Source organism: Talpa europaea, assembly GCF_964194135.1.
Source record: "Talpa europaea genome assembly, chromosome: 7".
NCBI classification, from domain to species: Eukaryota; Metazoa; Chordata; class Mammalia; order Eulipotyphla; family Talpidae; genus Talpa; species Talpa europaea.
In genome coordinates this window covers 119160560-119229786 of record NC_140074.1, presented here as the reverse complement: position 1 = coordinate 119229786, position 69227 = coordinate 119160560, and the positions used below count along the sequence as shown (strand labels likewise).

Below are 69227 nucleotides of genomic sequence, written 5' to 3'. Positions count from 1 at the left end.
GTTAGCTAATCAGTAGTTTCAGATAATCCTTTTATTTAAATCTCAGTCACGTTCAATTTCCTTTCCATTATTTTGACATATGAAAAAGCATTTCATAAATTAAGCTAAAAGACTTAACATGCACATTTATATTACAGTGTGGATGTCCAACTTGTTATCAGTTGATTATATGAATATATATTATTATAGTCACATCCTTATTTTTTATTTGAGTTTACTAAAATGTATGTACATATTTTTTCCTTGCCCCAGTTTCTTCCTCCTGTGTCCATCAAGGTTAAGTGGTGGAATCAAGGCTAGAAGCTAATCTTCTGTCTCCATACTTAACCTTTTCAAAATGTGTCTTAATTATTTTGTCACTATTATTAGTAGTGGAGTGGCTTATCACAAATTTTGCTTTAAATGTAACCAGTTGAATTCAGCTAAACTATTGTCTTTGTTTTCTGTTCCTCTAAAGTAATACAGATGCTGTGATCTCTTTGTTAATAATTGTGCCTTATACCCCTTTTGTAGGTTGTTGAAGCCAAGGAAAAACAAGATGAACAAGTAGGACTTTCTGGGAAAGGGGGGAAAGCAAAGGGGAAAAAAGGACAAATGGTTGAAGTTTTACCTTCTCCAAGTGGAAAAAGAGTCATCCCCCGAGTGACCGTAGAGATGAAAGCAGAAGCAGAAAAGAAAATTAAAAAGAAAATTAAGGTAAAACCTTGAAAATGTTACATGTAAAATACTTTAAGCATATTTCCATTTAAAATTGAACAAGTTATAAAATTTTCAATCCTACAGTTTGAACTTATCTTGTATCTAATCATATTTTCATGAACCTGACTTTTTTTTGTTTAAGTATCTTGAAAAAGTCATACCTATACCTTTATTCAGAGCTATCTACCCTCCCCCACTCTCTCCCTATTCAAAGGTCTAAATAAAAACCCAAAGGGGGGGAAAAAATCACTGATCTCCACTAGCCTCCACTATATATATATCTGACTACATATTATTACAAATAATAAGTTGACAGGACTTTGTGGTCTTATCTTGCTGTCTTTTAGAATGAAAATGCTGAAGGAAGTCCTCAAGAGGATGGTATGGAACTAGAAGGCCTAAAACAAAGATTAGAAAAGAAACAAAAAAGAGAACCAGGTATTAAAAACATTTTACGAGTTGAGATGAAGATTTATTTATTTATTTATATGAGCACTGGGCATAGTCAGAAGCACGGGAGGCTGAGAGAATTCACCAGAGCCAGAGCGGGGAGCAGAACAGGCAGAAGGCCCGAAGTACACTGCTGAGGGGAGCAGCGGACTGGCAGGAGAGGTCTGCGCACTATGTGGGACCCTCGCCGGCGGCCAGGGATCAAACCAGCGCTGCAGAGGCTGCGGGCAGCTTCGCAGCCTAGCGCTCAACCGCTGCACCAACGGGGAGGCCTGAGTTGAGATTAAATTGTATTTGTTACCTAGTACATTCCATGTAGACGTTCAAGAAGTTATTGAGTAGCATGAAGAAGGACTATGTTGAAATATACTGGAGTCTTCCTAAAACTAGAATTTGATTTATTTTAAAAAAGACCATTTTGTAATGAAAGAAGTAAAACTTGGACTAGAGTCTTGAGAATGAGGTAAAATTTAGGTATTCTAGAGTTTATTATACGCATGGAACAATGAGAAAGGCCCCCATAGGGTCCAGTGAGACTTATAGTGGAGGATTATTGGGGCTGTGGTGGTGGGCATGGTGCGATACCATACATTTGTAGGGGGATGAATGAGCCTATACCCCTAAAACAAATATATTATTGTAATCCAATGTTACGTCGATAAACATTTCTTTTATAAAAAAGAAAGAGAGAGAAGTTCCCCTTAACAGAGTAAGAGGTTTTATGTTGGCAAATAGTAGAAAAATAGTTAAAAAACAGATTACGGAGAACTAGAAAACCAGGTCATTTGAAGAAGATGGATAAGATTCACCTAGGAAATATGAAATAGTTGTGCCTAAGGAAAATTCATCTGACAAGAATATAAAGTAAGCACTTTTTCAGACCACTGAGAAAACTGAACTTGTAATCTTTGGGCCAAGATAAAAGAAATAAAAAAACAAAGAATGGGTTAATTAGAGACATTTGGGGAAAAGGATAACAAAAATAGTGACTTCGTTAAACCTCACCCATTGAATATCTCAGGGTTTGGTCCTAGCCATTATTTTCCCTTTGAATTATCTCCTTTACCTTGACTTCAGCAATAACCTCTTCATCTCCTTGTAATAATTCTTGCCCCTTGCTGATATCCACAATGCAACCTGAGAGAATTTATATATGCAAATCTGGTCATAATGGTTCTCTGTTTAAAACTAAATCCTCGGGGCCTCCCTGGTGGCGCAGTAGGTTGAGCGCAGCGCTGTGAAGCTGTCCGCAGCCTCTGCAGTACCGGTTTAATCCCCGCCAGCCTGGAAGCAACCCACATGGCGAGCAGACCTCTCCTGTCTCCCCCGCTGCTCCCCTCAGCAGTGTATTTTGTCAGTCTGCCTGTTCTGTTCCCCACTCTGTCTCTGGTGAATCCTCTCACCCTACCACGCATCTGGCCTGTACTCTGGTTCTTGTATAAATAAAATAAATATTAAAAAAATTAAAAAATAAAACTAAATCCTCAACAAAACCAACCGTACTGGACCTCTTACAGTCTCCTAAGTGTACCATTTTCTCACAGGGCCTTCGTACATGCTATTTCCTGAATTATACTGTTTCATCACCTACCTCCCTTCAACTAGTTAGCTCTTTCTTTTATTTTTTAAAGGTTTATTTATGTATACAAGAACTGGGGTACAGGTCAGACGTGCAGGGGGTGAGAGGATTCACTGGAGACAGAACGGGGAACAGAATAGGAGGAATGACTAAAATACACTGCTGAGGGGAGCAGCGGGCGAGTCAGGAGAGGTCTGCTGCGCCATCTGGGTAGCTCCCTGGCTGGGGATCAAACTCATGCTGCAGAGGCTGTGGATAGCTTCATAATGCTGATCTCAACTCCTTGTGCCACCAGGCCCTTACTTAACTTTTAGAACCCAGCTCAAGTATATCTTTCGTGGAGAAGCCTTGTATTTGCACACACACATACCAAATAACTTACTTAAATACATTGCATTCATTTATGGGGTTAGATAGCCAGGGGTAAGAGCCACACAAGAGGGACTGTGTCCAGTGTGTTCACCATTGTATTCCCAGTACTAACACAGCTCAGTATTTGAAGTGCGGATGGATGATATATGGAGAAAGTGAATCTAAGAGTTTACAAAAGGTGATTCCTATCTCCTTTCTAGGTACTAAGACAAAGAAACAGACTACATTGCCATTTAAGCCAATCAAGAAGGTAAAGAAGAGAAATCCCTGGTCTGATTCGGAATCAGATATGAGCAGTGATGAAAGCAACTTTGATGTCCCTCCACGAGAAGTAGAGCCACGGAGAGCAGCAAGTAAGGAGAACTGAGAAGCCAGCTACTTGCACCAAAAGATTTCAGTGGCCAATGTATTTTAGGGCATTTAACCCCAGAAGTTGTTTGTTTCCTAGAGCAGTAATTATACTACTTTTTAAAAAACTAAGTATCTTTTAGGAGATTAAACTGAACTTTAAATCTTCATGAATGTTTTATCAATTTGTGGATATTTTTCCTGTTATCCTCTTTGACTTCTTTGTCCATGTGTCTTTTAATAGCAAAAACCAAATTCACAGTGGATTTGGATTCAGATGACGATTTCTCAGATTTTCATGAAGAAAATCAAGATGAAGATTTTGTCCCATCAGATGCTAGTCCACCGAAGCCCAGAACTTCCCCAAAGTGAGTATCTTCTTTATTGAGGATTTTCTCATGATTGTTTTTAGTAGTTGATAATACATTCCTTGCTCTTTGACACATTATGAATCGGTTGTCAGGATGTTTTTGTTTTGTTTTTCTAGACATACTAACAAAGACCTGAAGCCACAGAAAAGTGCCACGTCAGGTATGTGTTTAAGTAAAAATAGTGAGACACTATTTCCTGGGGCACTCAATTATCCGTGTCTTAAATTTACAAATAAATGTGGGTTCTTATTGGCATAACACTGATGTTACTCCTTAGGTTTAGTTTTGCACATAAATGAGTTCTACACTTAATGTACTAAAAGTAATCTGTGCTTGCCAAGTACTGTGCTAGTTGCTAGAAATATGGAAAATAAAAACTGTTCTGGGCTCTAATGAAGAATCCAGAAATTAGAACAAAGTTTTTATGAGTATTTTAAATATTCCCGGAAAGCCACAGACTTGGTTTTTAAATAGGAATTTGTAGCAGGGACAAAGAAAATGGATTTTCACGTGTAGTTACATGTGCTGTCACCCTTCTCGTTTGAAGTAACAGACCTCAATGCCGATGACGCCAAGAACAGTGTGCCAGTTTCCTCAAGCTCCTCTGCTGCTGATTTCCCAGCTGAGACAGGAATTATAAACCCTGTTTCTAAAAAGAGTGCAACAGTGAAAAAGACGACAGCAAAAAGTGAGCCTAAATTTCTGAGTTAGATTAATGTTGGGTTTTTGTTTTGTTTTGTTTTGTATCCAAAACATGTTTACTGGGTTGGTTTCTCATTCATCTTGACTCAGGACACTGTTAGTGCTGCTTCCGTCTGAAGAAGCATCCTTCTGGAAGCCTTGCTTTTCCTCCTGCAGGCTGGCAAAGGACCAGGGCACAGCCACCACACAGTAGCACTGCTTGTACATGGCTAAAGATGGTGGTGATTTCATAGCATCCTGGGCATTTCACATTCATGAAATAGGAATTGGGGCTCTGGGCCAGGCACTTCTTTTAGTGTTTCTTCTTCTCCTCTTCTGGAGAGGCACAAAGGAGATCCTCTGCAAGAAGCATGTTCTCATGGGGTTCTGGGGGTGGTCGTCACTGCCAGAAAGCAATGTTGGGACTAATTAACTGGCTGCCACATGTCAGCTTCAATTGTTATTCCCAAAATTCACTATTGATAATGAAATTAAACCTTTCCCAAATGAAAACAGGGCCTCCCCTGGTGGCGCAGCGGTTGAGTGCTGGGTTGCGAGGCTGCCCGCAACCTCTGCAGCGCCAGTTCGATCCCCGGCCACAGGTGAGGGTCCCACAAAAAAAAAAAAAAAAAAAAAAAACCAAATGAAAACAAATCTTTAGATCTTCATAATCAAAATTGGTGGTCAAAAGATTTAAAATCGCCATGTTACTCAAAATGCTGGGCATCATCTAGTTCATTTTTATGACAAAGATAGGAGTTATACGTAAGTAGTGGCAAATGTTTAATGTCAAAACATATGCTTTAAAACACTTTCCTCTCTAATGTATTTTCAGCGCTATGAGATTGTCTTTTCCCTGTTAGATATAAGCAGTCAGCAAGTTGCTAGCGAACGTTCACAGTGAGAACGACTTATCTCAGAGCAGCCGTCATGAATGCCTGTGTTGATTTGCAGGTCAGCCTCCCACCTCCACAACAGGAGCCAAAAAAAGGGCTGCACCAAAAAAGACCACCAAAAAAGATCCAGGGCTGGATTCTGACGTTTCTCAAAAGACTGATGCCCCCAAAACCAAGATTCGCCGTAAGAGGAAGCCGTCCACTACCTCTGACGATTCTGACTCTAATTTTGAGAAAGTTATTTCTGAAGCTGTCACAAGCAAGGTGAGTATTTCTCCTCCTCAGTCCTTTTTGTTTAGGTGTTTAACAATACACAACCAAGTTTTGCTCTTCACAAGTTGGCACATTTTTTAAAAATTAAATTTAAATTTCATAGTCCATTAGCTTTTACTAAGTGTAAGTCAGTTGTAACGAGTTGAATATGCCGCTTAGTGAGAGTTGCCTTAAATCTGTTTCTTACCATTTACTAAAGGTAGAGAACTTCTTAAATTGTAATTTGTTTATATTTTTTACACTGGGGTTATGCTGTTAGTTTGGTAGTGTGTGAATGATGTGGCTCTTCTGCAGAAATCCAAGGGGGAGAGTGATGACTTCCATCTGGACATAGACTCAGCTGTGGCTCCTCGGGCAAAATCTGGACGGACAAAGAAACCTATAAAGTACCTTGAAGAATCAGATGAAGATGATCTGTTTTAAAATGTGAGATGGCTATTTTAAATAATGATCTTATTAATAAGCCCAGGACTGGTTTTAAAGTTACCCTAAAGCTCTTAATTTCCTCCCCACTGAATTTAGTTTGGGGACGGTAATCTAGAACCATCCAAGTGAGGTATGTGGAGCCTAAATGCCTCCTTTTTCATAATACTGTCTACATAGTGACCAGCTCATGGGCATGTCCTCTCTGCTTTGTCTCTTTTGTGTTTTTCTTTGTCTTTAAAAATCTGATTTTAAATTCTCCTGGACTCTAGAGATAGTTGTATGGTCACTTCAGCGTAATGTGGTTGCTCACTGGCCATTAAACTAAAACTGGAGCACTTTCATATAAAAGTGTCTCTTCTGTCTCTTTTCCTACTTTCAGTAGGTATGAGACAGAGCATGATTAATTCTGTTTTATCTTAGTTTTATAGGTGATTTTCCATCAAATAGAACTTAATTGTTCTAGTCTAGATAATCCCGCTCAGCATTTTATGTGCTGAATTTTGTTCAAGCAATGAGAAATTGCTCATATTCTTCATGTCCTTTTGAGTATCACTAGATAGAGACTGGAGAAAAACATTCTGGCTGTGTATCACCGCACCGCAGTCAATAGGATGAAGCAAATTATACCCTAAATTATGTGACTGTCTCAGTTCTTGACTTGTCCACTCTGGCTGCCTCCCAGAAAACAAATTTCTAGGGAGCACTGAATGGCGGGGTAGGGGGCAGCATCCGCTCAAAGGTCTTACATTGTTACCTGGAGCCACACTCAGCGGTGAGCGGTTAGATCTGTTTTAGGACATGTCCATATTTTCAACTTGTAAGCTTCTTAAAACTACATTTTTACATGTGTGTGACTTAAGTGCTGTTATCAATGTTTTTGTAAATACTTACTATGTTTTCCTATTTAGATAATTCAAATAATTTTGTACTTTAATAAAATGTTCTAAACACTGCAACCCATTGATTGCACTTTTTCTCCCCATGCCCTATATACCCTTTACCTTGCTCTAAAATGTATCCCTCCTCACTCCTCTACAGAATTGTTTTGATCACATTCAATGTGCCTGATAGCCCCTGCCTAAACAGGGGCTATCAGAAAAAAAAAAATCAGAAACATTTCCCCAGAGCTAATTAGAAATGCAAATGGTGGGCCTCCCTGGTGGCACAAGGGGTTAAGCACTGCACTGTGAAGCTATCTGCAGCCTCTGCAGCACGAGTTCGATGCCTGGCCGGCCAAGGAGCAACCCACATGGCGCAGCAGACCTCTCCTGTCTCACCCGCTGCTCCCCTCAGCAGCATATTTCAATCAGTCTGCCTGTTCTGTTCCCCACTCTGTCTCTGGTGAATCCTCTCACCCCCCACATCTCTGGCCTGTACCCCAGCTCTTGTATGCATAGATAAATCTTTAAAAAAAATTCAAAAGGTTATCAAGCTCAACCCAAGAAGCTCAAAAGCACTTGTTCTGACAAGCATCCCAGTTAATCCTGAGGCACACTAAAGTTTGAAAGGCACTGCCTCAGGCATTGAAAGCTGCATGGAAACCACTAATGTGACAAAGCAAAAAGCTACCTGCACAAGGGAGACAATTTACAGAGGTAGTTATTTCCAGTGCAGATGAAACATTGCTTCGATAAATATACATATCAGTTTATAAGTCACAAAATGGTTATTGAGAAAGTAAAGAATTTAAAAGTTGTGTTAGTTGATAAATGATACATTTAGCTTACGAAACCATTCTGATTTAAGATACACTGTACTGGCATCCCACTCTACCCACCACAACAGAATTTTTTTAGTGATTTCTGGCCATTTTTCCTGAAACCCAGACAGAAAATTTTGTAATTCATCAACTTGTTCTTCTGGAGTAATGGACTTTCTTCCTCAGTACTGAACATCTGTTCCTGCCTGCCCACTATCCCTCTCCTTAGTAATTCCACTTATGGAAATGTATACTGAAGGCTTCAAAAAAAGGTTTGTGTCCAAAAGCATTGAAGCATTATATATAGTGATGAAAAATGAAATCGCATAGACATTCAACTCTGAAGAATGGTGAGAACTGGTGATGGGATCTATCCTTACTTAAAACAATTTATTGTACAGCCTTTAAAAGTCATGTTTTAGGGGCCTCCCCGGTGGCGCAGTGGTTGAGCGCTGGGTTGCGAAGCTGCCGGCGACCTCTGCGGCGCCGGTTCGATCCCCGGCTGCTCCCCGACCACCTGAGGAGGGTCCCACATGGCGCGCAGACCTCTCCTGCCGCCCGCTGCTCCCCTCAGCAGTGTACTTCGCTCCTTCTGCCTGCTCTGCTCCCCGCTCTGGCTCTGGTGAATTCTCTCACCCTCCCGCGCTTCTGACTGTACCCAGTGCATGTATAAACAAAACAAACAAACAAACAAATAAATAAATAAAACATGCCTCTAAAAAAAAAAAAAAAAAAAAGTCATGTTTTAATAGCACAGTAAAGTCCTCGTGTTGAGTAAAGGTACAAAAAAGATAATGAACTATCCTGTATGATTTGTCAAAACTAACTGGATGTTATTATAAAATGGTGCATTTTACTGTGTAAATTATACTGCAGTAAAGTTGGGGTGGGGGGAGCTCTTAGCTAGTATGAGGCTCAATTTTTGCCAACAAAAATCACCAGGGATCTTGTGAAACACAGATTCTAACTCAGATTTGGGGTAAGGCCTGCAATTTGCATTACTAACAAGGCCCCAAGCTTAGTATACCTTCCTTTTGGAGATCCACTTAGAAAAGCAAAGGTGTCAACTATGTACAAGTGCTTCTCAATGTGTGGTCCCTGGACCATCAGTATCAACATGGCTTGAGAGCTAATTAGAAATTCAAATGGTTATCAAGCCCACCCCAGGACTCAAAAGCACTTGTTTTGACAAGCACCCAGTTAATCCTGAGGCACACACAAGTTTGAGAAGCACTGCCTCAGGCGCTGAAAGGCCTATGGCAAGTTGCATGAAAACCACTGTGACAAAAGCAAAAAGCTAGCTGCCTGATGGAGGGCTCTGGCAGACACCCCGCCAAGCAGCACCCCACAGGGAGACTAAACAGTGTAATGTGCTCTGAATGTGATGTGGTGGAATTCTAAGTCATCACCTACCATCATCACCCTGCAGTATTCTTGTCAACAAAATGCAACCTGAACCTAATGAGCAATCAGACAAGTGCAATTCTAAAACCAATTTCCACTGAAAGGATAAGCTTGGTCACTCTACAGACAAAGCAGATGGGGCTCAACCACAGAAAGAGTTAACTGGGTCCCTCCCAAATGTCAGCCTTGAATCTCCAACCCTGAATCTCGGTCTTGATGTTTTTGATTTAGAAATATTTAGTCCACCTGACATGACATGATTAAACTTACGAGTTGGATATAAGATTCTTCGCTTGAAGACAAAAGAAACACAGGAATGATGAAATAAGCCCATAGTATTTATACCTCTATGTTAAGTATAGGATAGGTTTCAAAATCATTCCAGAAAATGTGTCTATATTACATATTTTGAATGTTTAAGAGAATCTGACACTAGGGATTCTGACAAGGTTGGCCTTGTAATTTCTATTTAATGTGTAATTTATTTTTAGATGTCTTTTTTTTTTTAAGATTTATTTATTTATTTATACAAGCACTGGGTACAGTCAGAAGCGCGGGAGGGTGAGAGAATTCACCAGAGTCAGAGTGGGGAGCAGAACAGGCAGACTGACGAAATACACTGCTGAAGGGAGCAGTGGGCGAGACAGGAGAGGTCTGTCGCGCCATGTGGGACCCTCGCCTGTGGCCGGGGATCGAACTGGCGCTACAGAGGCTGCGGGCAGCTTCGCAACCCAGCGCTCAACCTCTGTGCCACGGGGGAGGCCCTAGATGTCATTTTTATTTAAAAGCTTTTAAGAACTTTGATTCAATTTGTAAACATTTGTAAAATTTAAAAGGACTGGAATTGCTATGTTTGTAAATTTCGTTTACCAGGTTTACAGGAATTGCTTTAATGTGTATAAAGATATGACTTATTAGGCCTGTAAGTCAGTCCCATTAGGCACTGAAAATGTTTGGAAATTTAATTAGATCTGCAATTGGTGTTCATTGCTCCAGCCAGTTTAACTTCTCAAAATTATAAGCTAATCGAACAGTAATAAAAGGACAAGTGAAAGTGATTATTGTTAAACCCAAATCATCAAATGTATAAATAGAATAAAAAAAGTGTATATGCTGAACCTGATAAAAAAGGTACATTCTTTAAAGTTTTAATACATTGAATATAAAATGAAATCCAAAGATACTGATTGTGTGTACAAAAGCCCCCTTTAGACACCACAAACTCAAATGGATAGGAGACAGGAGAGAACAAATTTCTCTAATTCATATGGGAAAGAGGTAGAGGACCAGAATGGGGACCAGGACGACCAGTGTGGACTGTGAGAGGACAAGACATCAAGGAAGAGAGAGACACATGTAAGGATGACTTTGAGAAACTACTCTCTTTGATCACCTCCTAAAGAATTTCTTTTTAAATCAATCTTATTTTTTTTAAAGATTTATTTATTTATTTATACATGCACTGGGTACAGTCAGAAGCGCGGGAGGGTGAGAGAATTCACCAGAGCCAGAGCGGGGAGCAGAGCAGGCAGAAGGAGCGAAGTACACTGCTGAGGGGAGCAGCGGGCGGCAGGAGAGGTCTGTCGTGCCATGTGGGACCCTCGCCAGCGGCTGGGGATCGAACCGGCGCTGCAGAGGCTGCAGGCAGCTTCACAGCCCAGCGCTCAACTGCTGCGCCACCAGGGGAGGCCCTTTAAATCAATTTTATTGAGGCATAATTTACATACATAAATTGCACCCGTTCTGAGAGTACAGACTGATGACCTTTGACAAATGTACGCTCCTGCGTAGCCACCGTCACAGCACAAAACGTTTCCTTCACCACGACTTCTATGTCTCCAACTCCTGACCCCAAGCAGAGATCTGACTGTCCCTTAGCCTTGCCTCTTCTGGACTCAGTCAGATGCATGGCACCTTACAATATATACACTCGTGTCTGGTTCTTTCATTCAGCATAAAGTTCTTGAGCTTGATGCATGTTGCTGCATATATCAATAGTTTCCCTGGGTTTTTTTGGGGGGGAGGGAAGGGGGTTTGTTTTTTCACTGAGTATTATTCCATTGTGTGGGTTTGTTGATCCACTCACCTGTTGATAGATGATGTTTGGGTGTTTCCACTTTGGGTCTATTATAAATAAAGCTGTTATGAACATGAGACTGCAAATCTTTTTTATAGACTCTTTTTTTTTTTTTTCATTTCTCTTGGCTAACTACCTAGAAGTGGAATTGTTAATGTCGACTCATTTGTGAAGTATGTTTAACTTCATAAGAAAATGCTCGACTGTGTTTCAAAGCAGTTGTTTTGTTTTATACTCCTTACATTTTCCCTCAGTACTTTCTGATTCATTTCTTTTGAGTAAGGCAGTATCTTCCCGGCCTCAAGCTGGCCCCAAGACATCCTGCTAAGAACCAAAAGCCAGACCAGTAAATGTTATCGTAGCTGGAGGAAAGGAAGCCCAGCCAGTAGGTGACCTTGTCTTCTGCCCCAGTATCTTTCCATGACTTTCCAGGGCCCGTGCCAAGGGCAGTCCTTTGGACACAAGAGTGCTGCTTCAGGGAGATTTGCTTTGGTCTGCTGGCGTGTTGGTCTTGAATTGATCTGATCCCACGGTTTCCCGGGTGATGGAGTGGAAGTGGCAGGCTCCTCCAGGCAGGAATTGTGGGTGCTTGCACACCCTGGCATTTACAAGCACTGGCCATTGAGAGCTGCATGGACAGGAAAGGGACTCTGAAAGTCCCCTGACAATGCAAAACCTCCCCCTTCCCCACCCGAATCCTTAAGCAGTTTCTCTCATCTGTCAGTTCACTCTAGTCTTTAACGGAAAGGAAATGCAGACGAGGCTGACTGCAGAGCCCAGCCAACTGGGGCGCAGCTGTTGTCCTTACTAAGCAAAGTTGCTACATGTACAATCTAGAAATGGGTGAGGTGGGGAACAGACCAGGTGGGAGCACACAGTTGTGGTAATAACCCCTCTGCCCAAGGATAAGAAAGCAGGGATGGCGCTTGGTGGAGGCACATGAAGAAAAGTCCAGGTGTGCAGTGATATGATGGGGCCTGCGGTCGCGGTGACAAGAAAGCCTAAAGACGTTGCCTCTCCCCCGGGGAGAAGCTCCACAGAAACGCAACTTGGGGGAAGACTGGGGGAAACTGAGTATGTCTGACTCCCCATCTCATAATGCATAGTCAATACCAGAAGCAGATGTGGCATGTTGGTTTTATGGCCCCTAGAATAAAGACTGCATTTCCCAGACTTACCTGCGCATAGGCGTGGCCATGGGAGTGCACCCTGGCCAGTGACATGTGAGCAGATCGGTCGTGTGACAGCCGTCTGGGACTTACCTTAACAGAGATGGTCTTGTCCTTTTTCTCCCATCTTCCTCCCTTTCTCCATCTACAGCCTGAAACACAAAAGACTCTGGATCAAGAGGAGCCACCACGCCCAGAGAATGGCTTGAAAGGATCCTACAGCCCCAAAATGCTTTGGGGGCCTGAATCACCCCACCAGTGCTGAGCAGCCCACCGCCCTCCTCCTCTAAGCGTTTTTGAGCTACTGTTCCGTTTGGGTGCAACAAACTGACTCTTAAATAATTATAGAGCCAATGGAGGAGCTAAGCTTGGACTGGGAAGCAGGGCCCAGCTGGTGATACAGCCGCAGAGCCAAAGGGTGTAACTGGAGCCAAAGGCTGCAGACCAGAGGAGGAGAGAGAGAGGCGGGGGTGACCAGCAAACAGCAGGTCGTTCAATCTTGAGGGTTTTCAGGCCTGGGGAAGAGTTGGAAGGGTCCGAGACTGCGTAGGAGGCTAACCCATAAGAGCTGCATTCTCAGGCCTCTCACATACCCCACCCCCACCCAGGCTGACCTGAGGACTGAAGTTTTGTGCCAGTCATCATTTGGGACATTTTATTTCTATCCAGAACGAGACATTCTGATGACCAGTCGCAGACTGAGTTGGTCACTTACACATCACAGGCCCCAGAGGACAGCAGAGTGAGCAGCTGAGGCCTCGGACCTACCAGGTTTTCGGCATCTCAGACAGAACAGACCTGTTTGACCTGCCGTCCTCCTACCCTACCTGTTCATCCATCCACCCAACGAATGTTCACTGAGCATCTGCTACTTGCAGGAACTGTTTTGTAGCTGGTGGAGCTAAAACAGTGGCTAAAGCGCCAAAAAGCCCTGCGGACATGCTAACAGAGGAGATGGACGCTACACGGGACAAAAGAGAAAAATCCACTGGGTGCGACGTGGTGATCAGTGCAAAGGAGAGAAAGCCAAGAGAGCAGAGAGGGAGCAGGGCTGAATTTTAGTTAGGGCAGTTGGGAAGGCCTCACGAAGAGACAATACTTGTGTGAAGACTTTGAAAACTGTTAGGGGCACGGGGAGAGGAAATGTGTCCTTTTCTTGATGCCATCACTGGTATTAACTACGGCACAAACACGCATGCGCCTGCCCACAATACCGTGTGCGACTCTCAGCCCCAGGGGCCAGGCGAGGTGTCTGGGACAGAGACTGAACTTGGACCAGGGCGGACGGGCCTCTCGGCCCAGCCCCACCTCAAGTATGGCCAAGAACGGGGCCAAGTGCCTCCAGCTCTGGGCAGCATCAGCGACACCTCCGCACAGGATGGCGCTATCTGGGGAGAAGGCTGGGCCCCAGAGATTGTAGAGTCTCCTGTGTCTGGCCCTGTGGCATCAGGGACCGGGGAGAGCGCTGAGCGAACCGGGGTCTCCACCTCCCACCCCACCCTGGCCCACCACCTTTCCATTCCCACAGTCCCATGGAGTTTTTCCAGGCTGGGCTGCCGGCTTGACCCTGCGGGGGCCCTGGGGACAGGGCAGGGACAGTTCCTGGATAACTGGGGGAGAAGAGGTGTGTCCCTGTGCCCCCGTGGCTGGGGGTGGGGGTCGGAGGTCAGGGAGCAGCTTTGGCAGAAGCAGGTGAGTCGGGTGCGGAGGTCAGCAGTGCCCCCATCCCACATCCTGTTTTGGGAATGTGGAGCCCACACGTGCTTTCCTTTGGACTTCCTCCACAGCCGTGTCTCCCCACCCAGGCCCACTCCCAAGGGGACCCTGCCTGAGGGTGGGGAGGGTTCCCCGGCATTAACCTAGGGATTTTCCAGGCTGGGCTGGGCCCCTGAGCCGGTGTGGCTGAGGGCCCCATTCCCACCCCTTCCTGAAATCAGGCAGGGGGTCTCCATCAGCACACGGAAAAACCTGACCGGCCCTCCTGGCTGAAGCGGGGAAGAAATGTCACAGGGGCTAGTCCTGGTGCCCTCTCCCCTCAGGGAAGGGCAGGCCTGACCCAGCTCCAGGACTGGAGCCACCAGCCCCGCACAAGGCCTGTGGGCCCTGGGACAACGCCTGGGCAGCTCAGCCGGACTGAAGGGGGCAGCTCCCTGACGGCCTAGGAGCACAGGCCCCGGAGCCAGCCCGCCTGGCGCGCCTGGCCTGCCATTACTCTGTGTGTGACTGGAGCACCAGTGGCCTGGACCCTCTGAGCCCCCAGCTTCCCTCGGGCAGGGCTATCAAGAGGATTAAATGAGCCAATTCATGTAACCACTCCACAAAGGAGCAGGGGGCCTGGCCCAGAGCAGGGGCTCGGGTCTGGGATGGGAACCACGTCCAGGTGGGTCCTAGAAAGGCAGGGGACAAACAAAACCCCTCAACCTGCAGTGTCCTTCCCCTAGTCACTCAGCTCATCCTAACCGCCACCCCCCGGGCAGCTTCTCCTGCCACTGAGAGCAGGAGGAGGCCACTCGAAGAAAAGAACCTTTCTCTATGGATTTTTTACACGATAAAATAACGTGTTCATGACAGTAAATCCAGAAATTACAGAAAAGCCAGAAGGAAGCAAAAGCTCTTACTCAGCTGCTAAGTCAGTGGACACCTTCGTGTTTTTCCAAGTGCCGTGTTTTCTGGACTGGGGATTTTCTGTTCCCTGTGACGTGACTAGGGCCTTAGCATTAAGATGCAGAGCAGCAAGGAGGCCTGTGGGTCCCACTGGCCCCATCTCCTGAGCTGACAGGCCAGAGGCCCTGGCCCAGAAGAGCTCAGTGGCAGGTCCAAGTGGCAGATCTGCAACCAGACCTAGTCCATGTTTGCTGCCTCTTCAAACATGCCCCCCGCCCCCCAACACCAGCACCAGACCTCCCTCTGGCAGCCATGAAGACCACCTGAGGCCTTGGAGGGAGTTTGTGGAGAACCCGCTTCCATAGGCCCCTGGCTCCCTCATAGGGGGAGCAGCTCTGGTTAACCCCCTTCCCTTTCCACATGGGAGAGGGACACAGCCTCCGGGGTGAGGGGTGGAACCGGAGGGGAGTTGAGGGGGGGGGGAAGGGAGGGGGCAGAGCCCAGCAAGGGGTGTGCCTTGTGTCTGTCCCCTAGGGTGGAACCAGCCAGCAGGGTCACCCTGTCCCTTTAAGAGAAGGGGGAGCGCTAGCCCCTCTGGGCCATCCTGTCCTGTCATCCACCCGGCCAAATCTGAAAGGGAAAATGAAAGAGGGCCCAGGAGGACTAGGTCCCAGCCATCTCCCAAGGCCCCACGCACGCTCCAGCACCCCAACTCCAGCCACAGGTGAGTCAGGTGGGGTGAGGGTCTGGGGCACCAGGGGCCTGGGAGAGTGAGGGGGAAGGTTTTGAGGACATGCGGGAGCTGGACGCAGGGGGTGCCGGGGCAGATGGGGGGCTGCCGGCCTATGTTGGGGTCGGAGTGGCAGGGGACCCCAGGGAGAGAGGATCCGGATAGAGCACAGAGATGTGGAAGCAGAGAGTTGCACAACTTTGTGTCTGACACCCCCCACCCCCGGCCCCCCCACATTCTGGAAGGGACCGACTGCACTGAGAAGAGTAAGAGAGATGGTGGGTAGCCAGGTGGGGCCCCACCTGTCCCGGGTACCAAGCTGGGTCTGGCGTCCTGGCTTCAGAAGCCGCCCGGGCGGCACCAGCACCCGCGCACCCCGGGCGCCCCCAGCCAGCTGTGTTCCTTCCACCAACGCGCCGCGTCCCTCGGGCTCCGGTTCCAGGAATCCGGACTCGGGGGGAGCGCAGGTCCCTCCAGGCCGACCCAGGGGTGTCCCACCAGCGGGCGGGCCCCTCCCCGGCACCCAGGGCCCCAGGTGAAGGCGCTTGACAATCACCCCCTCGGCCGGGCTCGCGCGCCCAACCCCGGCCTGGCGCGCCCCACTCACCCCGCCGCCGGGGGGCGGCGCCGGGCCCCGCGGGCCCCGGGGTGGGGTCCCGCGCCGCCGGCCTCTGACGCGCGGGTCCGTCCGCAGCGCCATGGGCGAGTGGGCGTTCCTGGGCTCGCTGCTGGACGCCGTGCAGCTGCAGTCGCCGCTCGTGGGCCGCCTGTGGCTCGTGGTCATGCTGATCTTCCGCATCCTGGTGCTGGCCACGGTGGGCGGCGCCGTGTTCGAGGACGAGCAGGAGGAGTTCGTGTGCAACACGCTGCAGCCCGGCTGCCGCCAGACCTGCTACGACCGCGCCTTCCCGGTCTCGCACTACCGCTTCTGGCTCTTCCACATCCTGCTGCTGTCGGCGCCGCCGGTGCTGTTCGTCGTCTACTCCATGCACCGCGCCAGCAAGGGGCCGCGCGGCGCGGACGCCGAGCCCGAGGCGGGGGCCGCGGGGGGCGCGGGGGGGCGCGGGGGGCCGGCGGGCGGGGGCGCGCGCCGCTGCTACCTGCTGAGCGTGGCGCTGCGCCTGCTGGCCGAGCTGGCCTTCCTGGCGGGCCAGGCGCTGCTCTACGGCTTCCGCGTGGCCCCGCGCGTCGCGTGCGCCGGCGCGCCCTGCCCGCACACGGTCGACTGCTTCGTGAGCCGGCCCACCGAGAAGACGGTCTTCGTGCTCTTCTACTTCGCCGTGGGGCTGCTGTCCGCGCTGCTCAGCGTGGCCGAGCTGGGCCACCTGCTCTGGAAGGGCCGCTGCCGCCCCGCGGCCGAGCGCGACAACCGCGGCCCCCGCGCGCGCGAGGAGGCGCAGAAGCTGCTCCCGCCGCCCCCCCCGCCGCCCCCCGCGCTGCCCCCGCGGCGCCCCGGCCCCGGCCCCGACGCCCCGCCCGCCTACGCGCACCGGGCCCCGGCCGGCCCCGGCGAGGGCAGCGGCAAGGGGGCGCCGGGCGCGGGCCGCCGGGACCTGGCCATCTAGCCGCGGCGCGCCCCGGGGCGGGGGCCGGTCCCTTCGCGCCCCCCCCCCCCCCGCGCCCGGGGTCCGGGCTGCGGACGCCACACGCGGCTCCGCGGGAGCCGTCGGCGGACCCGCCCGGCGGGAGTCGCGCGCTCGCGCCTGAGCCCGGGAGAGCGAGGCCGGCGGGGCGGGGAGTGGACCGCAGAGGGCAGAGCGGGGCGGAAGGCGGGGGCGCGGGGCCGTCCGGGTGCTTTTACTGGGGCAAAACCCACTGCGGCGCCTGGGGGCTCCCCGGGGGGGCTCGCGGCGGGTGTGCGCTGGACACCGCGGGCGCACGGGGACCTGCGAGCGCCTGGCTGGGGCGCGTGCGGGGCCGGGTGAGCGCTGTGCGCGCGTGTGCCCGTGCACGCGTGCCTCCTGTGCGGGCGCGTTGTGCACCTGTGTTTCCCTGTGAGTTCTGGGGGGGGGGGGGGTGTGTGTGTGTGTGTGTGTGTGTGTGTGTGTGTGTGTGTGTGTGTGTGTGTGTGTGTGTGTGTGTGTGTGTGTGTGTGTGTGTGTGTGTATGTGTGTGTGTGTGGTGGGCTCTGATTTGCACTGCACGGGCGGCCCCGATCCTGTGCCAGCAGCAGGCAAAGGTGGCTCCCCTTCCCCCACCTTTCCCACAGGCCTCATCTAGTAGACCTGCCCAGGAGACCTCATCCACCGGCTCCCCTTTGTGGGCGGGCAGGAGCGGGAGAACCTCCCTTTCACAGAGGTAGTGTGGGGAGGGGCCAGCGGCAGGGCTTTTCCTCTTTGCCCCTCTCTCCTGGCTGCTGGTCTAGTCTAGTCCCTGCAGAAGGAAACTCCCCAAGTCCACGCTCCTGGCCCTAGGCCGGCACCCCTGCCCTCCCAGGAACACGAAGAGCCATTTGCACAGCTGCCTCCTGTCCCCCGCTGTCTCTTCTGCCCCCCACTGTCCTCTACCTTCACCCACCACTGCAGTGGGGTCACTCTTGATAAGAAATGAATCCAGGGGCCACCTCTGGCGGCACCCTTGGGGCTTCATCCCTCTCTGCTGACCCCGCTCCACTGCTGACTGCCATGGACACTGCCCTCATCTCCCTGCATCCTGGCAGCCTCCTGTCTGTCCTCCTCAGCGTTCCTGCCTGTGCTGCACTCAGCAGAAGGAGCCCCACTCTTTGTGCCTTTGGGGCTCCCCTGTCCTCAGGGTAAGTCTAGCACCTGAAGGAGGCTCCTCCAGCCCTGGCCTGGCCTGCATCTCAGGCCTCAGGGTTTCTGTGCTCCAGACCATACCGGTGCTCCACTCTGCTCCCAGGTTCTTTATCTGGAGCAGCCCCCTCTGCAGGGCCCCCAACCCACCCCTCAGCCCATAACTAACACTCTCTGCCTTTGGTCTCACTTGGGAAGAAAATGGATGCCTTCCTTGCTAGCCTCCACCCCCAAATCAGACTAGTTGCCTCCTAACACCCCCGCTTCCCAGGCAGAGTCCTGTGCTGCTGGGTCATGTCGCTCCCTGATCACAGAGACCCGAGCACTAATCCACGCTCAGTGCCAAGGCCCTGAGGTAGGAATGCGGTGAGACACCATAATCTTATGTGTCTGCAGTCTGGACCCTCCCCGCCAACTTACACCTGAATCCAGCTGTTTTCCAGAAATAGTCATCCAACAAGTATCTGTTGAGCACACGCTATGTGCCAGGTAATGTTCAAGATGAGCACTTTTCAATGAAGTAGGATGTGAGCCACCTATGTCGTTTCAAGTTTTCCATTAGCCACATTAAATAGTAAAAGGAAACAGGTGAAATAAATTTTAGTAATACATTTTCTTTACCCCAATATATCCAAAATAATTCAATACCTCATGGATGTAAAAGACTATGGCGATATTTCACATGCCTTTTTCTGGACTAAGTCTCTGAAAGCTGGTGTACATTTTGCACTTGGAACGCACATCTCAGTTTGGACCAGCCCTGTTTGTTTCTAAGTCTCAGTCCCACAGGTGACTAGTTGCCCCTGTTTGAACAGCAGATCCAGACGTGAGGCTACAGTGCACCAAACCTGCCCATGCAGAACTCACATCCTGGAGGAGCCTGAGAGTAAATATTGAATATTGTAGTGAGGTAATGAGTCAAGGGAGAGAGTGGCATCCCCAGGAGTGACACTGGAACAGAATGGAGCGAGGGACCAGCCATGACGCTGTCTCCAGGAAAAGCATTCCAGGGAGGAGGGGCAAGTGCAAAGGCCCTGAGGCTGGAAGACAGAGGGTGATGGGGGCCAGCAGGACTAGAGAGGAGGGAGGGACTGGGAGGGTAACCAGCACCTCAAATACAACGCCAGTTTCCTTAGTTCTCTCGTGACTTCATCTTCAGCCACCCAGGCCACCTACACCAGCTGCTTCCATCACCGGGCCTCTGCCGGCCCCGTGCAGCCCGATCTTCCCATTTTACCACCCAAGCATCCCTCCATCTCTCCCCCTCCGGTGGCTGTCTGGGTCAGCAGAGCTTTGCTGGGGTGGGTTCTCGCTCGCACAGCAGCTCCTGCTGCCCTTGCCATTCCAGCCCAAAAGCCTCCCTCACTGCCTCTGGAGGCTTCACTCCCTGCCCTCAGGATCAAGCCCAGTTTCTGAGTTGGCTCTGCCCTGAGCCTGTCCCAATCCCACAACCTCGTCTCTTCCACAAACAGCAAAATGGCTAAAACGCAGAGCCATTGAAAGTTTCTGGCCACGCAAAGCCATGGTCCCCCTCAGCATCCCACCTGGCTAACTCTTCCCCTTGGAGGTTTAGCTGGGAGGGGCCATCTCTTCCAGGAAGCCCTCAGAGCCCTGCCCCACACCTGGTTAAATGGGACCCATCACTGCCCACCCCAGGTGGTATATATGTCACCAACAGTCTTGGTGTGACCCCCCAAGGGGGACCGGCTCCTTGCAGAGCACCAGAGTACAAGTCAGCCCCCCCACCCCCACCCCCCACCCTGTGAGGGTTCCAGCACAACGTCTCTCCACTGGGGGCAATTGTGCGCCCCTGTTCCCCTGGAATATCTGACAAGGTCTGCAGACATATTGGGTTGCAGGGTGGTGAGAAGGTGTTTGCAGCAGCTCAGGAAGAAGCCAGGACGCTGCTCAGCCTCTTGCAGCCCACAGCAGCCCCTCTCGCCTGACCCAGCACCAAACACAAGTGTGTGGTGCCTGAGAAAGCAGCCGAGGCAATGACCTTTAGCCACTAAGGGCAAGCTCAAGCCAGAGGGTCCCAACAGCCAAGGTACTGCCCACTAAAGCCTCTGCTTTTGCTGGCAAAGGAGGGGGCTCCTGTGGGCATTCAGTGGAATTCAGGATCACCCAGATGTGTCCTCTCGAAATAAAAGAATGCTCACACACTACTTTAGAATGTCCCGCTGGGCAAATTCACACAGCGATAAACCTCTTTACAATGACTGAAGTGCCACCTGACTCTGTTTTACTTGTAAGACAATCGAGGGTTTTCTTGTGAGATTTTCTTTTTCCGGCACGTTTTATTATACGTTGTTAGTTTTTATTTCACCATCTACCCATCCATACTCTTCAGTTGTCCTGGACTTCTGCTGCAGGCTGGCCTCCAACCCTCTTACTTTCATTTATTTATTTTTAATAGTCTTTTAAAATATTTTTAGTGGAAGACCTGGGGGTGCAGGCCAGAGGTGCAGGGGGCTGGGGGTGACAGGGTTCACCAGAGACAGAGTGGGGAGCAGAACTGGCAGATCTACTGAAATACACTGCTGAGGGGAGCAGCAGGGAAGACAGGAGAGGTCTGCTGCGCCATGGGGTAGCTCCCTGGCAGGGGATTGAACTCGGGCCATGGCGGTGACAGCGCCGAGACTGAACCCCCACGCCACCAGGAAGGCCCCCAGTCTTACTACTTTTTAAACCCACATGTATTTGTTAAAAATAGAAGCAAACAGAGGATTTTGTGTGGTTGTGCCAACACTCAACGTATTTCTTACCTTCACTTCTCCTTTACAATAAAGCTGGGGCAGCACAGTGCTGTTTTTTAAGCAGGTGTGCAGGTGTCTTAACTTTATTTCAGATTCTTGAAAAGCTGGTGGAGCGCGCGGGCCCCAGCGCGGCGCGGCGGGCCTGGCAGGCGGGGCGCTGCCGCCACCTGGTGGCCAAAGCAGAAATGGCCGCAGCCGCCGCCGCGCAAGGGGCGCTCGTCCCTGGGGTCGGAGCCCTGTTCACCTGTCCGGACACAGCCTCCACGGCCACTTCACCGCCCCCCTCACACCTGTGCTTGACGCTCCTGGGGGCTTCAGGGATCCAGCAGCGAGCCCTGGCTGGAAGGTGGGAGCCCCGGGCACTGGTCCCTGATGCGCCACTCACTGGCTCTGTGACCCTGGGCCAGGGCCCTGGTCTCTCTGGGCCTTGCGGACCGGGTGAGAATGGCCACACCGGCCTCCGAGGACAGGACGCTGGCCTGCCCCGCTCCTGCCGCGAACTTACCAAATCTGTGCTCACCCCCAGAGCAGAACTCTGCCACCAAGGGATCCATCCCCCGCCCGACCTCTGACTTCTCAGGGGCCAAAAGCTCTGGGGCGCCGCTGGCTTCCTCCCCCTGGGATTTCCTGAAGGGGTTAGTCTCCCCCTCGCCTCTCCCCACCCCCAAGCTGGGGCTCCCTCACAGCCTGCGTGGTCCCTAGAGCAAGGGCGGGCCTGACCCCTGAGGAAAAGTCCCTGAAGACCCTAACACAGTAAGGAGCTCGGGGGCCACTGGCCAAACTGGGCTGGAGAGATCAGACCTGACCACCAGGCACCCAGAGCCCATCGGGAAGCACCCAGGCCCTGCCCAGCACAGGAGAGGGCGGCGAGGCAGCGAGGCTCTGAGGCACATGTAGAATAAATAGAACTTTATTCTTTATCCAGTAGATCTCAGTGGAAAGTCCAACAGTAACAGGTGCACCAGCGGCTCTGGGGGGATGAGAGCCCAACCCCGGGGCAGAGAGGGCAGGGCAGAGCCAGCTCCCCCAGCCCGGGGATCAGGGGGTGAGGGCAGGGGACCCCCCGTAGGCCCGTCCTGCGGGGCAAGGAGGGGGTGCTGGTGGGACTGGGGGGCAGGCCAGGGAAATGGAGGAACTCAGGCTGTGTGTCTGCCGGCCAACTGTCCGCTGTGTGTGTTGGGGGGCCCTGTGGACGGTGCTGGTGGCTGTGAGGCTGGGAGCTGGGGCAGCTCGGACCCCTTGGCCAGCCCCTTCACAGTGGGGCTGGCGGGCTTGGATGACATGGGCCAGGGTGGGGGGCAGTTCTGCAGGGAGACAGGACTGAGCTATACGCCTATGTTCTGAGGGCCCTGGTGTCTTGGCCCTGCCCTGTCGCTCATGGGGGGCTCACTCCTTCTAAAGGCTCCCCAAACTGTCCACACCCAGTGGTTAGGCGAAGGGAGAAGGGGGCTTATGCTTCCTCGGCATGAAGGAGGGGAAGCCAAGCCTCAGAAAGTTAGTACTTCACAGTTTTAAAGAGAAAACTGAGGAGAAAAAGGCCGGGGAGGAGGGCTAGAGGGCATGGGGTATGGGGAAAGTGGGAGCTCCTTCTGACCCACCCCCCTCCAGCTCTGGATCCAGCTCCCCCCAATACACAGCACAGATTCCTTCAGTATAAATGTGCTTAAAATGAAAATTCTTATTAAAAAAAAATCAAAACCAAAAAAAAAAATTAAAAACAAAACCAGCGAGAATTAATACCTGGGGGTTGGTATGGCAGGGTATGTACAGGGGGAGCCCCCCCACCCCAGCCCACCCCCTCTGTCACCAACCGAGGCAGGGGGGGTTCCCCAACCGGGGGGCAATGGCTTGCGAGTTCTGAGGATGGGGGGAGCCAGGTCCTGGCATTTGCTGGTGATGAAGATGTGGCGAGGTGGGCAGAGGGGCGTCTTGATGAACAGGAGGTCCCCAGGCCCCCATCACGAGGCCCAGGACCAGGGTTCCTCCCCCAGTTCAGGGCCTTGTTCCTGACGTCAGCCCGGGCTTCGGGAGCGGGCAGTCCATCCTGGCGCAGCCTCTGTCTGAAGAGTCGCTGCCTCCTCCCTCCCGTCCCCCAGGAAAGGGAGGACAGTGCGGGGCGGGGCTGGCAGGGGCCGCATGGTTGGTATAAAGGCAGAGAGAAGCCAGGGCGTGGGGCGAGGGCCAGGTCCACGGGCGCAGTGGTCACGGAGAGTGGGTGGCCGGGCTGCTTCTGTTCGAGCTGGGGCTGAGGCTGGGGCTACAGCTGCCGGGCGGGGGAGCCAGCCCGCCCCCGTCCCGCCCCCCACCCCCCGGCTGTCCGCTCAGAGTGTCCAGGCCCTCCGAGTTCTCCAGCATTTCCTGGATGAGAGGCGGCATGGAGCCCGGGATCTCCATCTTCAGCGTGATCACCCGCTCAGCCCCTGTGGGAGTGGAGGGGCAGAGGTCAGCGGACCGAGAGCATGGCTCCAGGAAGGTGAGGGGGTGGGAGGGTGGCTCCGACAGCTTCAGCATCCTCCCTGAAAAGAACTCAGGGCTTGCTTCTTTGACCCAGGCCATCTTGCAAGCCCCCGGTTGGAGGGGCAGGGGGAGTTCTGCACTCGAGGTCTGGGGTCAGCGTGGGCTAAGTGAAAATGATCCAGATTTTCCGCCCTCCTGCCATTAGTGTTAATGATAGACCCCTGCGGTCCTACGCATGTGCCTGATGGCGGGCACCTGGAGTAGAGTGTGGGTAGGCATAGGTGGGCACACTTGGATGCCAAGAGAGTAGCAGAGAACCTGCTCTGTGCCTTCCTGGCACTGCAGTCAGCCCGCAGGCCGTGTGCTACGGACTCTCCTACTAACATCTCAAAACAGCTCAGTAAACGCCATCCTTAGACGGGAAACTGGAGGCTTGGGGCTGTGAAGTGACCGGCTTGAGGACACACCCCCACGTGGTCTGGTTCCAGAAGTGCACCCTTAACCACCATGGAAAATGCTGCTGCCATGCCAACACAAGTTGGGCATGGCAGGGTCTTTGGGAGACCATGGCCTAGAAACAGATGGGGACAGGTTGGGTCCAGATGAGTCGGGCATTAGCCTGACTACAGAGACATGGGGTGTTGGCTCGGATTGGGGGGACTGCCCCAGGCAGGGAGGAGCATCCCTCCAAGGTGTGGCAGCCTCACCCTTAGCGCTGATGCTTCGTAAGTCGGTGATCTTCATCAGCATCTTGGGGAACATGTGGGGGCGGCTGGGCCTCCGTTTCCGCACGTAGACCTTCAGTGCCTCGAGCAGCGGCTCCTGCAGCATGTCCACCCTGTCTGGCTGCTCCAGGTCCTGCCGGTCTGAAGTGATGCCATCCCTGAGCCCAGGCCCAGCACGGCTGCGCTCCCAGCCATGGCCAGCAGGGGGCACACCTGCCCAGGGAACCAGCTAAGCCTCTCCCTGGGTTCACGCTCCCCCAGGACAATGGGTGGGGGGGAATCGGTGTGCGGCAGGGATAGGCTCTTAAATGTGAGTCAAGAGGAGTAGGGGGCTGGTTCCCCAGAGCTCGCCCTGACCTCTGAACAGTGTGACCCTCAAGCACTGGGAGAAATCCCAGGCAGATCTCCCACTCGCACCCACCATCATGGAAAGCAGCAGAACTCACAACACGGTAACAGCAGCGGCCAACACTCACTGGGGCTCACTCTGGGTACACCACGCCTTACTTATTATACCACCTTAATCCTCCCATCAACTTTACAAGGTGAAGATAATTACTGCCCATTTTACAGAAACAGAGGCTCTGCAAAGTTTGCCAACCTGCTCAAGGTCACAAACTGGTCAGGATCTGAACCTGGGTGGTCTGACCCTCAAACCCTCCCTCTCTCAGGCCCTGTCCAGGAACGGGGAACCAGAGTTTAGGTCTCCACCTCCATCCCTTGCTGCGAGGCCCCAAGCCAGAGCCCGCCCTGCTGAGGACGGGCCTGATGGGGCCAAGGTCTCCAGAGCTGAGCTTCTCCCTGGAGGACTCCTGGGTCCACTCCCCACCCTGGGCCTGGCCCCCGCCCACCTCCACAGATGAGGCAGATGGCACTGAGCAGGCCAGTCTCAGCATCATCCATCTCCAGAGGCAGCAGCTGGTTGGCGAAGGCGAAGACCAGGTCCGTGAGGGGGCCAAAGCCGGCGTTGTGCATCTGGGTCCGGTTCAGGGTCAACCCGTCCGAGAAGGTCATCGTGTCCTGCTCGGGTGTGTACCTCGTGCAGATCCGCAGGATCTGGGTGCAGAGGACACGCAAGTTCAGGGACTCAGCCCATCCCCCCAGCACTTCCAGCACCAGCAGCCCCAGGGGACCAGCTGGCAGGCAGCCAGGCCAGTGCTGTCCAGTGGCAGCCTGATGAAGCGGCCTCCTCTGTGCCCTCTGATGCCCCAGCCACTGGCCACAGTGCGGCTGCCAGGCATCTGAAGCATGGTCCGTGCCACCAAGGAACCGAATTGTGTTCTAATTAATTTAATTTTAAATAGCCACGCATGGCGAGTGACTATTGTACAGGACGGCGCAGTTCTAAGTCATCTTGCCTCCACACAGAGGATTAGAGAGAAACTAGAATTTCCGGAGGCAAAGACCACAGCAGATTCCCATCTACAGCGCTGCTGGGGGCCTGACAGCAGCGCCATCAACATGTACGGGCTTCAACCGTGTCAAACCCAGCCTGTCTCTTGCATCTGGGGCTTGGAGATGGAAAGCTGCACCTCCCCCACCACCCCTACCAGGAAGTGGGAGCCTCAGCCCATCACAGGCTCCTGACCCTGGAGATATCCCCATCCAGAGGGAACAGGTGGGCCAAGTGGCCAGGGACCGGGGTAGCAGAGGCCTCCTTCCAGCCCTGGCCTTGGCAGTCCCCACCGTCCTCCATCCTGCCCCCAGCTGGTCCACTCTCTGTCCCCACCACATGCCCTGCAGCCCCCTGACCACCTGAACTCACACCAGCAGGTCTTCCAACCCTGTTCCTAGTCAGGGACCCCCCCCCACCAGGCTCCTACTATGCTGCCTCTGCCTGGAGGTCCCGGGGGCCCAGCATGTGGCCTCTCGTGCAGGGAGGGGACAGGGACAGTACTGTGATAAGCTAGCACTTCTCCCAGTTCTGCAACCTCTGTTTACATATCTCTTGCCACCACCGACAGGTCTTTAAGAGACGGGGCGGCACGTCCACCTCTTCCCCAACATCCGGCTCCAAGCCTGGCCACGTAGGTCCCAGGTGGCTATTACAGTCTAGAGGGAAAGGTGGGGTGGGGGTGGGAGGCTGTGTGTGCCAGTGAATGGGTGAAGCAGTGAACATCTGGATACTGAGTGGACGAGTGCACCACTGGACACGAGGGGAGGAAGGTGGCTATGTGGGTGGGTGAGCGCTTGGACAGGTCGGTTCCACAAGGGTCTTTAAGAGGCAGGACATCCTCCAAGGACACGGGGAGGGGAGAGGGAGGCGGGGGGAGCAGGGAGACCCTCACCAGGATGTCCAGGCAGGCAGCCTTGAGGAGGGTGATCTGGTCGGCAATGGTGAGGGTGGTGAAGCCGGGCAGTTGCTTGGCGAACTCCACGGTCTTAATGATGCACTTGGTGGAGAGTTCACTGAACTTGTCCCAGAGGTCAATGTCCAGAGAGACACGTTGTTCTGAGCTGTTGTTCTGGGAGGACAGGGGCAGTGAGGACAGGGGCAGTGAGGAACTGCTCAGCAGCTCCCACCTCCCTCTGCCCAGCCTTCACGTCCAGAGAGCTCCTGAGAGGAAGCAGGGGGAGGAGGAGGAGGGGGCAGGAGGGAAGGACGTGGAGGCCCAAGAGGGTGAGGAGAGGAAAGCCTGGCAGAAGGAGAGGTGCCCCAGGAGCCTGGCCCTGGCCTGTAGCCTGCAGCACCGTGACCCCGGCACCCCAGGCTGGGGGCAGCCATACCGTAGTGTATTTGCCCAGCTGGCAGAGGGCGGGGAAGGTCTCCTGATGCGCCTTGCGCACTTTCTCGATGAGCTCCCCCACCTCTGGCGTCAGGGTGTAGCTCTCTGAGCACTCAGGCTTGGGGGCTTCCTTCTTCTTCTTGTTCCGGTCGTTCCTTACAGCTGTGGAGGCAGAGGGAGGCCTCAGTCAGAGGGTAGGTGTGGCCAGGCCCAGCCCCAGGCCCTGACCAGCCGCAGTCTGGCCGCTCCAGAGCCACTGGCTGCAGAGGTCACCCTCGGGCACTCACAGGCAGCACACACGTGGTGGCACAAACAAATGCACGCACACAGGTACAATGCGCATGTGCACACATAAAGGTGCACTGAGCGCACTGGCTCACAAGCGTGCAGAGGCAGGCGGCCACCGCACGGCCCACCCCTCCAGGCCCTCCTGACCCATATGCCAAGTCTTTGCCCCAGGACCTCAGGACACCTCCACACACACCTGGGCCAGGTGCTGGGCCCCACACAGCTACTGCAGCCCACACTACATATGTGTGGTGTCCCCAACTCCAAGTTCTGCACCCCCACATCCCCTCACTCGCTGGCCCTCCTGGCAGCTGTCTCCCTGGGGGTTCCCGGAACTGGTTCTGAGCAGCCCCCCAGCCAGAGAGTGGGGGACCAGGCAGGAGAATCTCTCGGCCCATTAGGCGAGGAGCTGACAAATCACCGGGGGCGCTGAGCCGCACACACCACTCGGCTTTAAAGAAGCGATGGGGTCGTTACCAGCCGATTATCCCAGACACACAATCACTCACAGGGCAGTGGTGGTGGCTGCTGACGCGAGAGGAAGAGAGGGTGGGGGGAGGGGCCGGGGAGGGGGTAGGGTGGGGGGGTGAGCTGGCATAATTTGGAGATCACTCATGTCGATTCTGCAAATTCAATAAAGTGCAAGGGAGAGAAGGGAGAGGGAGAGGGAGAGTGGGGGGATAATTTGGGAAGAGAAAATTGCAGCTGTGACAAGACGTTTATCATTCGGAAGCTTTAATTCTATTGAAATGGCAGCTGCTCAGCTCCGGGGCACAGAGCAGCCGCAGGAGAGGAGAAGGAGGGAGGGAAAAGGGGGAGCTGGCGGTGGGAGGGAGAGGGGTCCCCACCCTGGTCTTCTGTACTGAAAAGCTCTGGGAGTCCAAGGTGGCAGAGTAGAGGGAGGAGGCAGAGCCAGCCCCGAGGGAAGGGTCCCAAGTCGTCACCCGTCACCCACCCGTCACCCACTCGGCAGCCCAGGGCTGCCGCCCTCTGGGCTCCTCTGGACAAGCCAGCCCCCACCTCCTGTGGCGGGGTGTAGGAGACCCTTCCACCACCCCCATCTGGGGCTCCTCAAGTCACCCCATGTTCCCTCCCCACTTCCCTGTTCTCCTGCCCTCCCCCACGAAGAGCTAGGGGGTCCTGCAGCCCCCTCCTCCACCCCATCCCCCAAGGCTCAGGCTCCATGGCAACGGCCACGCAGACAAGGAGGCGTCTGTCAGCGTCATTTATCTCTGACATCATCAATCACCGGTCACCACGGCAACACCCATGATTCAACACAAGAGGATCTCCCTGTCCAGTCCTCCTCCCTCTTCCATCAGGCCTCAGCTGAGCCCAAACTGGAAACCCCCAGCCCTCTGGGATCTGAGAAGTCCCAGTTCTCGCTTCCAACTCCAGGTCCCAGGCTGCAACAGACAATGGCTTTTAGATCTATGCCAGGCACCCCCCACATACACACACACCACAGGCACCCCTCATTGTGGGCCCCTCAAAAATGCATCATCAGAGGGATTCAGGTATGCCTGTGAGCCCCACCCCAAAGTCGAGCAAGGCCCGGAGGCAAGCGGGTCTGGCGCAGATACACACGTTCCGCTTGTGCACGTGCATCACGGCTGGCCAGGACCACGCAGGCATGCCAGCTACACATGGACACAGCGCAGGACTCACAGACCAGTCCAGCAGCCATACACACACCCTCTTTAACCTCAGGCCTGCACACCACACCAGGGTATGCAAGGTCCTGTGCAGCCAGGGATCCATAAGCCCTGCGCCCCTCTCCCCGCCCCCCCCCCCATCCACAGGGGCAGCGAGGCCCTGCCTGCTCCTGCACTCACACTCCTTGGACATGCCCACTTCGAAGCACTTCTGCAGCCGGCAGTACTGGCAGCGGTTCCGGGTCACCTTGTTGATGATACAGTTCTTGTCTCGGTGACATGTGTACACCATGTTCTTCTGGATACTGCGGCGGAAGAAGCCCTGGGTGTGGAGGGGAGGGAGTCAGGTCAGCCACACTCTGTCAGGGGAACAGCTGTCCCCAAGCCTGTGACCATTGGCTACCTGAGCAGGGCAGGTAAGGCGAGTGAACAGGTCCCTACGAGGAATTCCAGGACTTTTCACACAGCTAGTAGGGCAGGGATCCGCCCCTCCCCCAGCCCAGACCCAACTCCCTCCCCTGATCCTGGGGACAAGGACCTGGGGCTGCTAAGAGTCAGAGAAAGGAGGAGGGGGGCCAGCCAGGAGAGAGGCAGCTCTCTGGAACCCCTGGCTGGCTCAAGGCACAGGAAGAGAAGGGGAGCTGGAGGCGACCCAGGCCGCACGCAAGCAGGCCAGAGACAGGAGAGACCGCACACACGCTCCTGTCAAGAGCAACACACGCTCGTCAGCGGGCACGGGGGTGCGCACTGATCACAGACAGAGCAGGCTGGGCGGGGGCTGCACACACAGGCCACCCAGCCAGACAGACAGACCGGGAACAAACAGGACATCCAGGCAGGACAGGGAGACATACACACTCTGAGCCCTAGTACTTGGCCCTTGATCTTGGCCCCACACTGAGGACAGTGACTCCTAGCTAAGGGGCGGCCCAGAGCCCCAAGCCCCAAAGCTGTGCAACTTCTGAGCCCCCACCTCTAGGGAACAGAGGCTCAGGCCCTGGGGAGAAGGGGAGAAGTCGGGTCCAGAGCTGCTGGGAAGGAGGCAGCCACACTGCACCCCGGAGTTCAACATGGGCCCGGGGAATGCAGCCAAGCCCCAGGGAGCCCACAGCCCAGCACCTGAAGGAGAGGCCGAGGCAGGGCGCCGGCTCCTAAGTGCCTCCTGCCAGGCTGCCATGGCGAGGTTCAGGCAGGCCGCCGGGGGCAGGCCTCCTGAGTCCCCAGCCAAGAGCCAGTCGGCAGCCAGCTCACCATGGCAACCTGGGCAGCGGTGGCAGAGCTGGCGTCCGCCCTGCCAGCTGGAGGATGGAGATGGAAAGGAGCTCAGGCAGGAGGGGACCTCTGGCTTGGGGGACCCCTGCTCATCTATTGGGGGGGTCTATTACAGGCTTCCTCTCCTCCCAAGCTGCTGCTACCCTCTGCAGAGAAGCAAGAGCAGCAGTTTCAGGGACAAGCTCCCCTCCAGGATATACTCACAGGACACAGCGGGCAACATCCCATTTATCTAATCAGGACTGTCCTTCCCAGTGACTCCCCTCAACTCACCTTGCAGCCCTCACAGGCGCTGACCCCATAGTGGTAGCCTGAGGATTTGTCCTGACAGACAAAGCAAGGCTTGTAGATTCGGGGGAGGGGGGGCGGCGAGGGGGGGCTGGGCACGATCTCCTCTGAACTGCTGCTCTGGGTCTCGATGGCTAGAGAGAAAAGAGGGGAGCGGTGGTTAGAGACCTGGTCACCCTGTTGCCCACCTGTCTCAAGGTCTCTCCCACGAGCCCCTCCAGCCCCACCGCTGCCGCAGGATTCAGACTCTGGGGCAGGGACACAGTCTCAGGGAAGCTGGGACTTGCCAGCCAGACTAGGAGAGTAAGGGTGCAGGCGAAGCCTCTAGCACCCCATCACTCTGGTCTGCTTCCTCAGGACCCAGCTCCGAAATCAGAAAGACCAGATTATAAACTATCAGATTCTTCTGTGGCCCCGGCTGTAACTGAGGGCCAGGGCGAGAGGCTGCCACACTGCTTTAAAGCCCAGGCCTGGGGGGGGTAGCCTGGCACTATCTCCCCAAGTTACGAAGGAGTTAAGGCCTGTTGAGGAGGGAGGAAAGGAGGACACAAGCTGGGGGCAGAGGAAACTGGGGTCAACAGGATATTCAAAGCCGGCCACTCCCCCACCCCCACCCCCTCTGCTTCCGCTCCCCTCTCAGCTCCCCCTCCACCCCCCTCTGCCAACAGCCACTGCCCCTCCTCCACCAAAACAATCCCCAGGCCAGGGACCCAAGGCAGGGTGCATAAAAAAATAGCATATGTTGGGACAGAGCGGGTGGGGACTCCCTGAAATAAGCAGGAGACCCCCGGAAGACAGGAAGAGGAGTCCCCATGGGCCCCGGAAACCAATTGCTTGGGTGCCCCTGTCTGGGGGGAAGCAACATGACAAAGGGGGTCTGTTTCCATCAATGCTCTGTCTGTCTGTCTGGCCTCAATACTATGTCCGGGTTACTACCCTCCTCCCCTCCTGGTATTCATCTCCAAGAGGGCAGCCAGGCGGGGTGACCCAGCAGCAGGGGCAGCCCCCACTATCCTCCCCAGTGCCTGGCCCAATGCCCACCACCCCAGGCAGAAGGGGGCTGCGCTGGGTGGGGGCTGTCTGTGCCCAAAGCCTGGGCAGCTGAGGCTGAACTGTGCTGGAGAATTGTGACCCCGGCCACCCTAGATTTCCCAGGGGCCACCAGGCATCATCCCGGGGCTTTTACCAAGTGCACGTGTCCAGGATGCCTCCCTGAGTAGATGGATCAGCCCCCTCCCACACCCCAGATCCTACATCTCACCCTCAAACCCCAGCACGCCAGGTTCTGGCAGTCACTGGGACCCAGATCTCCTAGCCCAAGCACCTTATTGACGTGAGTCACACGTGACCTCAAAGTCCAGGCACCAACCAAAGAAGCACCTGGATACTGGAGGCCGGCTGCACAATCCCCCCTCCCCCTTACTACCGTCCCCCTTACCTACCGATGTCAGGCAGTGAGTTACAGGAAGCCAGGCCAAAAGCCTTGGCAGGGCCTTCCTGGCTCTTAGGAGGGCCTGGGCACCACTTCCCTGGCCAGCCCGGCTGCCCAGCACTGCTGTGGCCCACGTCCCTGCTCAGAGACCAGCCTGCAGCAACGGAGCAGTGGCTGTCCACACCCCCACCGGCCCAGACTTTTCACTGGCCTCTCCCCACCACTGGGCTGCCCTGCTCTGGGTCCCCCACCTCACTCTCCCCAAGGCCAGACAAGCAAATCACACAAGCAGGAGAGAGGCCTGGGAACAGCTGCTTGGGGCGGGGAGGGTTTGGGGGGCCTGGGTGAGGCCAGGAGGCAGAGGGGTGAATGACAAAGGAACCCTTTGTTGTGCTAACTTTTTCCAAGACGTAAAAGGAGTAACAATAGACAATCCGGACTGGGGGGAGGGAGTCAAGGACAAGGGGGGGACCATGGCCTAGAATTGCAGTCTAAGTTCCAATAAGCAGAGGGTTAAGGCACAGACCCCCTTCCCAACCCTACCCTCAACATCAGCCCTTGGCCCAGCCCTGCTCCCCCCAAGGCCCCACCTTGAATTAGACCAGACTGAAGGAGAGAAAGAGCAGAGGAGCTTGGGGATGCAGACTGGGGTGCAGAAGGGAGGTCGGGCATGCGACAGAGGACGGCGGGATGAGGACCACACAGCTCTAAGGCCTGGGAGGGACTAGCCCAGCAAAGGCCCACAGAAATCTGGAGCTCAGGTGAAGTCCAGAGGGTGCTGATGGCACTGAAGAGAATGTGCTTTTTAGAATGGTGTTTGGCAGGATGAGGGGGGCTAACCCAAGACAAGGGCTAGTTGGGGCGGGGTGAGGGCGCACCTCGCAGCAGCGCTGTCTCTGAGGTCAGAACACACCCCCAGCCCAGCAGTGTCCCACCTGCCGCCCAGGTAACGCTGAGGTTTCCCACGCGCCCTTTGAACCCAGAGCGCAGTCCAGTTCCCACCTCCCCAGGCCGCCAGCCAAAGGCCTGGGAGGGCGCTGCTGGGACCCTCACAGCCTGGGCAAGGGTTAGAACCACTTTCACTCCTGCCCACGCGGCCAAAGGACCGGGCTGCGGAGGCCGGGCCCCTCCCTCCCCAGAGGCCCCAACCCAGAACTGCCGCCTCCTCCCGCAGGACCGGGCTGCAGAAGCGCCACACCTCTCGGCTCAAAGTTCCAGGGCCCCGCGGAGGGCTGCCGCCGGCCGCCCTCCCCCGCGCCCGCAGGCCGGGCAGGAGGCGCGAGCACTCGGCTACCCCACGCCCCCGAGCCGCTCGCGGGCTGCACCAGGGGCCGGTTTCCTGGAGGAGATCAGCAGGAAATCAGTCGGGCCCCCGGCCAGGCTCCCCTCCCAATCCAGCTGGCGCCCGCTCCTCCCTCCGCAGCTCCCCTCGAAGCCCCTGGGGAGGGCGGGGAAGGGGAGCAGGTCCCGTGGCATTGCCCTTCCTCTCCCCAGAGGGTGGGGTGCTCCGGGTGCGCACAGCGGAAGCAGGCCCCCAGCCCCCCAGCCCGGTGCCCCGCGCCGATAAGCATCGCTCCCCCTCCCCCCACTACGGGCATCCACGTGCTTCACATTCTTGGACGTCTGGGAGCGGGCGGAGGCGTGAGCGGCAAAGATTGGTGGGGGACAGCTGGGGAGCCACATCCTGTGCACCCCTTGTCCTGCAGTGCACCCACACCACGTGGATCCTGGGGAGGGAAGCTAGGTCCCCTGGGCGCTGCAGGACCCAGGAGGTCTCCTCCCAGTTAGCCTGCAGTCTCCCCACCTTCGGTGGAAGTGGCAACAGAGTGTGGAACTGGGGGAAGGGCTGGAGGGCATCTCCACACACAGCAAGGGTTCCTTCGAGGCAGTGGTGGTCACCCAGTGGACTCCAGACCCGGCCTAGGCACAGGTCACGCCTCTAGGTCCTCCCCGTGCTGAGAACAACCCTACAGCCAGCCCTCCCGGCCCACTGGCACCCCACTGACATACACTGGGTGAACCCAACACGAGCCCCAGTGGGGGACAGACCTCCACTTCCCCAGTACCTGCCTCCTCCATGGTCAGCTCAGACCCAGAAGAGCTGAGCTGTCCAGGGGGTAATGAAGAAACAAGGGGCTGAGGCTCAAGGTCTCCAAAGCCAGCTTCTCCCCAATCCCCTATAAAGACAGCCAAGGTGGTGGGAGGGGTGACCCCTGGAGGCCCTGCCCCAATTAGCATTATGGGGGTGGGACACCTGCCTCTTGTCGGGGAGAACGGGGAGGAGGGTCTGAGCCACACACCTCTCACCTTTCCCTTTTAGCCCCAGTCAACCAAGGTCAAGCCCCCTCCCTCCCCGCGGCCTCCCTCCAGCTCTGCCCCAGAGGCAAAGGTCAGGGGGCAGGACAATAGAGAAGGCTGGGGTGATGGTGGCTCCGAGAAGGGCAGAGGTAGGTGTCTCTCTACCTCAGTCTCTCGCAGGAGCATGGCGGGGACAGGGCCTCTCAACCTCCTCCAATCTGCCGGGCCCCCAGAGACCCACCCCAGCCCTCCCCCTCAGCTGGCTGGAGGGAGCAGCCAGTCTGGGAGGGTGGGAGAGGCTCCAGGGGAGAGATGAGCCCAGAGCGGTGCAGAGCAAGAAACCCGAGTCCCAGAACAATAACCCCGGAGGGCCAGCTCGCTCCCACCCAGGTACACCCACCGCTGAGCATGAACACGCCCAGGTGTGCACCCCAGGCGCTCACAATGCGGTCTGCAGAGACCCTCCAGCCAGGAGGAATCTGACCCCAGACAGGCCGCAGCAAGAAGAGGTGAGCAGGCTGGCAGGACCGTGGGGTTCTCATCAGCGCCCCTCTTAGGAAGGGCAGTGTCTGCCCTTATCCCCAAGTGAAAACAGGGTAACAAAAGGACACAGCTGGGTTGGGAGAGGACAGGTTCTTTTCCAGAGTAGCCTGAGACCGACAAAAAACAAATTCAACCCCCAGAAAACAAACCAGATTAGGAGGAGGGAGAGTCTTCCCAGCAGGGCAGCGCAGGGTCTCCCCTTCATGCCTGGGACAGAAGCTTCAAAGATACAAGCAAAGTGTCTAGGGCCAGACACCCCTGAGCGGACAGGTGCCCCTCCCCGAGACGTGAGGGGCAGTGAGGACAGCAGGCCGTGTCTGAGGAAGCTGCCCCTTGCAGCCTCGCTCCACTGCCAACACGAGACCCCCAGGGCTCCCCTGACGCGCACTCTAAGGGAGGTGCAGGCAGGGGCCGACAGCTGTCACACCGGAGGGGACGCTCCCCCAGGCTTTGGTAGGGGTGGGGTCTGCCAAGGAGGCCCCTCCTCCTGGGAGCAGGCAAGCCCACAGACAGGACCTTTAACCCGCCCCGGAGGATGGGAGAAAGGTCCACTCGCGGTGCAGCCACTGGCCTCCACGCAGGGGGACATACACTGGGGGCCGGGGCTTCATTTCCCCTGGAAGAAGCGATGAACACATGTTTCCTGAAGGCAGGACGCCCCCCACCCCGTCCCTCGGCCCTAATATAATAGACATAACGCCCAGGGTTACTCAGAGGGGGCTCAATTGTCCAGCAGGGGACAGGAAAGGAAAGGGTGGACACAACACCTCCGCCACACCCCCAGGCCCTGGGGGACGGGCAGCCCCCCCGCCCACTCCCACCCCGCTCCCACAATGGGGGGGGCTGGTACCTACAGTGGTTCGAGCCATTCCAAAGCGGAGTCCGGAGCGGGGTGGAGTAGGGGCCCGGGGCGGGGAGCCCCTTCTCCGGGAGCAAACAGGCTCGGTTCTGGTTATAGAAATCCACCACCAGGAAGGGGTTGGGGGTGGGGGTGAGCCCCCCCACTTCCACGCTCTCGTACATCTTCCCCGCGAAGACGGGCGGTCCGGGCGGGGAAGTCCGGCGGCGCGTCCCTCACTCGGCCGGCGGCGCCATCGGGGGAGCGCGGCTGCGGGTGGGGGCGCGGGGCACGACCCCCGCCCCGACCGGCGACCCGGCCGGGGGCCGCCCGCTGCCCCGAGGTCCCGCGTCCGAGTCGGGGCCGCCCCGCAGTCCCGGGCGGGAAGCGGGGAAGTTGCGCGCGCCGGGGGGTCCCTCGGCGGCCCCCGGGAGCGCGGCGGAGGCCGGGAGCGCGGCGGCTTCACCTCGCGGGGGCTCCCGTCCCGGGTCTCATGGTGTCCGCGCGGGGTCCGCGGCGCCCGGGTCCGCCGGCCGGAGGCGCCCGGCGCGGGGCAGGGGCGGCCGGCGAGCACTTCCTCCTCCTCCCGCGGGGCTCCCGGCGGCTCCCGGCGAGGATTCCGGGTGGGGGTGGGGACCCCGCGCGGCTCCGCCTCCGCCAGGCCCGGGGCGGCCGGCCGCTCGCTGGGGCTCGGGCGGCGCGCGGCGCGGCGCCCCCTCCCCGGCCGGCCCGCCCCGATCCCCCGCCCCGGCCCGGCCAGGCGCCGCCCCCGCTTAACCCCTTCCCGGCCGGCCGGGCCGCGCGGGCGCCTCCCGGGACCCGAGCGCGGCGGGCGGGAGCGGGGGGCGGCCGCACGGGGGGGCCGGGGCGGGGGCGGGGAGAGGGGGCGGGGGCCGGGGCTCCCGAGGAGACGCCCGCGCAGCTGGGGCCGCGCGCCAGGTGAGGAGGGGGCCGCGCGCGGACGGGGACGGAAGAGGGGCGGGCGCCACCCCCACCCCAGTTCCGGCTCCCGCCCCCCCCGCGTCGGTCCCTGCCCCGCCGGGCCGCGCCCCGGCGGGGGAGGCGGGGGTCGGGAGGCGGGGTGGTCCCGGGGTCCTCCCCGCACACACCCCCCACCCAGCCCGGCCTCATTTGCCTAATGCCATGCGGCTGAACTCTCGCTGAACTCGCCCGGCGGCGCCTCACCTCCGGGTGACCCACCCACCGCGGCCCGTGACATCACCCGCTCGCCAGCCCGCCCGCGGGGCTCGCCCGCCCGCCCCCCGGCCGGCCGGGCCCCCCCGGGGCCGCGGAGAGGGGCCGCGGGGGCCGCGCGCGTGTGGCCCGGGGCGGGCGCCCAGAGCGCGGCGCGCCGGGTGTCCCGGGTGTGACATGGTGCAGGCCCCGCGCTGTGTCGGGATGAAGCCCTCGGCTTGTGTCATTGTCTGTGACATCACGAGTGACTCCCGCCGCCGCCCGCCCGCCGGAACCCGACGCGGCCGCCGGAGCCCCGCGCGCGCAGAGGGCTCCCCTCCCCGCGCGCGCGCTTCCGGCGCCCCGGCCCCGCCCAGGGTGTCTCCCCGCCGCGCCGCCGGGACGGGCCCCCACCGCAGGGCGCAGCCTGGAGAGATGAGGGGCGGGTGCCTTCCAGCGGGCCACTTCCTCCCGGAAGTCCTCGGGAAGCCTGTTTCGCTGGGAGACTGGGGTTGACTAGGTCCGGAGAGGGAGGGAGATGCCCCAGAAGGAGTGGGTAGCCTACTCCTCCCCGCTGCGGAGCTCCCACATGCTGAAAAGGGATGAGCATGTACATGCTCCTAGTTCTCTATATATGTTATCACAGCCATTCCTGGGGTACGTGGGCACCGTTCTCATTTTACAAATACACCGAGATCTCAGCAAGGCTGGATGAGTTGTTCAAGATTTGGCTATGTATATATACCTGAAGGGTGAAGCAATCGTGTCAGGGCAATTCTAGAAAAAAACTATTTTCTGAGCATCCTTGGCGAGCCTGTCCTTGCAGACCCTTATGGAGGATTATTATTATTATTAAGCAAATAATCACACATAGATATTTAATTGCAAACTGAGATAAGTGGTGTTATGACACAGTATGGTATGCTTTGAAGGAGAGTTAATGTAGGCACCTAATTTAGGGTCAGGGAAGACCTCAAAAGCAAAGGTTTAAAGAGTGTGTAAGTCAGGCCAAGAGTAAGGAGCGGAGTCCCTATAAAAGAAGAAGCCTGGGGCCTCCCCGGTGGCGCAGCGGTTGAGCGCTGGGTTGCGAAGCACGCTGAGGCGCCGGTTCGATCCCCCGGCTGCTCCCCGGCCACCGGAGGAGGGTCCCACATGGCGCGCAGACCTCTCCTGCCGCCCGCTGCTCCCCTCAGCAGTGTACTTCGGTCCTTCTGCCTGTTCTGCTCCCTGCTCTGGCTCTGGTGAATTCTCTCACCCTCCCACGCTTCTGACTGTACCCAGTGCATGTATAAACAAAAACAAACAAACAAACAAAGAAATAAATAAATAACTAAAAAGCATGCCTCTATAAAAAAAAAAAAAAAGAAGAAGAAGAAGCCTGTGCAAACGTCCTGGGGCTATAGAAGCTTGTGTGTTATTCAAGGGCCTGACACAGGACTAGGGTGGATGGGGCATCACATTCAGGAGAAAAGGGAGCACAAGACCAGCATGCAAAGGCCAGCTGAGGTCAGACCTGGTGGGCTTGTTGGCCTCAATTAGATTTTTTGGATTTTATCCCAAATGCAAAGTCATGACACAGAAAGGTTCCAAGCAAAGACAAAACCTGATTTACAGTATTAAAATACCTTTCTAGGGCCTCCCTGGTGATGCAAGGGGTTAAGACGCAACCTATGAAGCTGTCCGCAGCCGCTGCAGCACAAGTTCAATCCCCGGTCAGGGAGCTACCACATGGCGCAGCAGACCTTTCCTGTCTCACCCACTGCTCCCCTCAGCAGTGTATTTCAGTAGATCTGCCTGGTCTGCTCCCCACTCTGTTGCTGGTGAATCCTCTCACTCCCCCCCACACACCTCTGGACTGTACCCCAGTTCTTTTTTTTTAAAGATTTATTTATTTGTTTGTTTGTTTGTTTGTTTGTTTATACAAGCACTGGGTACAGTCAGAAGCAGGGGAGGGTGAGAGAATTCACCAGAGCCAGAGTGGGGAGCAGAACAGGCAGAGTGACGAAGTACACTGCTGAGGGTAGCAGCGGGCGGCAGGAGAGGTCTGCGCGCCATGTGGGACCCTCGCCCGGCAGCCAGGATTGAACAGGCGCTGCAGAGGCTGCGGGCAGCTTCGCAACCCAGCACTCAACCACTGTGCCACTGGGGAGGCCCTGTACCCCAGTTCTTGTATGCATAAACAAATAACGCTTTAAACAAAAAATACCTTTCTAGCAGTCCTATGAAGAACAGACTGTAAGAGGGTAAGCTACTGTGAAGTCCAGGCAGCACACAATGTTAGCTGAGCCTCGGAACCTGGCCATAGTGGTGGACAGTGGATTCATGAGACGTTGTGAAGGTAAAATCAATGGGGGAGGGGGGTGGGAAAGAGGTAGCCAAGGCCACTCTGGTTATGCAACAGCCAAGTTCCCCAGAATGCAAAGGGGAGAAGTCAACTGGGCTGGTGGACAGGCTGGTGTGGGACTCTAAAGGGTGGGGTCACCTGAGTGAAGACTGAGCGGCAGATGGGCTGCTGGGCTGAGGCAGGTGCTCCAGCTTGGCAGTGGGGTAGAGTGTGGGGAAGAGCTGAGGCTGCTTCTATGGTCCTTGGTGTCTTTCCTCCCAAGTGACATAGCTCCTGATCCCCAGTTATGTGCTAGACTCTGTGTTCACAGCTCAAGGTACTAAAGGATCTGAGACTGTCCCTGCCATCAAAGCACCCGCTGATGAGAGAAGAGTTCCCAAATGTTGCCGCCCAGGGCAGGAACAGGTGGGGAGAGGTCACCAACTAGTAGAGTGCTGTGAGAGGAAAAACAAGGACCCCTAGGGAGAGCGTGGCAGAGGGGAAACATCGGGGAAGAAGCAGCATACGAGATGTTCCTTGAAGGATGTGTAGGATGGACAGAGCGGAGAAGGGGAGAAGCCCATTCAGGCCAAGAGCAAGGTCAGGGACAGGTCACTGCAGAACACGGTGTCCAGGGGAAAAAGAAAGGCTCTGGCCAGCCACTGGGGGGCAATGAGCCTCAGGTGGCAGCTGCCTGCAGGCCTACACCCTCTCTGCAGCATCCCCTGCAGCTCCTCCAGGCTCCTATGCTTAGCAGGCCTTCAGTAGGTGTGGGCTAAACTGCCCCCCTTGTGCCAGACAGGGCTCCCTCCTGTCCCCAATCCCATCTGGAGGGGATAACAAACAGGAAACCATGAGGCCCAGAGCCAGGCGGACATCAGGTCCCAGCACAGGGTGGCCACCCCCCAAGACAATACCTGGCCCCACCCACACTCGTCAGCACTGCTCTCCTGGGTACTTAAAGTGCACCCAGGCCCTCACCAGCAAGCAGGTCACCGTGGCCTTAGCTACTGCCCAGCCAGGGACGGATTAGGAGTCTTGCTTTAAGCAGGAGGAGATAGACTCAGAGAGAAGATGAGTGACCTGCCCAAGGCCGCACATGAAGAGCTGTCCTCTGAGACAGCTGCCCGTGGAGGGTGGGGGGACTTGGCCTGTGGGCTGCCTGAGGTTGCTGGCAACTTAGGAGTCAAAATGGGGAGGGAGAAGGCCTTTCCTGATGTAGCCCGAACTGAGGACCTCCAGCCTACCCTGGAGACCCAGATGCACTCTCTGTGTCCCTACTCCACCAGGGCTGGAGGCACAGGCGATGTGGGCACTGACCCAATGTGATCTAGAGAAGGAAACACTTCCTCTTTCCTCAGACGCTAAGCCCCAAAGGGTAGTCAGGGCCTGTGCTGGCACATCCCCACGGGCACACATCCCTTGGCATAGGGCACAGTGTCTCAGGTCCGGGCCAGCCCAACAGGGACAATGGGCTTCCTTTCCTGAGTCCCCTCCCAGGCGAGGGCCCAGGCTGGGATGCTGCCCAAGGGGGCCTGTGCATTATCAGTGTTGGGAGATAAAAGGTGAGGGGCCCCACTTTTATTCAAAACCTCATCTAACAGTTTCTTGTCTGACTACATTCTGGGCCCCAGGACGGCATTGCTAGCAGTTCCCTCTCCCCCTGGGCGATCCCTACTATTGTTGGGGAACAAGAGGGCAGAGAGGAGGGAGGGAGGACACACAGCCGGCAAATGGGAGAAGATGCAGAGAGAGTTAGAAAGGTAGCCCCTACTGCATCTCCCCCAGATGCTAGGACAATTCCCCAGTCTCTGGGCCCACACCTCAGACATGCGGATGTGGACAGAAAGGAAAACTCTGGAGTCGCCCTTCTGGAGCTTCCATCCCTAGCTTCTCTAAAGATTGATTCCAACTCCCCTGCCTCCACCCCACAAATGGCAACAAAATCAGAATAACTGTGGCTTTTATACTCTTCCTACAGTGCTGTCTGGTGGTGGGGGAAGGGTGTCCGCTGAGCTCTGCAAACCCGGGAGGCTGCAGTGGGCAGTTTTGGGGATGGGGATGGGTGTGGACAGACTGCATCCGCAGCTTCCAGGACAGGATGGAGCTCAGGCCCCCGCATCCCCTAACACTCTCTGCCTCTAGCCTCCAGGAGCCCATTCACAGAAAAGGGGGGTGTGTGGCTTGGTGGGGGGGGGGGGGCCTTTCCCTACGCCCCCTACTGGAGGGAGGCGGGAGGTTCCCCAGGCAGAAACAGGGCCTCAAACAGGAGATAGGGGTGTTCAACGTTGGTACTCGCCCCCCAAGCCTCCCCACTTTCAGGAGGGTCCCCCACAATACCTTCCCAGGGCTGTGGGAAACAACCTAGCTTTACAGTCACTTAAGCCAGTCACTTAACCTCTGCCAGCTGTTCCCTCGGGGTAAGTGGGGACAGTGTCCCTCCCCCAGGATTGTGAGGATTAAGATTTGTAAAACAGAGATCAAATTCCGGGCACACAGTAGGTGTTCCACACATGTTAGCATCCCATTTCTCTCCAACTCCTGTGCAAGATCAAGATCTCATGCTTTCCCCAAAGCACAGCCTTCTGCCCCCCCTGCCCAAGGTTCTGCCCACAGCTCCACGAACGAGGTGGCAAAGCCAGAACTCAAGCTCGGCTGCCCACTGCCCAGCCCCAGCCAGATGCTGACCAAGGAATTCCCAGGGTAAACAACAAAAAAGGCAGGTTGGTGTCCCCTCCAGCGCAGACCAGAGATAAGAAAGAGACCCTGCCCTCCCCAAACACAACATAACCCTGGACGCCCCTCCCTTAAACTCTCTTGCTGCTAAGTTGCCGCAGCTCCTGCACACCCCCACCACAGCTTCAGATTTGCTTCTCCCCAAACACACTCAGCTCTCTGACCTTCCCCCAATACACACAAGTAACCCCCTTCTCAACACTCACCTGACCCAGAGGCCCAGCTATGCCCCTAAAACACACACAGCGCTGACCCGCCCCACAATGCACACAGAATCTCAGTCCTCCACGTAAACACCATCCTCAGAGACCATGCCCCGGGGGGGTAGCTTGGGGGGCTTCCCACACTATCTCTGGAGCCTCCCATCTGGCTCCCTGAGAGGCTATTGCAGGGAAATATCCTCTCCGCCCCCACAGTGACCTGGAGGACGCTTCTGTCATTCCACCTGGTCTCAGAGGGGTCCACCCTAGACACCCAAGGTCCAGCCTCCTCCCACTGGGGAGAGGTAGGAAGGGGCGGTGCGCTAGCCAAACACCTTTGTCGGTGGGAAGAGGGAGGAAGGAGCCTCATCAGCCAGGTTTCCCACACCAGGCAACAGGGCCAGAGCACACCAGCACTCCCTGCAGGGGCCCACTGTCCCCCCTCCCAGGACGCCTGACCCCCAGCACCAGCCCAAGGCCAGGTCAGCAGGGCAGGCGAGCTGCCTCCGCCCTGGCGTGTGTGAAGGGCGATCTGTTGTGCCTGACCACCCAGAGTGGGGGCCTTTGGGTCACCTGGACCCCCAGCCCAGCACAAGCAGGAGGGCGATGCTTGGTTCCCTCAGGCCGTGGCCACACCACTGGTCCGTGAAAAGGAAAGCTGGGAGGTAGCTCAGAAGCTGGGGGTCTGGGTGAGAAAAGCCTGTTGTTTACCAGATGGGGGAAGGGCAGGGAAACCCACAGGCTCACACAGGGAGTGGGCAGGAAGGGGGCATTGCCCAACCTGGGCGGGGAACACCAGAGAAGACTCCACTTGCCTGAAATGTGGGCACCCCACCCTGAGGGGAAAAGGTTACCAGGGTGGGAAGTGAGGGACCCGGAAGTCCTCCCCACCCACCTCTCAGAAAGAGGAAGAAGCTTGCAACAGTCAAGAGCACAAAGTATTGGCTGCCCTGGCACAGGGTGGGCCAGAACGGGCCAGGTCTCAGCCCTCCTCCAACCCCCATAAGCATGGAATCTGCGGCTCTGCTCCCCTTACCTGGGGAAGGACAGCTGTCCACAGGGACCGGCTTGCCCGCCCTGACTTCTCCCTCCCTAAAAACCCTAGGCCTGCAGGAAGCAGCCGCTCCAGTTACTGGAACCCAAAATATGAGTCCCAGTCCCTGCAGAGGCGGCCGCCATCCCAGACAGGCACTAAGCACCACAGACGTGCAGCTCCATTCCCCAGCCACCCTGAACCCCAGAGGCTGGCCTTCCCCATCACCCAGCACAGCAGAAGGCCAGGCAGAGTCAGGGACCCCAGAGTCCCAGAGTCCCGGGTCACTATGCTGCCCATCTTACTCCTAGGTGAGGACAGAGGGAGGAGGAAACAAAAGAGGGAGCTGCGAAGTGGGGTAACAGTGGAAACTGAAGTGGGATCTGCCTGTCCCCCATTCCCAGTGCATAAGGGCGGGCTGAAGGAACCCTGACTTAGAACCCCTGCTCGCAGCGCTGGTGAGGCCTGGGAGGGGGGGCTACGGCGGAGCCAGAGGAGGCGATCCAGGAAGCAGTGGTGGCGGTGGGCAGACAGCCAGTGCAGGCAGTGAGGCGCCCAGCCAGGGCCTGCCCCAGGGACAAAGAGACTCCCTGGCTCCGGGGAGTGTGCTGCCCCCACACCGAGAAGGGGGCACTGACCCAGCCCAGCCGGGCACACAGGGCAGTGGTGCCAGGCAGCTTGCCAGTGGCTATGGGGGGGGACGGTGGGTGCCCAAGGCAGGGTGTTCAGTCTCTGCCCGCCAGGAGAGGTGGGACCCGTTTCCCAGGTCAACAGCTGACCGGCCAGCCGGCTGTCCAGGGCCTGTTCTACTGCTTCCACCCTCTCCCTCCCGCCCCAGGCCAGGCCCCGGCTCCCTCCTCCCCCCAGCCCTGGCCTGCAGCCCAGCTGGGCCCTGGGGGCCAGAGTTACTGTAAGCGGCCTGGCAGGCCTAAGGCCTGGACTCTGCCAGCTGGCCATAGCCACCGCCACCTCCCACTACCTGGCTCAGCCAGCCAGGGAAGGGTACTGAGACCCCCGCCCAGCCAACAGGCGACCCCTGTGGCAGAGGGCGGAGGCAGAGAGAAAACACAGGCCCTGCCAAGAGCATGCGTGCATCCATAGCAGAGTCCAGACAGAGCGCTCCTTCGCGGGACTTTTCGCCTTATCCACCACGCTGCTGTGGGTCCTTCCCTCTCGCCCTCCCCACAGAGGAAAGCACATCCTGACACTGGCGGGAAGAAGAGGATTCCAGCAGGCCAGCCTGTGTCTACTCCTTCGAGCCTGTTCCCTGAATGGGGTGGGGCGCAGGTGGGGTGCCACTCTCAGTTGAGCTGCCATTTCCACCAAATGTCAAGAGGTTTGTTTACTGACCTCCGGCCTCTGTGTCCAGTCCTTGGAGCTATTTATAAGGTCCTCATGGTGAAGCACAAGAGAGGGGAGCCACGTAACAGTGCATTCATCTCTCCCTCCACCACCCCCAACATCCAACAGCCACCATGATCAGCCTATAAGCTGTGGTCTTTCATCCATGAGGCCCCCACATGAGGGGGGCCCCTTGTCTGGAGAGACCTCATTGCCACAGCAGAACAGACGGACCCAGAGGCCAAGCCTTGAGGCCTGCTGCCCACCACAGCTCCTCCCCACCAACCTCCCCCAAACCCCACTTACTGGCTGGGGATGGTGTACTATAGCCGCTAACTGGAAGCTGGTGCTGGAGAGAGGTCAGGGTGCCCGGCGGAGACAGTCCACCCAGCATAGGGGGGAAGAAGAAGGCGTAGGGGGGCACCGGGTACCCACTGAGGTGCCCTCCCCCAGGTGTCGGGCAGGAGCTGCTGTTGCTGGCCATGCCAAGCAGTCACAGTCAGAAGGGCAGGCAGGCAATCTCGTGCGGGACTCTGGCGGGCTTCAGGCCACCCCTCCTCGGGGCATGGGGCCTGGGCCCAGAGGGGGTTTGGGTGGTTAGCCCCACCCCCCCTTCTGTTCTGGAGCGGCTCTCCAAGGCCAATAGCTAATCTCAGTCTCCAGAGGCCCCACGCTAGCTGGGGGGCCAGGTGGTATGGGGACGTCCTGAGAGCCGGTGTTTGGTCAAGCAGTTGTGTGAGCTGGCACTTTTCCTGGGAAGGTCCAGAGCTGGCCTTCAGGACGCCGAAAAGGATGCCTCTCGCAGGTGGGTTCCGGCTAGGCAGCTGGGGGGGCCATGTCCCGTGATGCTGCAGAAACAGGAAAGACAGGTGAGTGGGCACTGAGGAGCAGGCGGCGCACGGGCATTCCCCGTGGAGCTCCCCAACCTGGGCGGCCGGAGATTCTCTTGTGGCACCCGGTTGAGCAGACAGCTGGCACTGTGCCTGGCTGGCAGACACAGCCTGGGAGCAGGGCCTAGACACTGCTGGGGGTGGCAGAAGAGCACAGCCAGGCTGGGGAGACAGGGACAAAGCCCAGAGCTACGATCCTAAGAGGAAAGGGGCCCAGGTGCCACCCCATAGGATCCGTACTGCTGAGGCAGGCAGCTGGCCCGTTTTCCCCCACTGTGGGTTACCTGAGGTCAAGATGCAGAAAAAAATATGTGTTTCAAGGGAGGCGGGTGGGGGAGGAAAAGCCGCTTCCCTAAAGCATTGGCACTTCTCAGAAAAATGACTCCTAAACCAGGGGGCCTCTCTTACACCACTTCCCCCCCAAATCCAAGCCCCAGCGCCCCAGATGGGTTTGTTCCACAGGCCAGGGAGGAGGCCCATTTACATGCACACAAATAGGGAAATGGAAACCATCCTGGGTATCACCTCCAGCGCTCATCAGTATGATGGGCCCGGGGCTGACAGTGTGTCAGGAGGACAGGGCCTGCCCAGATGGAAGCCCCCTGCCCAGACAATGAAGGGGTGATGAGGAGTGATTCAGCGTTCCCCCACACTGTCTGCAGAAGCAGCATCCCTAGAATTGGGTGGGAGGTGGGCACAGATGAAAGGCCAGATGCCCCCCACCTGTGTGTACACAGAGCCACACCCTGTTTGAGCAGCTGGGACCAAAGGGTGCACACAGATAACAGCACTGGGTAGAGACAGACAGAGATGAACCCAGATTCCGAGGTACAGTGAGACAGGCAGCAACGAGAAGCGAGAGAGCGATGGGGAAACACGAGGACACTTTCAACCCATTTAGGTTATAAGAGGATACACATAAATACATATGCATGTATTTCTATAGCAACACGTATAGATGAAAAATAAAACATGGGCAGAAAGAGCCAATCAAAGCCACAATGAGACATCACTTCACACCCACCAGGATGGCTACCATCAAACAGACTGGTAAGGGGCCTCTCTGGTGGCACAAGGGGTTAAGACGCAGCACCATGAAGCTTTTGGCAGCCTCTGCAGAATGACTTCGGTTCCCGGCCAGGAAGGTGACCCACATGGCGCAGCAGACCTCTCCTGACTCACCCGCTGCTCCCCTCAGCAGTGTATTTTGGTCAATCCACCTGTTCTGTTCCCCCACTCTGTCTCGGGTGAATCCTCTCACCCCACCCACCATGCCTCTGTCCTGTACCCCAGTTCTTATATGCATAAATAAATCTTTAAAAAAAAACAGACTGGTAAGTGTTGGTGAGGATGAAGAGAAGTTGGGAGCCCCACAGGTTGCTGGTGGGAATATAAAATAGTACAGCTGCCTTAGAAAACAGAAGAGCAGTTCCTCAAAAGGTTAAGCACAGAATTATCTAATGACCCAGCAATTCTATTCCGAGGTATCTACCCAGGAGATATGAAACCATATGTTCACACAAACACTTGTATGTGCAAGTGCGTAGCAGGATTATTTATAATGTCCACCAATGGATAAATGAATAAATAAAAGATTGTGTACTCATGCAATGGAATATTATTCAGTCGTAAAAAGTAGTGGGGTATTTATAATCACCACAACATGGATAAACCTTGAAAGCATTTATGCTAGTTCTAAAAGACCACATTCAATTTAGATGAAATGTCCAGAGCAGGCAAACCTAGAAAGATGGAAAGTCGATAGTGGTGTTACCAGGGGTTGGGAGTGGCTGTGAGGGAGATGTGAAATGACTGCTGATGGATATCGGGGCTCTTTTTGGAGTGATAAAAATTTTCTAAACTTGATTGTGGCAATGGCTACACAGCTCTGTGACTATACTAAAACCATCACATTTACACTTTAATGGTAGATTTGATGGTATATGGATTACATGTCAATAAAGCTGCTAAGAACAAGAGAAGAAGAAAAAAAGAGAGAGCCACAGAGACCCCAAATAAGACCTGCCTCCCCTTCGAATCCCTTCCCCCCAAGTTCAGGCCATACCAGGCCCCAGGCTCTCGGCTCAGACCTGGAGTCCAGGGGACACGGACTGGCCAGCAATTGGTCAAGGACCATGCCTGACATAGGGGAGTTCCTGCCAAGGCCACTGGACAGAGCCAGCACTGCTGTGCCCAGCAGGCCAGCGGGTGCCTGACTGATGGGAGGAGGGGTACAGGTACTTACTAGGGAGGGGGCAGCTCCCCAAGGAGTGAAATCTGGGCCTTATTAATGACCATGGCCTTTACTGTTACTAATTACGACAAGCAGAGTTACAGGGCCTCTCTCCTTACTCCTGAAGGAGGTGTCCCCTTCCCTCCCCAGGCCCCTGCAATTCCCTCCCAGGCTGAGAGGGCTGACGTCAGAGGAACAGGGGCCCCACCCTTTAGGCCAGCTGCTGCCCAGGGGGGCCCCACACCCCTTTGGGGCCCTACACAAGGGGAACTTGAGGGGGGCAGGCAAAGGAAGGAGGGGTTGGCTGAGCCTCACCAACACTGCAGGGAGACACACGCACACACACTGGCAGAAGCTCATGCACGAGGGTCTACGGAAAGTGGCCGCATGAGCAAGAGTGTGCTTGCGCAGCCCAGCCTGTGTGTGCAGGCACGCACGTGAGGAGAGGGAACGTGGAGATACCATCTCTCCACACCTGGCTCCACCACACAATGAGCGTGGTTCAAGGTTGCGTGCCCAGCCGCAGACACTGCTCCTGCAGACACACAACCACCGCCCCACAGTTTTCCTAACTGCACATTCTCTGGCTCTCACACAGCCAGGCTGGCCTCGGTGTCTGCCTCCCTGGGGCCCAGTCCCTCTACACCAGGGCTCACCAGGGGATTCCATCCACAGCTCCTGGTCCAGGGGGCTGAGGCCCAGATTCTCATTTACTCCAGACCCCAGGCATCCTGACCCTACTTTTGGGGGGTGGGAGAGGAATCAGTCAGCCCAGCCTGGAACTTCTGGAGCCCATCCCTGCACCCAAAGGAGAGAGAACTGCAGTCCCCTTAATGCCTCAGTTCTGCCCTGAGGAGTTTGAAATTGGACCCAACTTCAAAAACCCCCCTAAAAGATCAGATACACACTTCAGGGAGAGGCTGGAAGGCCTCCCCACCCCCATCAGTCTCAGTAGGCCTAACCCAGCTCAGCCTGAAAACTTCAGTACAAAGTTACTCAGCTCCCAGGGGAGGGCCTTGAACCCTAGGAGGGGGTAAAGATCACAGAAATGGGCCAAGGGCCAGACTGGCCAGGGAACAGGGATGGGCAAGGGCAGGGATGCTGGGGGTGGGGCTGAGAGCCACAGCCAGACACAGGCCCTGCTGCAGAAGGTTTCTCTGGAGCCTCGACCCTCAGGGAGACACCTGGGTGCCTGCAGAGAATCGAAACCTGCACTAAGGAAAGGGAAAACAAACTACCCACATCCAACCTCCACCCTCGGCTCACCACTGCCACCAGCATCCTCCCTGGAGAAAGAGAAAACCACAGGCCTGCACCTCCAATCTACCAAGCCTCACCCAAGCACAGCAGAAGTGGGGGCTGCCACCAGCCCAAGCTGGTCTGAGGGGGCCTCCCTCACTGGGAAAAGGTGCCAGCATCCTTTCTCAGGCCTGCTGCCCAAAGGCTATATCCCCCAGAGCCACACACCTACAGAAAAACGCAAGAGCTGGCAGAGCCATGAAGACGAGTGAAAGAACTAGAGGTTTGAAGGGTCAAATCTCAGCTCTGCCACTCTGGGTGACCTTGGGCAAGTCACTGAACCTCTCTAAGCATCTGTGCACTTGCCTATGAACTGCCTGCTTCAACAACTGGCTGTGTGATTTCAGAGATAAAAGTCCTGGAAAGCACCTAGCGCGACGCCTGGCACACAGGAGGTACGGGCAGCCGGCCCCACCCGGCCCCACACCCTGGCGGCACCTCGGCTTCTCCGGCTTCTCCGGGTGGCAGTCTGCTCTCCCCAGCACAGCCAGCAACTGTTGACAGATGGTAGGAGGGAGAATTACCCATTTTCCAGTGCCTGCTTCCTCCCAGACTGAGGACAGGACTGTGGGGAGAGGGATATTCGGGGTGTGGGTGGAGGCCCAACCACAACCCTTTCCCAAATTCCCTTCTTTCATTTTGCAAACCAAAAAGGGGAAACCTTTGGATTGGGGTGGGGGGAGAAGGGGAAGAGAAATTGACCATTTCCTCCCCTACTCTCGGGGGAAAGAAATTAGGGGTCCCCCAAACCCAATTGGACTCAGCTCCTCTTTTTCTCTCCTGGCTCTGCTCCCCAGGCTTCTCAGCAACAATGGCTCCCAAGAAAGAGAAGTCAAGCAATCCTGGGGTACAGAGTGCTGAGAGAGGGGGACAGAGACTAGGGAGCTCGAAAGAAGGGGAGACAGGGGGTTTCCTAAGCATTCTAAACAATGAATCATATGCAAATAACACCCAAAAACTAAGCTCAACTTGGGGAGAGGATGGAGACTTCAGCCCTGGCAGAAAGAGAGACCTGGCCCCGTTAGACCCCCTACCCTGCCAGGAGCTGGCAGAGCTGGGCAGGGCGGGACAGGGCAGATTTCAAACCAGAACAGTGGGCTGGAACTATTTATAAACTTTCCAGGAAAAAAATACTCTCTCTCTCTCTCTCTCTCTCTCTCTCTCTCACACACACACACACACACACACACACACACACAACCTCTCCCCTCCCCCATGCTCCTCAGATCTGCAGGCGGGGGTTGGGGAGCAGTGATGACCACTACTCCCATTTTGTCCAGGGGTCCCCTAGCCAAGCTTCTCAGCCCTCTCCCCAGCAAGCCCACAGTCTAATCACTGTCCTCTGTTTACCTTATGCTCAGCAGGTCTAGGCTGCAGGAAGCCAGGCAAGGCCGCTTTGTTTGAAAGAGACCACCCAGAGGAACGTGAGAAGAGTCACCTGGGCAAGGCCAGGACAGTGGGGGCACCTCTTCCCCACCAGCCGCACAGAAAACCAGCCTGCCTCTTTGCAGCTAAGATTTGTCTGAAACCCGCCCCAGCAAGTGTGAGCCTAGCACATCCTCACAGGGGCCTGGGGAGGGCTGAAGCTCAACGTCTTCCCTCTGGACGCTGCCGCTGCCCAACCGCCTCAAGATGCAGCTCCTGGTTCCAGAAGACCGAGTCCAATGTCTCCCCAACTTTACCCCACCCAGCCAAGGCTCTGCCCGCAGAGCAGCCGGACCGCCACGTGCACTATCTCAGCAGTGACTGAGCACAGGCCCAGGACAGACGAGGTTCTGGGAGGACACGAGGGTCCCTGCCAGCCAGTCCCCCAGTCCTGGTGACCAAACTCCAGAGCCCCTAAGAGTCATGCTCAGGGCCTCCAAAGCCCAGGGTGGCTGAGGGACCCCCCTTCAACCAGAGCTAAAGTCTCCACAAGGTCTTCTTTCGAAGCAGAGAGTAGGTGAAAGGGCAGGGGGCAGCCCAGGCCTCAGGGACAGAGACCAGCCCACGGGAAGGAAGAAAACAGGAAGAGGAAGAGATGAGCTTGCCTAGGCCACAGCCAGACCACAGGAGTGTGTGGACCTTACAAAAGCAGTTCTTTTGTATGGGGTGGGGGACCAAAGGGGCACAGACAAAGGGGACCCCCCCAGCTTGGAAACCACCGTCCTCATACCCAGGCTGGCATGGGGTTTCCCCACCCCCACCTTGGCAGCTGCCCCCTCACCATTGTCTCCCTCCCTTCACCAGGCAGGAAGCACAACTCTCACAATGGGGGGGACAGTGCAGCATGTGTGTGTGTGTGTGTGTGTGTGTGTAGAGTATGTATAAGGCTACAGCCGTCCCTTCACCCACCCTCTCAGCTCTGCCTCATCCTGAGACCACCAGATTCTGCGGTCCAGGGCAGTCAGTCAGCAGGACATGCTACCAGCCCCCTCCTAGAATCCCTCCCTGGGGACCCAGGCTGCAGGGAAGCCAGGAACAACACCCCCCCCCACTGTCTCAGGATATCCTTTTGGCTCTGACCCCAGACCAAGCCTGAGTCAGACTATGCCCCACCCACACACCCCCATCCATCAAACCCCCCAGGAACTTCCTACTCCACACCCACCTTCTCAGCTGGGGCTAGAACTAGGGGAAATCTCTTCCCCTCTCCATTCCCAGCCCAACAGGGAAGCCCATAGCGGGTAGGGTGGGTGGGTCACAAAGTCCCACAGTCCTCCCCTTAAAGAACAGGGTCAGGGGAAGCTGCTGCAGCAAGCTGTGTATGTCTGCAGACCACCACTGCCCACCCCCCCAGAACACCGACTTCTGAGGAGCCTGCCCAGAGGCCCTCCTCACCCCAGCCTGCACCCCAACCAACCAGAGAAACCCCTGAGAACACTGGATGGAAGAAGGCTCCAAAAGGAAAAGATGATAGGGGAAGCAGGGACTCTAGGACTGGCATCTTTATGGGGCAGCAGGACCAATGCTGGCGGGGCCAGGGTCTGCACAGTCAGTCAGACTGACACAGTTGGCCACAGTCAGCCAGATGTGGTCACAGTCTCCCCAACACTCAGTCTGAGTAGGTGGCAGTGACTCCTTCCTACAGACAGAAGTCTGGGGGGCCCTAGGGGATCTGGGGCATCAGAGACCACACACACTCAGCCTGAAACGGCCCCCCAGACGGGCCCCCCAAGTCCCCCCCAACTGTGGGCCAGGGGGGAGGGGCAGCTCCCTCCCCACAAGAACCCGGGTAGTGCCCAAGGCGGCCATCTCCATGGTAACCAACAACAAACATCCCGGGAACCACAGTGGGACAGGAAGTGACAGCCACGTGACAGGAAGACATTTTTTCTCAGTGTTGGGGGGGTGATAAAGATTGTTAGCAGCCCCTGGGGAGTCCGCGCTCCCCTGAGTTTCTCCCACTTGGAGCGGAGGGAAGGGGAAGGCTGGCCACCTCCCGCCCACCGCAGTGTACACATTTGGTCCCAGGGCGATGGGCCCTCCCTCCCAGCCTGCCACTCATGGTTCCCCCCTCGGCCCCCTCCCCTCCACTTCCTGCCGTGACTGGAGATCAGAGAACTCCCCACCGCAGCTTCCCCTTCTCTAGTCTCGATTCCTGGGCTAAAGGTTTCACTCTGGGGCGCAGGGCAGAGGAGTGGAGGGCCAGGGCTGCAGTAGGACCCAGGGGACAGAGGCTCCGCGGGGGGAGGGGCGGGGAGGGAGACACTCCAAGGTAGGTGTGTACACACAGCCAGCGGGTCACGGTGACACACCACGGGCGGGCGGACAGGCGGGTGCAGTGACACACTGAGGCTGAACTAAGGCAGCTCTGGGGGGAGGGGAGCAGAGCCATTGGATCCAGCCCCCGTGCGCCCTGCTCCGCCCGCCCGGTCCTGAGGCTCCAGGTTCATTTCAGGCTGGATCCTCAGACTGGCCTCCAGGCAGGCCAGGTCGAAAATGCCCGGCGACCGCCGCCATCCCTCCCCAGCCCTTAGCACCGAGGAATCTCCCTCCCTGCTCCAAGGTGCCCGCCCAGACGAGGGCACCTTGGCCGGAGGTGGGGGGAATGGAACCTCCCTCCACCCCCCTCCCCTTCTCTGCAGATGTCCCAGACTATATTTAGCCCAAACCGGGCGGCCAGCCAGACCCAGACTCCCCACTGGCCCAGAGCTGAGCTCCCAGTTTTTATGCAATTAAAACATTAACAGAGAACCACCCCCATCCATGCCCCCCAGCCCTGCCAGAGCAACAGAGCTCAGAAAACTTGAGCAAGGGCAGCTGGGCTCTGCAGTCAGTGACTGGGTGGGGGTCACTGGGCTAACAGCAATCATTCCCTCGCCCATCTCCCTGGCTCTGCCCCCATGGGCAGGACGGGAGCATCATCCTTAAGATCAGGTTGACACTTGGGGGGCAGGCTTTCTTGCTCTCCCTGGAAGGGAAATGCATGTCCAGTGGGGAGGGGGTATTGCCCGGTTGCAGAAATTCCACCTGTCATTTTGCAACCCCTCCCAGACCAGCTCCAGTTACAGGGCTGGGGGTCGGCAACAGGTGCTGGCCAGGCTGGCAGCAGTCTAATCCTCCACCAGCTCCTCAGCCTGACACTGGTGCCTGGAGGTCCCGGCAGGGGCCCTGGAGGGCAGGATGCTGTTGTTGCTGCCCAGCGGGTGGGGGCGGCAGCCCACGGTCCTTGACTAAGACCTGGCCTCCTGGACCGTGATGTGTGTTGGAAGGGCTGGGGAAGCCTGGGAAACCTTACTTCCATAACACCTATTTCGTTTCCCCATGATGCCAGGCGGGCGGGCTAGAGTGTGGGAGGTCTGTCTGCCTGCCTCTTCCTCCTCCTCTCCAAATTCCAGGAACAGGCAAGGGAGGCTCCAGTTGCGGAGGGAGAGAGCAAGCAGGCAGTCCCAGCTGGGGAGGAGGGGGGGGGCGGGGACTGGAGCGGGAGGCAAGATCCAGACAAGCAAGAGACACCCACACCCGAGCCAGACTGGGGACAGACACACCGACACTGACACATTCTCACACTCTGGGTCTGGTCCCTGTACACCACCCACCCTGCAGGGACACCCAGACACCCTCAGCCAATCCTGCCAATTCCCAGAACACTCCCTGGACACACATGGAGATCCAGGCCCTGCCCCCCACCCCCCCAACCTTCCCCCCCCCCAGCAAACTGTGTGGGCTCCAGACTGCAGCCAGAGGGTGGAGAGGGGAGCAGAGGGAGGAAAGACAGCAGGAGTCAGAGGGGATGTGCAGCCAAAGCTCTGGGAGCTGGGGTATCAGTTGCCACACTCCTTTCCCAAAACCCAGTAAGTCAAGACAGCCCTGGTCATCTTGCCAGGGGCTCTGCCAGTTTCCCACACTCCCCAAACCACCACCACCATAAAGGGGTGTGGGGTGCTGGGGGAGTGGAGATTACCCTATTCATTTGTCACAGGGATAGGATTACCTTCCCCAGAGGCCCATCACCCCAACTCCTGGACAGAGCTCCCAAACAGACCCCAAACATATCCAGCCCAAAGTAGGTGCTGCCCTGCCCACACCCCCCAGAGGACAGGGAACTGGGCACTGATGTTCGCCTTTGGGGGTAGGCCCCACCCTCATGCCACACAGTTCTGAAGAGCACCCCACCTAAGATCCCAGAGTCGGAGCAAGCAGTAGCCTTGGAGGGTGAGGGGGAAGGTCCCAGAAGGCAGAGGCAGCTTCTAGGATCAAATGATTTGGGAGGAGGAGAGCTAATTAACTGGGGTCTGGGTCACTGCCCCCAAAACAGACCTGAAAAGTGACAAGGTGACTCAGAATATGTTCTCTCCCCCACACTAGATGAAGTGGCAAAAGCGACATCATGCACATGTGGATGACTGTGCCCTGTGGGGGGGCATGGGGTTGATCAGGACGAGACTGCCTACGGCTAGCTTCCTGCCAGGCTGCCACATGGTTGGAGACCAGAGAGGTGGCCCAGAGCGGTGACACAGGTATTCAGGGTCAGCCTGAAGGACAGAAATTTAAGGGCTACAGGAGGCAGGGGCCAGAATTAAGGCAACCCAAGCCTAGGGCCTTCTCAGAACTGCTACTGCCTCTGCACTGGCCTCACCCAACTCGTGGAGTCCTGTGTGCAACCACCTCATGCGCACTCCCATCACCCCCTCAAAGTCCCTCTAAATCCAAGATCCCAGCTCCTAAGTGCTTGCTGGAGTCTGACCCTAGTGACCACTGTGCTTCAGGACTGACAAGCCCAGACTCCCAGGCAGAACTGATATCCCAGCTCCTCCCAGCGCACCCACATCCTTCACAGCCGCAAACTCCCTGACTCCACAACCCCCCTTCTTCTTCCAGTTCCAAATACTCTTTCTCTTGTTCCCTCCCCCAGACTCATCCCCACCCTCTACAGGGGAAGCCCCAAGACTCCAAGCCACCCCCACTTCAACCTGGGGCTTCCCCGGCCCAGCCTCCCCATCGAGCACAAGGCCCTGGAGAAGAGTTTGGGGCATCAGCCCCAGTTTCCTAGCAAGACCTGGAATCCTTACAGAGCCACCTCCCCAGAACAACCCTGCCCTATGATGACTACCGTCAGGGAAGGGAGTAAAAGACATCTCTGAATCTCTTAGCCAGGAACTGGAGGAAGGGACAGTGGTCAGGGGTAAAGCTGAGGGCTGGGGTAAGCAGCGAGGGGTGAGAGAGTGCAGGCGTTTTCTCTGGGACCCCTCTGAGAACAGATACACACATGCACACCAGCCCAGCCGCAGGTAGGAGGCAATTTGGTTATAGAAGAAGGAACCAGCACCAGGTGAGGGTGAGAGTACCCCTCCCTGCGGGCACACTGGGTATCCTATGCCAGATAGGATGGACTGTGGAGAATTGTCTCCAAAGCTGCAGGGCTTTTTTGGTTTGATTCCCATCATAGTGAATCCCCATCCCCAGCCTAGCACACGGGGACCTGCTCCCCTACCCCTTTGTCGCAGCCTGACAATAGGGCAGTGCCCAAAGAAGAGAGGGGACACAACCCAGTCGATTTTCCAGCATCTCCCCTCCCACATACACATCTGGCTAGCAGCTTCCCCACCTCGTGTGTGGCACCAGGTTCCAGACACCGTCAGCAGAGCAAAGACGACCAGTCTATTCCGTCTTCCCCTCACCCCAAAAAGCTTCCACAACCCCGTGATAGCACCAGACCCAGGCAGCGCTGGCTTCGCACCCAATTCTGACGGCTCCCCTCACTCCAAGGGGGACACCAGCTGAGCGGGCCCCGCCCCCCGGCCGGCTGCCTCTGGAGGGGGTGGGCCCCCTGGTTGATTCTCCCCAAACCACAGGGCGGCTCAGATAACAGGAGGGAAAGAAGGAGGGGGCTAGTCCGTTGGGCATCCGATCTCTCCCCAAACAGGTTTGAAAGTCTTTTTGTTTTGCCTGCCCGTGAAGCGCAGAGAGCGAGCCGGACTTCCCAGCCGCCTTTCTGCACAGCCCGGCGGCGGGGCGCGCGCGGCAGACAGCCCGGGACGCCTCGCCGGGCGCGCGAAGACACCGGCGCGCACGGGGCTCCCCCACCCTGGGCACGGCGGCCGCGGGCTGGGAAGCCCAGGAAACCCCGCGTGCGCGTCGGAGCCCGCTCGGAACCAGGTCCTCACCCGCGGCTCCCGCCCAGCGCAGGCCCCCGGCCGCGATGCCCGCGGGAGCCGCGGGCGCTCCAGAACCCCCGGGCAGAGGTTACCTCTGGGCGCGGGGAGCGCAGTCCGCGGGGGCGCCCGGGGCGCGCGCTGGCTCGGACCCTGCGCCTCGGGGCTGCTCCGCGTCGGAGGTGCCGGGTCCCGGGAGAGGAGCCGTCCGGGGGGCCGCGGCTCAGGGGCGCGGGGCGAAAGCAGCGGCCATGGCGAGTCACGTGCGGAGGCTGAAACTTTACCCAGAGCCCCAGACTGGGGGGGCGGAGGGTACGGAGCCGGGGTGTGGGGGGCGGCCCGCTCCCTCAGGCCCGCCCCCGCCCGCCCACAGACCAATCAGCACGGGCGGGGGCGGGGCCTCGGGGCCACGCCCATCCTCTCCTTAACAGACCCAAGGAAGGGCGAGTCTTAAAGGAGCCGCGCCTCGCCGAAGGTTGGACCGTGGGAATCTGGGCGAACCCCTCCCGCAGGCCCCGCAGCAGAGATTCGGAGGGAGGAGGGGGCGCAGCTCTGCGGCGAGAATGGAAAGAGGACCCGGTGGAGGAAGACTACGGTGTGTGGTATTACACCCCCTGCCCCCCAGCCACACACCTCCACACCCCCAGCGCGGGGCGCCGCGCGCACCCCACCTCCGCCGGGAGGGCCCGGCCGCGCCCGCGGGGAAGAGCGCGCAGACGCGGCCGCGCTGTCAAGCCCCGGCTCCCTCTTCACAATCCCCGAGGGAGCCGTTGCAACCGAGAGCTGCGACCTTGAGCAAGTTACTTCCTTTCTCTGAATCTCAATTTTTCTCAATTGTGCAAAAACGAATGCAGGAGCAGAACTCCCCCTCGCGCCCCGCGCACGGGCAGTTTTAGTGCCAGCCCAGCCCCCGGGGCCTCTCCTCCCGCCCTTCGTCCAAAAAGGGCAGCGACTCTGGGATCTACCCACAGCCAAGCAGGGGGCGCCCAGGAGCACCCCTCCATGCTAGAGGGTGCTCGAGCCCTAGTTTCTCCCTCCGGACTCAGAGGCCGGCGGTGCAGGGGCTGAAACACTCTGCAGAGACCCAGGCCCCATCCCAGCCACAAACCGGCTGCTCTGCTTGCCAGGACCGCGGTCCTCACTCTAGCTCAGTGGGGGAAGGGGGAGAGGAGCGGAATCTCTAGGGAAACACACACACACACACACACACACACACACACACATTCCCGGTCAAAGAAGTGGCCACAAGTGCCCCCGCAGGACTTCCCATTGGAAGGGGAAGTGCCATCGTCCCAGGCCTTCACCCCGAGAAGCCGCTGGGCATGACCCTACTGGCGGAGCCTTCGAACCCACCGGCCCGACGGCCCCGGCTCTACAGACGGGACCCAGAGGCCGGGGGCGGACACGGGGTTTTGTCCACGGTTGCACTGGTTGTGCGGCTCGGTCTAGACCTGAGGCACCGGGGTCTCCCTCCGGCTTTAGCCCTCCAGCCTCGATAAGGTAGTACAGGCGGGTCGGCGGGACGCTGCGCCCCCCGGTCCCGAGCTGGGGATGGGCGCCCGGGGAAGCGCCAGGCAGCGCGTCCCCAGGCTCTTTCCCGCCCGCTGGGCCGGGCTGTCTCCCCGCTCCGGTCTAGATTTCCGTCTGCCGGTGCGAACCGCCTGCCCAGCCCTCCCGCCCTGTCCCGTCCAGATCCATCCGCAAACATGCGCTCAGCGGGCAGGAATGCGCCAATGGCTCCCAGATGTGGACGCCGACGCTTAACCCCTTCTCCTCCGGCCCCTCACCCCCAGGTCTTGCAGCCTTAGCCCAGCTAGTAGCAGGGGGAGTCGCCCTGGAGAGAGACCAGCCTACCAGGGGAGTCGGCACCGGCCCAGTGCCAGCCCCACAGGCTCCTCCTGGCCCAGATTCTACCTGTCTTCCGGTGGAGGCTAAGGGGGAAGCTCTGGTTAGAAAAATGCAAGTGTTCATAAACACAGGTACCCACCAGCAGCAAGGGCGGCCTTCATACAGTCCCGCCAGCACACGGGGCAGGAAGGCTCCCGCACGCCGTGCACGCCACGAGTTACACTCACACCCGCAGATGCATAGAGCCCTTGTGTAGTCCCCCATGTGCACTCCCCGGCACACGTGCATGCACATGCACACGAAACACACCTCCAAGACAGGCATCTGTGCCCACAGGGGCATGAAGCAGAGGGTGCGGCACACTCCTAAACAGAGAGCAATAGGTCTGTGTGCCCATTGGGGAAGCAATGCACACACCCACCAGCCCACTCCTCATGGGGGTCAGACATCATACACACAAGACTGCACCCACATGTACAGCACACACCCTGAATGAATATCTGGGGTGACTTCCTCCCTACCCAGGCACCCAGCACTGCCCTTCCAGTGTCTAACTCAAGCTTGACTCCAGGAGGCAGGAGAGTCTCCAGGTGGGTGCACAGCTGAACTGCCTCCCCAGGACCTTTATGCAGGTGGGGGGAGAAGAGTGGAGGAAGCAGCAGGAGACTGCAGGGGGGGAGGGAAGCCACAAGTCCAAGGGCTCTTTGCTCTTTTATCGTTAATATTTTTTACACATTTTTTAAAGATTTATTAATTTATGCATACAAGAGCTGGGGTGCAGGCCAGAGATGCCTGGGTGACAATTCACCGGAGACAGAGTGGGGAGCAGACCAGCCGGATTGACTGAAATACATTGCTGAGGGGAGCAGCAGGTGAGACAGGAGAGGTCTGCCACACCATGTGGGTAGCTCCCTGCAGTGGCTGCAGATAGCTTCAAAGTGCTGAGACTTAACCTCTTGCGCCACCAGGGAGGCCCCTATTTTTACACATTTTAAAAGGACAATTTTGCTAGGAAAAAGAGAGGCACCTGCATGATCACACGCAGCCAGGAGAGCTGCCTCTGGCCAGTGCAAAATTTGTACTGACACAGCTTTCCACTCTTCAGGGAAGAAACTCCTCCACCGGGAATCCCCTCCCCCTCCTGCACACAGAAAGAGCTTGGGGGGAGTCTATGTCCTAAGTGGTTTCCCAAGACAGCCATCCTACTCCAAACAGTATGGGGTCAGGACACCCCCAGCAGCCACAGAAGAAACAAAATAGCTTTGAGACACCCCAGGAGGATCCACACTCTGGCAAAACAAGGCCTCTCACAGCCTGTGGGGAACTCTGTCTGAACCCAGGATGGGGAGCAATTGTGTCTCCAAGCCCACCTGGACGCAGGTGGTATGGGTGATAGGTGCTGGAGGGGCCCCAGTGGGCTTCTCTTCCCCTGCCCAGCCTCCCTGCTCATCCCCAAAGGAGCTACACCCACAAGCACCTCCAGACCCCATGTCCATCTGATTCTCACAGACCAGAAGGATGATCTGGGACTGAATTCCTGTCTCCATTGTACGGATGAGGAAACTGAGGCACCAAAGAAAACTGCCTCACCCAAGGTCATACAGCCTGTCAATGCAAACCCAGTCCCCCCTGCAACGCCCCTCCCCCATTTACTCTGAGTCAAATGTATTTCTGCTCAGTTCCCTGCAGCCTCTTCCTTTAACCCCCAACAGAGCACACTGGAGAAATACCCCCCTTGCCTGGCTATGCAGATTTATGGGTGGAGCCAGGACATGCCAAAAAGAGAACAGAGAAACACTGGGGGCTCCACACATAGCCCCCCAACCCTACCCCAAGTGTGGTGCCCACCTGCCTGGCAGGCACAGCCGGGTGACTCAGCTGCATCCGGGGGGAGATGCCAGGGCAGTGACTCACCTACCGAGAAGAGCTGAGCCTGGCTCCTTGCCAGCCCCAGGACAGAAGTGACTTAGTCACCCAGACTGGGATGCCCAACAGGCACAGCCCAAAGATAGGGGACAGGGGCAGCCGGTGGGTGCCCTCCATAGTTACATGCACCCCCTGGCGAAGGACAGGCATCCTGGGGCAAGCCAGGGCTGTGCCCGCCTTCTGCCCCCACCACTGCCCACCCCCAACCACACCAGGCCCTGCTCCAGTGCAGACAAGTTTTGTGAGACCTCTGAGCTGCCCTGCCCCCCTACAGCCTGCCCCCTGCCCATCACTCACCACCCACTCTCCCACTAGCCCCACCTCCTCCTGCCACCCAAGTTGTACCCAGGCTGTGTGAGTCTCCTTTAACATGTCCTGGCAGCACATCCTGCCCCCACAGCCCCTCTCAGCCCCCCCCAAACACACATGCACTCATACACACTTTTGCCAGGCCTGCTTCTGCCAGCAGCTGCTGAAGTTGTTGAGCAGGAGTGGAATCGGGAGGGTGGGGTACAGAGATTGAGTTACCAGAGGCTGATGGGGTGGGCTGTCACCCAATCCCCTCCCCAGCTTGATCTCTCTGGGCACAGTTTCCCTCACCCACCTGCTTCCCTCCCACCTCTGGCTGGCAGCCTACTGCCCCGTAAGCCCCTCCACCCCCACTCCACCCAAGCTAGAACATAAATGTTCAAGAGTATTTGTCATGCTCAGCCCAGGCCAGTATTTGAAAGAAAGAGTGAATGAGAGAGACAGAAGCAGAAATGGACAGAAAGAGTAATTCCTGTGCCGTCACTCTGGCGACAACACTAGGTGTGTATATCCAAGTGAACGCTGAGCCAGAAGGGGCCTGAGTGACTCCCCAAGACCCAGGAGAGTTGATGGGGCCCAGGGGGAGTTGACAGGCTGAACAACCTCAATCCATTTGCACTATTGATTTCTCACATGCTACAGCAGGCCCGATTGGGGGTGGCATGATGAATCAGCCCCCCAGAGACAGAGAAACTGAGTGGAGTGAGGGGGAGGGGCTCCGGGCACCACAATTTGTGGCCCACTGAGACCTGCTTGATGGGGAGGGGCAGGCGATGTTGAGTGGCAGGAGATAATGGGGGTGGTGTTGGATGAAGGCCAATTTGGACTCCTCCTCCCTGCTAGATCTGAGGCTGATTGGAAGAAAGAAGGTGGGGACCATCCATGTTTGGCTACAGAGGCTGAGCCCTGAATACCTCCAGGGGGCACCATGCACACCACAGTCTAGGGAATGGCACCTCCTGCGGCTGTGCCCTGGGGATGGGGCTGAGGCAGCAGAGGACTGAATTCTGAGGGTCCGAAATTCTCCACTGAAATTTCTCTGCCCCACCAGCATCTACCAGCTGTCCCTGACTTCAGACCTTAGAAGAGGGCTCACCTCTGGCATGATGTGAGAAGCCTGTGGTAATCTCTCCACTCGTCAGCCCTGTGCCTTCCTTTGTGGGGGGGATTAGCAAGGACCACTGTGACCGAGGTATGGCCACAAAGGTACTGAGAGTCTGGAAACCTGCCTCCCAGTCCTTGGTCTGTCCCTAACTCATCCTGGGACTGTGGGCTAAACCCTGGCTCTCTCTGGGACTCTAAAATGGGATTTGGACCGGATGCCCCTTCTCGAAGGTGTCTCCAAACCCAGGGCTCACCAGCCTCTGAGTCTGTTGGAAGCTGCCCAGCACCTCAATTCACACCAGTGGCCACAGGCCGCCTAAGCAAACGCCAGCCCTGACCTCCTTCCAGCTTGGACACAGATTCTCGCCACATGGTGGAGACTTATAAACAAACCAGGCTGGGGTTTACCCGGGACCCTGCACAAACAAGCAGGAAGGGAAACAGAGCAGGCGCACCTGGCCTGGGTCCTCCGTGCTGCAGTAGAGGACAGAGGCACAACCAGGTGTGGTGGGGGCAGTGACGAAGAGAGAAAAATGATGCAAAGGACCTGGGTTCCGGTCCCACTGCAGCCGGTGACTGATCAAATGTCAGAGGGCCATGCATGTCCCCTCTGTAGGCCTCAGTTTCCCCCTCTGTAAGAGGAAGGGATTGTGTAAGAGAACCGGGCTTCCAGTTCCACCAGTTCTAAGTCTAGATGGACAGAGGGAACCCAGAAGGCTCCCCAGGACTCCTCCTTGCAGCCCACCCCATCTCCCTGGGGCTGGACTCACTCTGCAAGGCCCTGGCCCTGCCTACCAGCCTCCTTGCTCTGACTGCTCTGCTTCACTCCTCTGCCTGTCTGCTTACCTTCACCTTGGCCAGCCCCTCTGCCTGCCCCGTGCTTTTCTGCACGTCCCTCCTGCCAGGGGACAGACCAACTAAAAATAGTCCCTGCAGCCTTTCTCGCCCACAGCTGCCCAAAAGAGCAGGAAATGAGGGGGGTAGGGAGACCCGTGTCCTGCTCTCCCCCACAAACTCCCAGCTCAGAACCATGTCCAGCACTCTAGCCTGGGGCTAGTGCCAACTTGGCCATCTCGGGGGCATCCCACACCCCTTCCCTAGGGGAGGCCTGTCCATAAGTACCTACAATCACAGAACTGTCCCTACTCCGTGAGAGGAGAGAGGAGGCGAGCGGTCTAAAGGGAAACCTTCCCAATTTCTGACAAATCGGTGCCAACCACAATGTGGGCACCAAGAGGGCAGGGCCTGGCTCTAGTGGCTGGTCTTTTAAGGGCAGAGGGAATTGGCGTGGGGAAGTTTGTGCCAGTTTCCTTCATCCTGGCTCAGCTGGAGGGAAGACAAAATAGTGCCCCAGCCTCAATTATGCTAATCCACTGCTCCCCTCAAATGTGTGGGTGCAAACATGAGGATTTCAATAACCACCCCCAGATACCCCAGATATTGTGGGGGGAAAAGCTAAGCAGCATGGCTGAGGAGCTTGGCTGTCCTCATGTCAAGATGGAAGCCTGGAGGCCAGACCCTGCTGTGTCAAGGAGGCCTGAGTACCCCCAAGCTGAGTCAGAGGCTAGGAGGGAAAAGTCAGGGTGCTATGGTGCCAGGGGCTCCAGTGCCCCCACCCCTGTCCCTCCTGGGATTCCTAACACCTCCCAGCCCTGGGAGAAGGCCCTCCCCACGCAGGAGGAAGGAAACCAGCTTAGTGACTCTCCAGGGCCCTGCAGGGCGGCTCTGCACCATGAGGCAGGCGGGAAACCCAGGAGTCCTGGCGCTCAGCCCGGAGAGTGAGTGAAATACCTTGGAGGGGAGGAAACAGCCCAGAGGGAGGCAGACACATGGTGCCCCGGCAGCTCCCAGATGTGACCCACACAGAGCAACTGGCCAAGGGGGCTGCAGGGGGAGAGTGAAAGCAGTTCTGAACAAGGGGGTTCTGAACAAGGGAGGGGGTTTGCGCCAGCCTGGCTCTCACTGGCTGCCCTCCCCTCCCTGCCATTCAGGACTGACAGTCAGGCCACCAAATAGCAAAGCAGTCCTGGGGTACTGGCTGTTTCCCCTATCCCAGTCCCCAATCACCAGACCCCAGCCCTTTCATTCCTGAGCTTCCTCTGGCATCCCTTCCCCAGGGCCAAGCCAAGCCAGGAGTCAGCAGGCCCAAGGTGGTGGCTGGGAGGCCTGGGCAGTGCCAGGGGCAGCCCTCATACCATCCTCCCACTGGCTTCCCTCCCGCACGCCTGCTCCCAGCCGCCACACATATCTCAGCTGTCGCATCCGATTAGGACTCCTGCCCAGTGAGCCGGACAAGGAGGCCACTGGGCAGGGGAGAGACAGGGACAAGGACGCTGAGCAGGGACAACAGAAGGAAGGTGGAGACAGGGCTCAGGGGAGAAGGCGCGGAGCCCCAGAGCAAGGGAAGGCGGGTGGAGAGATCTGTCCTCTCTGACCACAGACTGTCTGGGGACAGCTACCACCTGTGTTAGGGGGATTCAGCAGCCCCTGGGCCATAGCCCTGCCTGGTTTCTCCATTCCCCCCAGATGGGCAAGGATGGAGGAAGAAAGCTGAAGGCAAAGAGACTGACCTAGATTTGGAAAGAGAATCCCATCCTAGCCATCCCCCCACCACAACTGCTATCATTGGCATAGGACTTAAAAATACTTAGTCTTAGAGGTCTTTACAGCAGTGCCCCATCAGACAGCAAGGCTTGGGCTGACGGAGGCTTAGAGACCGGTATAAAGGCAGTTAAATGACGGGGCTGAGTTTCAGATTCAGGCCTTTGATCTCAGCCAGAGTGTCTATTCTCCATCTCAGGTCAAGGGCAGAACTAAGTCTGCAGTCACTGCATTATCTAGCCTTTCCTCCAAAACCAACCATAGTAGAGGATCTGGGAGCGACCCAGGAATGCAGAGCACACCCAGCACCTAGACAGTTACCAGTCTCCTTCCCAGCTCCATAGAGAGGTGGAGAGCTCCCCTAAGTGTGACCAATCTCTTCTACTCCTCCCCTCCCCAGGCTGTTACACCCAGAGGTAGTATCCACACTCACCCAAGGTAACTCAGCCAAGTCATACACCCCTCTCACAAACCCCCCAAACCAGAGTTAAATGCCCTCCATCTCTAGAAAGCAAGGCTGTCAGCCCCCCACTGGGGGGGAGGGGGTAATAAGCCACTGTAAACAGTAGGTAGCATCCAGTCCTCTCCCAGAGAGCCTGCAGGAAGGCAGAAGCTTTGGGTAACACCAGGAGCTTGATGCTCTGAAAGCCAAGGAGCCCAGGGAGCTGGCACGGCTGGGCAGCCTCCCTGATCTGGTCCACACCCCCTTCCCCAGCCATCTGGGCTGAGCCTGCTCTGGCTTGGGCCACACTCTGGGATCTCTCCCCTCCAAGCACGCAGCCACCTCTCTGCAAAGCGTATAGATCTTACAACCACGTGGTCTACACACACACACACACACACACACACACACACACACACACACACACGGTGGGGGGGGGGATGGGGAAGCTCTTTGCAATAGGTGTTGGCAGGGACAGGGGCCTTAAGCTAAAAGAACTTTCCCTAGAGGAAAAGGTGACCAAAAACCTCACCACCTCCACTGTCCCTCCAGCCAAGCCTTTGGCCACCCAAGTGAGAGCTGAGCCTGGAACCAGGCATTAGTTCCCCTGCAAGGTGAGTGTGTGTGTGTGTGTGTGTGTGTGTGCAAAATCCTGAGGTTTTTGGGCCCAGAGGCAAACAGGACCAAGAGAGAAATCCCCCAGGGAGGCTCTGGTCCCTTGGTGGCCCTGCTGCTAGCGCTCTATTACCCGGCACGGCCAATTCTCCTGTGGAGGTGAGGTGGGGGAAGGGGTATTAGGCAACACTGCAAAGGAGGGTGCAAGGGCGTGGGGCCTGGGCAGACCTTCCCCCCCACTTTTCATTCTTAGCTAGAGAACAGGGAATGCCTCAGGGAAGTGCAGGAAGGGCGCTGGAGGGTGCAAGGGCACTGAGCTTTCAGATACCCCGCTGTTCCCAGGCTCCCACCTCCCGGCCCCCCGCGAGCAGTGAGGGAGGAGGGATGGGGAAAGCCTGAACTGGCGAGGGAGAAATGGCCAGATCAGAAGCGGGAAGGCCGGTCGGGAAGCTGCGGAGGGGAGATTGGGAAGGGGCGTGCGTGGTCCTACCTGCTCAGGCACGGGCTGGCAGGGGGCGATGGGGTTCCCAGGAGAACTGGGGAAGCCCTCTCAGCTCGATTCAGGATTCCCCCCAGCTTCTAGGTTAGGCTGCTGCAAGAGCACGGGTTCCCGTTGGGTCCTAAAGCCCACTCTCCAGACAGCAGGCGCTCCCCGCCCTCTTCCACCAGCCAGACTGGGTCAGCGGGTGCAGAGCCGCGACCCAAGGGGGAGGAGCTCCCTGGGAGAAAGATGGGGTCTGAGTCATGGGCTGGGACAGGAACAGCCGCCGTCAGGGATACACAGCACATGGAAGACTTTAGCTGAGACTGGGATAATATGGGACAGGAAGAAACAGATTTCTTCTTCCTGCCCAGCAGATGGATGGGGGTATTGGTACTGAAGGTGGGGTTGCCAGCTCTTTCCTTACCACTCCTGCTATGCAGCATTCTCAGCTATGGAGGGTGTTGGCACGGGGGCATTCATTGTGGGCTGGTGCTCTCTGCTATTCTCCCCGGTGTCCCTAAATGCCGAGAACACCAGAGTGGGTGGGAATCCTGACTTCCAGCAGTAAAAAGGGCAGAAGGACTTAGGTAACTGTTGGGAACTGGTAGTTTTATATACTGAGACTGAGGTGTGTGTCTGGGAGGGTGAACGTGTGCAGATACACATTCAGTTGAGGGTGTAGGGCTGGGAGACTTCGGGCTGCACCCAGGGGTGGGAATGGCAGTGGTCAGTGGAAGAACAGGAGGCAGAAGATAGGGGTTACCCAGCCCTTGGTAGGATCCTGAAATTTTACCAGACAGAATAAGTTAAAGAAAGAGAGGATTTGTCTGGTACCATGGAGGGGTGACATGGGCGGGGGGGATTGGAGGGCAGAAGGCCCTCTGAATACAATTGGATCAATTTCTTTTTTTTAAAGATTTATTTATTTATGCATACAAGAGCTGGGGTGCAGGCCAGAGATGCGGTGGGTGAGAGGATTCACCAGAGACAGAGTGGGGAGCAAAACAGGCAGATGTACTGAAATACACCGCTGAGGGGAGCAGCGCGCAAGGCAGGAGAGACCTGCTGCTCCATGTGGGTTCATGTGGGTTAGCTCCCTGGCCAGCCAGGCATTGAACACATTCTGTAGTGGCTGGCAGTAGCTTCATTGCACAGTCTTAAACCCCTGCACTACCAGGGAGGCCCCCAATTATATCAATTTCAAGGTTCAGACCCAGTTTAGGGTTGGCAACCTTGCAGACAGCTCAAAAGGAGAACCCAGGGTCGGTGGACAGGGTGAGGTGCATGGAAGTCTGCAGGGCACTGGACTGAGGACATTTTGCAAGGAGTTGCATACCATCTCCAGCAGCGGCCCAGAGCAGGCAAAGTGTCATGGGGTGAAGGGCCAGGGGAAGTCAGGGCCAGGCTTGAGAGAAAGGAGAGAGTGTGGCCTCCTCCTAGAAGGGGAGAGGGCAGCAGTCCTGCCTCCATCTCCTTCTCTGTCCTGCAGGAAGAACTGGGAAAAGGAACTAAATACCAAGGCTGGAGGGCCCCAGGGTGGAGTCCGTGGGGTGAGCTCAGGTCAAGCCTTTCACCCTAAAGTGCCTCAGTTCTCTCCCAGCTGTTAAACAGGGCTCTCGGTTCTTCCCAGGCAGTTAATGAGTGTTTACAAAAGAGCTTGGAGATCCTCAGATCTCAGCTGGGCCACCACTACAGTTATAAAGCTCAATAAGGGCTGAGTGTTATTTGGGGAGGGGAGGAGTAAGGGAAGGGAGGAACAGACTCCTCTCTTACAACGTGAGGATAAACCCCAGCTCAGAGAGAAGCACAAGCCTCAGCTGCCACAGGATATCCTTGTGCCCGGGGATGGAGGTCACGCACCCCGGTACCTCTAACCACTGTGAAGGCTGGCCTCCAGCTCGCCGTAGGCAGAACCCAGACTAGCAGCTGGTCTTCATTAACTCCAGCTCTTTTCACCCCCCACTGTGAACCCACAGCTTCTACAGGCCTAGGCTAGAGGGGGCTGCCCTAGTCCGACCTTGCAGCTGACTCTGGGCTAGGGGGCACCGCACCAAAGAACAAGTTACCAGCTGAAAATAAAGTTGAAGCTTGCAAGACTCCCTTCTCCCACTGGGAGCAAGGAGAGAGGAAAGAAAGGAGTGTGGGGGTGAGAGGGTGGAGGTGGGGGAATTTAGGGCAAACAGCAGGCAGTGAAGTCAGCTGGATGGTGGCCCAGAAACCCCCACACCCTGGGGCCAAGTTTTACTCTAGCTTTGCTTTCAGCTTGAGTCTTGGCTAGGCCCCAAACTAGGGAAGGCCCTGGCTGCCCTTTTCCGCCTCCCTACCCCCACCCTTATTAAATACACATTTTATCTCTCAGCATCTTCATTATCTTAACTGAAGGAGACAAGCAGTGGATGGCGGCAGCAGAGAGCGTCAGGAGAGGGGGGCGGGTGTGGGGAGCAGGCGCACCCTTGTTATAAAGTGCTGATCTAGCTCTTTCAGGCAGTGTGGGAAACAGAGGAGGGATCAAAGGGAGCGAGGCTGATTCAGAACTCAATTAGAGCTTTTTAAAAAAGGAGCTGGCTCTCTCCTTTCGCCAGTCTTCAGACAGCCTTTACCCAGGCCCCTTGCACCCAATTAGCTTCTCCTGCCAGTGCCTTGGGGCTGGGGTTGAAAATCAAGGGGAGGCCAGAGGGCACGCCTTCTCTCCCTTCTGAGAAGAGGGAAACCTGCCGCTGTTTGTAGCTTGAAAGAGACTGTCTTAGAGGGCACCTCACCTTTTCAGGAGGAACCTGAGCTAACAACTTTCCCCAGAAGTTGAAGTGGGACATCAAAGGTGGGTTCCTACCTCATCCCTTGCCAACTAGAGGTACAGCTTCCGGCCAGTCTCCAGGGGTCCTAGGGAACATCTAGACAGGCATCCCTCTTCCCAGCCAGTGGGCAGGACTTTCCCCAAAGCCCAGGCTTCCTGGAAGCAGCCTGGAAGTTGCCCCAGGCAAAATACATCAGAGGGAGCGACTGGAACAGAAGAGGTGAGGCCAATGAATGATCCACAATTGCCAAGACAGACGCTGTGAGATGGGGCACCTTGCTGACAGGGCCTGCTCCACCTCAGTGGGAGGCACGCATGCTTACCTCAGATTAGAGCAGTCCCGGGCTTGGAGGGAAGAAGGGTGGCATCTTACTTGTTCACTTTTCTGCTCATTCAACAATTGTTTATTGAATCCCTCCCAGATAGTGGCACTGGGCGAAGTGCTGGGGAGGAGGCATACAAGTTAAATAAAATCTCAACCTTGGCTCTC

General features: G+C 56.8%; 3 protein-coding genes and 1 pseudogene across 5 annotated transcripts in view; 2 read left to right on the top strand and 2 right to left on the bottom strand.

Moving 5' to 3' along the window:
• The window catches only part of TOP2A (DNA topoisomerase II alpha), a gene marked incomplete at both ends in the record, with an annotated part of 33413 nt that extends 27321 nt beyond the window's left edge, over positions 1-6092 (top strand). Inside the window, 8 exons of the mRNA XM_084237980.1 lie at positions 514-696; positions 1047-1137; positions 3301-3453; positions 3693-3816; positions 3936-3979; positions 4367-4507; positions 5455-5660; positions 5964-6092. Of these exons, the coding sequence (XP_084094106.1) occupies positions 514-696; positions 1047-1137; positions 3301-3453; positions 3693-3816; positions 3936-3979; positions 4367-4507; positions 5455-5660; positions 5964-6092 (1071 nt within the window). The remainder of the gene's footprint in view (positions 1-513; positions 697-1046; positions 1138-3300; positions 3454-3692; positions 3817-3935; positions 3980-4366; positions 4508-5454; positions 5661-5963) is intronic.
• LOC311173553 (small ribosomal subunit protein eS27-like) lies at positions 4619-4873 on the bottom strand (annotated as a pseudogene). The gene has a single exon. The product of its transcript is annotated as a small ribosomal subunit protein eS27-like (transcript).
• Positions 6093-16476: 10384 nt separating the features above from the next.
• On the top strand, positions 16477-17343 carry GJD3 (gap junction protein delta 3; the record flags this gene model as incomplete). Its single annotated transcript, XM_084237979.1, has 1 exon — positions 16477-17343. One exon carries the CDS (start codon positions 16477-16479, stop codon positions 17341-17343), a length of 867 nt encoding a protein of 288 aa, XP_084094105.1.
• A 5602-nt stretch (positions 17344-22945) lies between these two features.
• RARA (retinoic acid receptor alpha) lies at positions 22946-45203 on the bottom strand. 2 transcript variants are annotated; one of them, XM_084237736.1, is made up of 8 exons: positions 44922-45203; positions 30684-30832; positions 29319-29460; positions 27197-27357; positions 26758-26934; positions 25321-25525; positions 24452-24610; positions 22946-23707 (listed from the first exon to the last, which is right to left on the bottom strand). In XM_084237736.1, the coding sequence occupies exons 1-8, from the start codon at positions 45097-45099 to the stop codon at positions 23490-23492; spliced, it is 1389 nt and encodes a 462-aa protein (XP_084093862.1). In that variant the 5' UTR covers positions 45100-45203; the 3' UTR covers positions 22946-23489. The 2 variants fall into 2 exon arrangements, with proteins under 2 accessions (XP_084093862.1, XP_084093863.1); XM_084237737.1 differs by lacking the exon at positions 44922-45203 and adding an exon at positions 35826-36005.
• Between the last annotated feature and the right edge of the window lie 24024 nt (positions 45204-69227).

Excerpts from the sequence above, each read along its gene's own strand:
- RARA (XM_084237736.1), bottom strand. The coding sequence starts at position 45,099 with ATGGCCAGCAACAGCAGCTCCTGCCCGACACCTGGGGGAGGGCACCTC. Across the intron at positions 30,833-44,921 it reads TAGTACACCATCCCCAGCCA|CCATCGAGACCCAGAGCAGC; the intron begins GTAAGTGGGGTT and ends TTTTCTCTCTAG. Across the intron at positions 26,935-27,196 it reads AGCTGGGCAAATACACTACG|AACAACAGCTCAGAACAACG; the intron begins GTATGGCTGCCC and ends CTGTCCTCCCAG.